The sequence below is a fragment of the Neltuma alba genome, unplaced genomic scaffold (assembly GCF_004799145.2).
Source record: "Neltuma alba isolate B1F8T4 unplaced genomic scaffold, ASM479914v2 tig00013018_pilon, whole genome shotgun sequence".
Taxonomy (NCBI): Eukaryota; Viridiplantae; Streptophyta; class Magnoliopsida; order Fabales; family Fabaceae; genus Neltuma; species Neltuma alba.
In genome coordinates, this window is record NW_021637365.1 from 81,352 (window position 1) to 141,378 (window position 60,027).

A 60,027-nucleotide genomic window follows, 5' to 3' on the forward strand; every position below is an offset into this window, starting at 1 on the left:
AGATCCTACTTAGATCCTCCCCAATCTCAGAACGAGGACAATGCCTCTTTTTGTATCTGAAAGTCCTATTCTCAAAATTGAAGGTAATTAATTTTTTATTCATTTACTTGCAAAACAAATTAATTGATTTTATAATGTTTATATTTTGTTTTAATTGTATTATTTAATTGTGTAGACACTAACGGAAACATCTATTCACAGGTGATGAAGGATTTAGCTAACATTCCATAGGGCTATCGTATTCTCCTCTTCTGGAATGAGGAGGACCAACCTACTGATATAAGCAGGTCATTGCTTAACAACTTCTTGAGTGAGCAAGTAGAAAATTATGTTAGATTTTTTTTTTTTTTGTGTTGCCCAATTAGCCTTACTTAGGACATTTTTTACTAGAGATGGCAAATTCGGCTTCTTAAGCTTTATAAATAATAAAACAAATTATCAAAATAATACACTATAAAAATTATTTATTAGAATGCTACATATAAAATCACTCCTGTCAAGAATGATTTTAATTTAACACAGAAGTCGTTAAGGCATGAATGGTTTTTGTCATGTATATTTTTTTAGATAATTTTCATCTTCAAGGTACTCTCCATAGTAGCCCCTTCCCTCTAATTAATTTGAAGCCCAGCCCCCCCCCCCAAAATTAATATATATATATAAAATTTAAAACCTATTACTTTATATTGATAAGAATAATTATTTTTAATTAATTAATAATAATTAAAATATAAATAATAATTGTAGGTATTTATGTATCTAAATAGAAATAAGAACCCTTTTTAGTATCAATATTCAATTTAAATAAAACTGAAAAGAATAAAGCCTTAACATCATACATAATAACTCCGATTCTTAATATAAAGGTTAGATAATAAATTTATGAATATTAAAAAATTACTTAAATTACTTAGTTGTAATAAATAAATTTTTTTCTTAAAAATACCACTATTAATCATGTACATTGAAACTATCACTTAATAAAATATCTTTAATATGTGCAATTACCATAAAAAATACTTAAAGGCAATAAATATTAGAGACAAAATAGATTGAATTCTTATATTTAGAATCAAACTGAATATGTAACTAGCTCTTATATGGGAAAAGAGTCCTTGCACTTCTTTTTCCCTCCATTTTCATTCACTTCTCATCTCAACCATAAGATTAAAATTCTCACAATATATATTTCATGTTTTATAAAATTATGAATAAAATGTTAATTCTTTTAAAAATTATATAAAATTAAACTAGAAAATTTTTGTCATGATAATTTAAAATAATAGTAAAAAATATTTTACAAAATTATTTTTTAAAATATAAAATTTGAACCGTTCATATTTCATTTTAATAATTAAGATGATGAGATGAGAAGTGAATAAAAATAGAATAAAAGAGGAGTGAAGAAACCCGCTGAAAGATATGATTTTCATGAGTGGAGAACAAAAGTAAATCAAACAGAGAACGGTCCCACAAGCAGAGATCTGAACCAGACGAATTGGCTATTTACGCCAGAGTCTACAGTGTTGGAGTGATAACAGTGATAAATCCAAAAACCAGAATAACCGCAAAATAAATTGATTTTTATATCATCTAGCTTTTATGTTTTTCTAATTTTATTGGTTTGATTTTGTTATGTAAAGCCTTTTTTTTCTCGACTAGAAAAATCAAAACTTAGTGATCTATTTATCAAATGTTTTCAAAGTAAGCTCTAGAAACCTGATTTGGAGAAATTTGGACACAGAAATTATTCTTTAGTGATGTAATTAATCATATTTTACCTTCATATTCAGAACATATAACATTTATAAAAAGAAAAAGGATAAAATCTAGATGATAAAATAAATTTAATTCATCCATATAAAAATATTGAGAATTATTTTAGATATCATGTTGCGAAACTGAATTCTTAAATTTAAAAAAATTAAATTAAAATTCATTTAACAGTAGACTCATGCTCAAACTTCTTTTAAAATAAAATAGTGAGTGGCAAAAACTCGTCAATTGAGTAAATATTTGAAGTTCGAGTCACAACCAATGTATAAATATGAAAGACAGCTTTACACTCAAGAGAGATTAACACCTCTAATTAACTGACTTCATATGGAAACACCTTATACTCTGATGAAAATCTGGGAGAAGTAGCGACCGTACTACCAAAGTATAGAGTTACACCCTTAAGATGGTTTTGCACATAATTCAGTTCAACCTGCAAATTTGAAACCATTCATCTTTCTGACCTCTCCCTGGCCTAAAATTGTAAATGGAAACACAATTCTAGAATATTGCAGAGATTTTACCTCAAGCTCCAGAGGAGGAGAAGACAGCCAAGACAACTCCGGAACTTGTTCTAGGTTGATGTTCCGAGGCAGAAACATAATGATATTAGGAGTTATAGCCTGAGCAACCTGAAACAAAGTATAACTGCACAAGAGATTAACATTTTCCCAATTCAAAATAACAATAACAAGTACTTTTATCCCGACATGAATTGCATGACATCATTGGACTCTGTCAGAATATTAACAGGTATGTTAAATTATTAAAGCTGAAGCCAAGCATGGTACAAGATAGGGATGGTGGTGAAAGAAAAAAATATGACATACCCATCAATTGGCTTAAGTAAATCAAGTGTAAATGTTTGGATGTCTTTATAAGAAGGACCGCCCCATGGTGGTGAAAGGAACACTATATCTCCCTGGCAGAATGAAATCATAAAAGCAATAGCAGGATAATGGAATGATAAACTGCACTGAGCTGTTGAACATGATGAACATAATTCTCAAAAAAACAGTGACAGTAAAATTTTGCCTTCAACGGTGGAGCAAGCGTGAAAAAATCTCCAACAACGAAATCGATATATTCCTCAACTCCATATACTTTTGCATTATTCATGGCCAGTGCAACTTTTGCAGGATCTATGTCTATGGCAATAACATGACAACCCCTGAGAAATTGGATATAACGGACAAACTATTAGAACTAAAATGTTACATCATGTTTATATGCAGAAATATATATATATATATATCATCTAGTTCCTGTGAGGTTCCAAAGCAAAAGCATAGGGATGGAGCTTTGAGATTGTAACCATTTCAAATCAATTACTCCAAAAAGTGAAAACTTCGAAAAACAAACACAAGCTATTCTGACAGAATATACTTTTATAACTAAACACAGGCAGCCAAAGTCAATATGAAAAATGCTGAATTTAGGTTGTTCACTGCCAGAGTTCTTGCATTGCATTTTTGGCATAACATTACCATACACCATTTTCAGTTCGATTCATAAATGTTGAAAACCACAGATTTGGATCCTCAGCGGTGCCAAAATTTGTCAGGTGCTCAAATCCAGGTATTGGGGATGTAAAAATAGATTATATGTAGATTAAAGATATAAAAAGTAACACAAACATTATAATTCCATAACAACTGCTCTTGAGCACTCTATAGAGTTAGGTAGTGCAAGGAATCCAGACCTAACATATGCATAACTAGTGAAGTGTTTGAAGATGGAAGAGAATTCAATGCTGCTGAGAAGAAGGCGGTCTTCAATGATAACATAATGCAGTATCAATCAAGGTTCAATATGAAGGCAATCACTCAATTCAGAATATGAAGTAACAAATACTGCCGCCAATCCCAAACGTAAGAACTGGTAGAAGGGTGTTTTGATCCTAAATGTAGGACCTCAATTCATATCTCTCAAATTTAAATTATTTTTCCTGTACTCTTCTTATCCATTACATCTATTAAGAGAGTTTTCTCTTAAGGGAGTAGTTTCTCATGCAATTAATTAAAATGGCTACATTAGGGAAATTAACACCTTTTTTTATTAACTTAACTAATTCTTTTAATCTCAGAAAATTAGTTGTCTGGTCATATATTTAGGGCTGGATGAGTAGCAATTTAGTGTCGTATATGTCAAGGTTCAGAGTATGCAGGCAATTACTGAAATTAGGCATAAATGACAAATAAGAGTTATAAAAGCAGAAAAAGTTACTTTCTGGCGAACTGAATAGCATTTCCTGCAACTCCAGAGAAGGAATCAATTACAACCTCATGACCCGCACACCTCTCAGCATGTCTAATGGCAATTTCTTCGGGTGTTACAGAGAACCATCCTTCTTCGTCCATTTGGATACCTTGGTCATATTTCGAGAATAGACTGTATCGTTGATACCAATATTTCTCACTAAGTGGACTAATTCCTTCCTTCGAAGCCTCTGGATTTCTAAAACCCTTGACTGGGGGAAAAAAAATATCCATTGGCACTGTTCTGCCAGATCCTCAGCGCTTCTTCTTCTTTTCTTGAAAATGAACAAATTGCAAAGACAGAAATTTGAAAAATTTTCTTTACCTCGTTGTGGCTGGCTTAGGTTTGAAGTTTTTGTAGCCGTCATCCGGACCTGTCTAGTGTCTCCGCCGCCTCCCGTCTGAGCTTTTCTGCTTCCCAGAAAGGCAAAATGCACAGAGCAACTACTTTCCTGAATTCAGATTTTTTATTTGACGAAAAGAAATTAAAAAAAAAGTACTACCTCCGATTCTTAATATAAGACCATATTTAACTTTTATTTTGATCCTAAATATAAGACCCCAATCTACTTTGTTTTTAATATTTATGCATTTTTTTCCAAAACAGTCCTTCTAATAATTGTAGTCCAAGCTAATATAGTTGATCAGTAAGGATATTTTAGAAAAGGCAACACCTATTTATTACAAATAATTAACTTAACTTCTTTCCTTAATCTCCTCAAATTAGTCAACTGGGTCTTATAATTAAAACCGGAGATAGTACATTTTTATTCACCGCACATTTTTCCCGAACACAAATGTTCCCATGCCAATTAAGAAGCCATTCCAAATAAATCCTTAGTATGCTTATTTGAATCTCAAATGTCGACGTTTAACATTACGTGGTTGAGATCTAATAGCAATAGCATTATCTTAATTATAAAAACTAGCTTGTAGTGTAATTTGAATAAAAAATTATACTATTTTTTTAAAATTACAATATTTTTATTTTATTTTAATAGATATGAAATAGTTTATATATTTTCTTGCACTATATTTTATTAAAATAAAATGAAATCAAAGTATTTTTAACGGTCAAGTTTTTAAAATAAATTATGAATCAAAAATTTAAATTTAGATTATTCAAATTTAATTAACTTGATTCAACTACTCATATTTTCTAAATTGTTTATTTTATTAAAATAGTAACATTTCAAGAAGTGTTTTTTTTTTTGAGAAATTGAATTTTTTTTCAAACAAATATTTTCCTCCGATCCCAAATATAAGACCCCTTTTGTAGTGTAATTTAGGACCCCTTTTGTAATATAAATTACACTATAAAAAGGATCTTATATTTATAACCGGATGAGTAGTTATTTTGGTACCAATGAAATCATAAAAGCAATAGCAGGATAATGGTATGATAAACTGCGCTGAGTTGTTGAACGTGATGAGCATAATTCTCAAAAAAACAGTGACAGTAAAGTTTTGCCCTCAACGATGGGGCAATCTCCAACAATGAAATCAATAAATTCCTCAACTCCATATACTTTTGCATTATTCATGGCCAGTGCAACTTTTGCAGGATCTATGTCTATGGCAATAACATGACAACCCCTGAAAAATTGGATATAACAGACAAACTATAATAAGATATTATATCATGTTTATATACAGAAATATATATGTGTGTGTGTGTGTGCGCATCATCTAGTTACTTTGAGGCTCCAAAGCAAAAACATAGGGATGGAGCTTTGAGATTGTAACGAATTCAAATCAATTACCCCAAAAAGTGAGAACTTCAAAACACAAACACAAGCTATTCTGACAGAATATACTTTTATAACTAAACACAGGCAGCCAAAGTCAATATGAAAAATGCTGAATTTAGGCTGTGCAGAGTTCTTGCATTGCATTTTTGGCATAACATTACCATACACCATTTTCAGTTCAATTCATAAATGTTGAAAAACCGCAGATTTAGATCCTCAGCGGTGCCAAAATTTGTCAGGTGCTCAAATCCAGCGTATTGGGGATGTAAAAATAGATTATATGTAGATTAAAGATATAAAAAATAACACCAACATTATAATTCTATAATAAGTGCTCTTGAGCACTCTCTAGAGTTGGGTAGTGCAAGGAATCCAAATCTAACATATGCATAACTAGTGAAGTGTTTGAAGATGGAAGAGAATTCAATGCTGCTGAGAAGAAGGCGGTCTTCGATGATAACATAATGCAGTATCAATCAAGGTTCAGAATATGAAGGCAATCACTCATTTCAGAACATGAAGTAACAAATACTACCACCAATCCCAAACATAAGAACCGGAAGAAGAGTGTTTTGATTCTAAATATAGAAACTCAATTCACATCTCTCAAATTTAAAATATTTTTTTCATACTTTTCTTATCGATTACATATATTAAGAAAGTTTTCTACTAAGGGAGTAGTTTCTAATGCAATTAATTAAAATGGCTACATTAGGGAAATTAACACACTTTTTTTAAAAACTAATTTAGCTAATTCTTTTAATCTCAAAAAATTAATTGTCTGGATCATATATTTAGGCTGGATGAGTAGCAATTTAGTGTCATATATGTCAAGGTTCAGAGTATGCAGGCAATTATTGAAATTAGGCACACATGTCACCACTTTGAAATTTTCCATTCCTTTTCATTCTAACTAATTCTTTCTATTAAACAGGCGCCTAATGTTAAAAAGAAAGAAGGGAAAACTATATTCTGGATTCTTATATTTTATAGGGTGTTTAGATAGAAATCAAATGATGATTTTAAAAGTAATTTTACAACATATAGAATAAGTATATGAGAAGAGTTTTATCTCGATTTGTGAAAAAATACTTTTTAAAAGTGTTTTTGGATGAAACCAAACATCCTTTTAGTCAAATTTAGTCAAAGTCCCTAGAATTTATTTGTGAGGATATGGGCTATTTTAGTTTCAATCAAATCCTTCTCTTAATTGACATGAGTTGACAATGTTAAAAATAAGAATAAAATACTCTAACATCTTTTGTATTTTAGCTTAATTACGGGGATATCTTTTCTATTTTGGAAACACACAGTTAAGTCTAAACAATTAACTCCATTAAGAATATTTTAAAAAAAACCTTTTTAATTAAAAAATTTTATTTACTATTTTATCCTTCATCTTATTAAATTTCTAATTTTGACTAAAATTATTTTGAACAATATTTCAATTTTTTTTCGTTTCATATTTATTTGTTTAATGTTTCTTTGGACAAAAACTTAAATAACATAATCAATGTAGACCCAACAAATTTGATTAATTTTTTAAATAAATTTATAATGAAGTAATTATAAATGTTTGTAAAAAATTTGTTTAAATTTTAAATATTAAATTTAAATATTTATATAATGTCTCAAAGTTACATCGTTTATATTATATGATAAAAAATGTATTTAAAATTTTTTGATCATTTAAAAGAAATATCAATTAATTATTTGAATTAATGTGATGAAAAATTAAAATTATAAAATTTTATTATATAATAAAAAATAATAAATTTCATGACCTAGTAGAAAGTTTGAAAATAGATTTTTTTTTAAATAATTTTTGGTTTTATAAAAAAGTAGTTTTTAAAAAAATATATGGCATAAAAACAAATATAAATGTTTAAATAATTCTTATGTTAAAAAGGGGTATTTTAGTCAAAATAAAAGTTTAAGAGTCAAACTTAGTAATCAACTAACATTTGGATGGATGTAAATGGAATCTCAAATCTATGAGAAAGATTTATGTAATACATATGTTAATTTAAAAAGAAGTTAATGTATATTTTCAAAATAGAAGAAAAATTTTTGTAATTCAAGCAAAATAGAAGAGTGGTTAGTGCATTTTATTCTAAAAATAATTATGCTGGAAATCACTTGATGAGGTGACAATTTTTTTTATTTTTATGATGACTAGGTATTTTTTCTTTCAAACTGTAACTGCAACGAAGGTCAATTCTCTTCTCCTCCCTCTAGTCCCCCCCTCCTTCTCCCTCTTTCCCCCCAAGTGAATTTCTTTGAAGAATTAATTTATTTTATAAAATTAAGATTTTGTTATTAAAATAAGAAAAATGCAAGAGAGATTTGGGATAAGACATGGAAAAGATAAGAAAGAATTGGAAGAGAAGGAGGGAGTAATCTTTTATTCATTTCAAACTTACAACCACTTGATATATGTCCATTATTTATAGGCATAAGTCCCTAAATTCCTTTTCAAGAAATACAACAAGGAATAAATCTACATAATTGTAAGATATATAATGTTTAGAGGTTACGAGTACTAATCATGAAGAAATCCCAAGAAGTCATTCATGTTGTAGGTTATACCTTATACGGCCTAAAGTGTGAAATGCCAAAAGACAATTCTGAGAAGGTTATGACATCTATACTTAATATTGCAATATTTGTAATACTACTCCTTGGATGTTTATAAATAAGTAACGTGTCTCATTAAAACCTTATTAGAAAAAACACAATAGGGCAAAAATCTCGTGAAGGAAGAAGGATACTTAATACATATTGAAACTGCCTTGTTAAAAATTTTACTAGAAAAACTTGTGGGACAAAACCTTGATGAAGAAAAAGATTATAGCATAATCTTTACTCCCCTTATTGATAATATTATTTTTACTTTCCTTGATGACAACATCACTTTTGCTTTCGGAGCATATATTTTTTTTAGCCAAACTATTCACGATGTATTATCATCATATAATATTGTTTAAGTATATTTCTCCAACATATCTTCTGGATATGTTGAATTATCAATATACTTTCCACTTGCCTTATACACTGTGAAAATAACAAATGAAAAATTATCTTGAAAATCACCATGATATATCTTACATCCACATAATCAATTTATTTTGAACAAAATGATCTTATATAATAGTTTCGTAAAAGTATCATATCAAATCTCTATTCAATTTAATATATTTTACAGACAAAATACTCACAACAAAAATCAATCATTAATGCATTCAATAACTTGTTTTGTATGTCAAGTAAGATACAAAATTATTTATTTTCCAATACATTTTTTTAGTCAAAAAATATACTCATATTATATCAATCAACATAAAATTTCAAATATTGAATGATTTTCGTGTATATGCTTTGGGCATTTAAAATCCTTCAGGAATTATAATGTAAACTTCTTTATTTAGTGAGCCACATATATAAGCTGTAACAATATCTAATAGAAAGGCCAAAACAAAACAATATCTAACAGACACATATTTTGTTTTTCATATTTTGCAAGACTAGTAATAAATGCAAAATTTATTATATCCACCACAACATATGTCTCGTCATAATCATCACTGAGCCTTTGTGAAATTCTTTATTTTCACGCAAATATTTATATACCACATAATAACTTTTTATTTCATATGTTTCGACTGTAGGTCCACATATAATTTTTACATATTAAAAAAAATATAATCATATTTATGTTGCGTCTTTTCCTTTGTACTTTTTGTTTTAGCCAAATTTCTATTAGATTTATATGACAGATCTACATATAAGATCCTCTTCTTATCACCTGATAACATTACCAAACTTGTTGTCCACAGCTTTCTCTTTTCGGTTTTATTTTTTCTCTTGTAACATAACTTATTGAGATCTCTTCATTGCTTTTCAAGTACGTAAACCTCTTATAGGGTTTTGCAATTTGTTATGTTTTGGCACTCTTATGGAGTGCTTGCCTCCTCAATATGATTTTTAAATTTTATACTCCTTTTTATCCTAGATAATTATATTAGAAAGAACATTTTCAGTTGGAATATGAGCTTCACTAATCATGCTTTAGGTCAGTGATCTTCAAAATAATAGATTTGCAATTTTTGCGAGGCAGAAAAGTTCTATTTGATGTTATTAATTGCCAATGGAGGAGGATAGTAACGGCTAGCAAGAGGAGAGAGCGAAGGACGATTTAGTGGTGGCATCTTTGTGGATGCATGCTTTAGCACCATTAACAAGATGCGGAATATGGAGCGACGGATGCTGATTCAACAGCAGATGAATGAAACGTCAAGTGACTCATCGGAAGCTGTCGCCACGGCAAAAGCCGGTGAATAAGGTTAGGTTTTGGTGATTCAGATCTACATGCTCATGAAATTAGTGACAGATTTTGTACAGGCATTTTGAGAATTTGGAGGAAAGGTTTTGCCACTATAATTATAATTATGAGAACTTAGGCATCCGCATTTTGTTTTCATCGTCTCGATGAGTGCTGAGCAGTACGAGGTATTTAGTGAGAGATTTTATACAGGCATTCTGAGAATTTGGAGAAAGAGTTTTGCCACTATAATTATAATTCTGAGAATTTAGAGGTCTGCATTCCGCGGTCATCATTTTGATGAGCGCTAAGCAGTACTGTGAGGTACTTTTTTTGGTGATGCAGTTTATTTTAATTTATCCAGTACTTTTAAAATATTTTTTTTCAGTATTTCAAAATATTTTGTGATGCATAGAAAATATTTTAAAACACTAAATACATATATTAAAATATTTTTCTTATTTTTTTGAATTATTTTTTCTTTTTTTCTTCTTTTTTTTGCTTAAAAAAAGTATTTGTATTAAAATTATTTTTGGTTAAAGTTCATCTAACACTCTAAAATATTTTTTTTGGATCTTTTTAATACCTCAAAATATTTTATGATTCATCTAATGCCCTAAAATATTTTTTTCATATGTATCTAGTGTCTTTAAATATTTTCTATTTCATGATATTGTATTACAAAATATTTTAAAATACTAGATAAATCAAGATAATGAGCATGAAATGCGAACGCCATGAATAAAGAAATGTAAGAACACGATCCGCTTGAAAAAGGGGAAAAAAGGTCCAGTCATAAAAAAAATTGCCAACTCATTAAGTCAACTGCCACATAATCATTTTTAACACTGACAAGCCATATTAGTTAACATAAGGATTTTGACCAAATTTGACTAAAGCTTCAAGGACTCGTATCCTAAAAGATAAACTCTAAGGATCTTGACCAAAATTATAGGGACCACAAAACATGGTTTTCCCAAGAAAGAAAGATGGCATGCTCCAATTGATAATTATCTAAAAATTAATTAGATCAATTTTATGATAAGAGATTCTTTGGTTGCTTGCTAGGTAAGAAAAGCAACATCAGTTCTTATGCCCGAAGCAGTGAGAACGAGGGAAATTTTTCGGCATGCTTTAAATAATAACCTGAAAAATAAAAAATGTGATTTCTGAATATGATAATTAAAAACCTGTGTCGTGATTTTTTGTTGGAAATATTCTTTTGGAAAGAAATCTCATAAAGAGCTACTTAATATTCTTCCGATCCTAAATATAAGACCTCTTTTATAGTGTAATTTATATTATAAAAAATATCTTATATTTAGGATCAGAAGAGTAATTTGAATTCCTAGAGATGCGATTGTGTTTTATGCCTACCACCGCTTTTGTTAAAGCTATTAAACAGAAATTTCTGAAAAAGACTTGATTTTGTAGTATAAAACTTTTGTTAACCGAAAAAAACATTGAAACTTCGAGATATATTTTTTTATCAAATGTTTTCCGCATAAGCTCTAAAAGCCTGATATTGAGATGTCAAAGTACAAAACTGAGAAAATTTGGAGAAATTATTTTTCATAATTGTATTTAATTTTCCATTTAATGTCATATTTTAAAATTTAAAACTAAATCTATATAATTCAATAAAACAGTTAATATATTTAACGCTTCCGGTTAGTTTTATAGATTTTTTTATTAAGTTTTCAGTGATATAATTAATCATATTTTACGTTCATATTCAGAACATGTAATATTTATAAAGATAAAAAAGGATAAAATGTATTTATTAAATTAAAAGGGATAAAATGTAGATGATAAAATAAATTTAATTCATGCATATAAAAATATTAAAAATCATTTTAGACATCATGTTGTAATGCTAAATTCTTAAATTAAAAAAAAATTAAAATTTGAATTTAAATACAAGAACAATCAATACATCAACAAGTCTTTAACAGTAGACTCATGCTGAAACTTCTTTTAAAATAGAATTGAGGAAGCATTCTATTAATTCAAGTTGGCGTAAGTGGCAGAAAGTCTTGTCAGTTGAGTAAATATTTGGGGTTCGAGTCATAACCAATGTATAAATACGAGAGATAGCTTTACATTTAAGAGAGATTAACGCCTGCAATTAAGTAATTAACAGTCTTCATATGGAAGCACTTCACATTCTGATGAAAATCCGGGAGAAGCAGCTACCGTACTACCAAAGTACAGAGTCACACCCTTAGGATGGTTCTGTATATAATTTAGTTCAACCTGCAAATTTGAAACCATTCACCTTTCTAATCTCTCTCTCTCTCTCTCGGGTAAAAATGTAAATGGAAACATAATTCTAGAATGAATCACATATTGCAGAGATTTTACCTTAAGCTGCAAAGGAGGAGAAGACAGCCTACACAGCTCTGGAACTTGTTCTAGGTTAATGTTCCGAGGTAGAAACATAATGATATTAGGAGTTATAGCTTGAGCAACCCGAAACAAAGTATAACTGCACAAGAGATTAACATTTTCCCGGTTCAAAGTAACAACAATAACAATAAATCTTATCCCATTACGTTAGATCAGTTGCATGAATTATAATACTACCTCCGGTTCTTAATATAAGAGCTCGTTTAACTTTATTTTGGTCTTAAATATAAAACCCCAGTCTACTTTATGTCTTATATTTATTTATTTTTTTTGAAGGTAGTCTTTATAATAATAGTAGTTCTGGCTAATACATTTGATTAGTAAGGATATTTTAAGAAATACAACACCTATTTATTACAAATAACTAACTTAACTAATTTTCTTAATTTACTCAAATTAGTTAACTAGCTCTTATATTAAGGATCAGAGGTAGTATCACATAAACAATGCTGTCAAAGTCAACAAATTACTACAGTCATTAAATTTTATGAATTATGACACACAGGGAGAACATTAACTTATTTCAATCAAATAAGATGACAACATTGGCTAATTCTAAACCAGGGGAACCAAATATAACCTTCATGAAACTAGAGAGATCAAGAGTACACTTGCGACACTAACATACTGTATGGCCACAAAACTAAATGCCAGTAACATATTGATGCAAGTAGAAATTGAAAAGCTAATCTCATTCAAAAGCAAGCAAGCAGCATGACATACCCATCAACTGGCTTAAGCAACTCAAGTGTGAATGTTTGGACGTCTTTATAAGAAGGACCGCCCCATGGTGGTGAAAGGAACACTATATCTCCCTGGCGGAATGAAATCATAAAAGCAATAAACAGCCCTCAGTTGTTGAACAGGGGCATGGTTCTCAGGGGAAAAAAAAGAAAAAAGAAAAAAGACAGTGACAGTAAAATTTTGCCTTCAACGATGGAGCAAGCGCAAAAAAATCTCCAACAATGAAATCAATATATTCCTCAACTCCATATACTTTTGCATTATTCATTGCCAGTGCAACTTTTGCAGGATCTATGTCTATGGCAATAACATGACAACCCCTGAAAAATTGGATATAACAAACAAACTATAAGAAAGAAGATATAATAACATGTTTGTTTTTGTGTGTGTGTGTGTGTGTGTACATATTATCTAGTTCTTGCAAGGTTTCAAAGCAAAAGCATAGAAATGAAGCTTTGAGATAGTAACTAATTTTTGTACCGATTCCAAATCGATCACCCTAAAAAGTGCAAACTGCAAAAACAAAGACAAGCTATCCTGACAAAATATACCTTTATACCTAAACGCAGGCAACCAAAGTCAATATTAAAAATGCTGAATTTAGGTTGTTCACTGACAGAGTTCTTGCATTGCATTTTTAGCATAAAGTTACCATACAACATTTTCAGCTCAGTTCATAAATGTTGAGAAAATACGGACTTAGACTCTCTGCAGTGCCATAATTTGCCAAGTGCTCTAATGCAGTGTATTATGGACAGTAAAATTGATTATATGTAAAATAAAAATATAAGAAGTAACACAATTTAATTTTATAACTGCTCCTGAGCACTCTATAGAGTTAGGTAGTGCAAGGAATCCAAGTCTAACATGCACATAACTATAGACTGGAAGGAGTAGTAACTTATGAAGTATATGTCAAGGTTCAGAATATGCAGGCAATTACTGAAACTAGGCAGAAATAACAAATAAGAGCTATAAAAGCAGAAGAAAGTTACTTTCTGGCAAACTGAATAGCATTTCCTCCAACTCCAGAGAAGGAATCAATCACAACCTCATGACCCGTACACCTCTCAGCATGTCTAATGGCAATTTCTTCAGGTGTCACAGAGAACCAACCTTCTTCGTCCATTTGGATACCTTGGTCATATTTCGAGAATAGTCTGTATCGTTGGCGCCAATATTTCTTGGTAAGTGGACTAACTCCTTCCTTCGAAGCCTCAGGATTTCTAAAACCCTCAACTGAGGGGGGAAAAAAGATTTATCCATTGGTATTATTCTGCAAGATCCTCCAAGCTTCTTCTCCTCCTCCTTCTTTTCTTGAAAATGAACAAATTTCAAAGGCAAGAATGTGAAATTTTCCTTACCTTGTTGTGGTTGTCTTAGGTTTGAAGTTTCTGTAGTTCTTGGGTTTGAAGTTTCTGTAGTATTCTTCGAGACCTGTCTTGTGTCTCCTCCGTCTTCTGTCAGAGCTTTTCTGCTTCCCCACAAAGGCAAAATGCACAGAGCAACTACTCTCCTGAAACCCCGCAATAATTCTGAGAGACATCTGTAAACCCCCCACATAATCAGAGAGTGTTTGCAAAATTTGAAGCAAACCAAAAAGAAAAGAGATGCGTAAAGGACAGCGCTGACTATTTGGGTTAAGGGAAAGCCTCGGAGAGAGAGAGGGAGAGAGGGAGGGAAGGAACGGGAGAAGCACAGATGAATCGTGGTGGCGCACTGAACTGACTGCGGTTCTTAATTATTTATACCCAGAGAAATAGATTGTTCTGTCATTGTTGCGTGTGCTTATAATTTACGTGAATGTGAATGTGAACTTCAAGTAACACTGAAAGTTTCAATCAAAGATGAAGTCTGGGGTGGTGGAAATCTGATTCAGGCGCGTGGTGGTGGCGCCAAAAGCATCAGGCAAGGATGGAGTTACAAGAGCCAAAAGGAAAAGGAAAAAAAACAAAGGGACCATAGGAAAAAAACCCCCCGGGGCCCGAGAGAGAACATAAAAAATGCACATTAATCCCTTTTTTTTTTTAGTGAACAGAATTTATTATTCAGAAGCAAAAAGCATACAACTAGTTACAAACGAGAGAAGGAGAACCAAAAACAAAAAAGACATGCACATTAATCCTTTTATCATTCGATGATGGTATAAATTTTTTTTAAAAATCTTTAACGGTTATAGTCAATATTTTAACGGTTAATTTTAATTTGCTAACAGTAGGAAAACAACAGTTAAGATTCCTAAATATATAAGACCTATTTTATAATATATTTTACACTATAAAATAGATTTTATATTTAGAATTGAAAAAATAATATTTAATAAGTGAAGCCATATATGATATATCTGAGCCAAAAAATAATAATTGGAGGCATATAAAAGCATAAACAAAGGCCCACGTCAAAAAAATTTCCGCACTTTTAAATCAATATGCACGAGAAGAATTCTGCTCCATTGGTTTTTTTTTTTTTTTTTTACCGTTATATCTTTTTCTCTAGATTCTTTTCACACGAATATCTTTCAATGGTGTCGAATATTTTCACTAGTATGTCTGGTTCGGTAATCAATTCACTCTTGTTATGAATAAAATAATGATTCGATCACTTACTAGCTGGGTGAGGGATGACTGGTTAATTCCAATCTGGAAGAATATTAGATAGCAATATTAACTACTTTAATTTAGCATATTTGAAAAGCCAAATGTAGTTGGGTATACAATAAAAAAAGAAGAAGAAACATTTGGATTCTCAAGTTGTCCTTGCCAGTGCTAATCGCAGAAATTTTTTGGAAGCTAATAAGGAGAATCTAGGAAAAATTGCACTTAGGTCCCACAGAAGATAATTAATTTCAAAAAAGTTTCTGAAAATCCCGAAATGATTCTGAAATCCCCAAAGATAATATTACCAAAATTGTTGTCCACAACTTTCTCTTGTAACATAACTTAGTGAGATATCTCCATTACTTTTCAAGTACCTGAACCTCTTATAGGGTTTTGTAATTTGTTATGTCTTGGTACTCTTATGGAGCGCTTCCCTCCTCAATATGATTTTTAAATTTTATACTCCTTTTTATCCTAGATAATTATATTAGAAAGAACATTTTCAGTTGGAATACGAGATTTACTAATCATGCTTTAGGTCAGTGATCTTCAAAATAATAGATTTGCAATTTTTGCGAGGCAGAAAGATTCTATTTGATCTTATTAATTGCCAATGGAGGAGGATTGTAATGGCTAGCAAGTGGAGAGAGCGAAGGACGTTTTAGTGGTGGCATCTTTGTTGATGCACGCTTTAGCACCATTAACAAGATGCGGAATATGGAGCGACGGATGCTGATGCAACAGCAGATGAATGAAATGTCAGGTGATTCATCGGAAGCTGTCGCCACGGCAGAAGCCGATGAATAAGGTTAGGTTTTGGTGATTCAGATCTACATGCTCAGGAAATTAGTGACAGATTTTGTATAGGCATTTTGAAAATTTGGAGGAAAAGTTTTGCCACTATAATTATGAGAACTTAGGCTTTCGCATTCTGTTCTCACCGTCTTGATGAGAGCTGAGCAGTACTGTGAGGTATTTAGTGAGAGATTATATAGGCATTCTAAGAATTTGGAGAAAGAGTTTTGCCACTATAATTATAATTCTGAGAATTTAAGGGTTTGTTTGGTTGGAGGGGAGGGTAGGGGAGGGGAGGGGAGGGAAAATGAGTCCCTTCCCTCATTTGGTTAAAAATTTTGGAAGGGAGGAGAGCTAAAATGTCCCCTCCCTTCCCCTCATTTTAACTCCCTTTCAAATTAGGGGTTTTTGGAGGGGAGCTAAAATTTTGGACCATTATACTCTTATAGTTTTTTTAATATTCCACTACTACCCATAAAATATATTATTATAATATTTATTTCAAATAAAAAATATATTATCCTAAGTAAAAAATAAAAAATATATTATTTAAATAAAAAATTATAAATATTATAAAATTAATTGTTTTTTATAAATATATTATTTATTAAAAATATTTTAAAGCTGAAAAAAAGGATAGCCTAAAGAGAATAAAATTTCATTTTTCTTAGAGCATATAAAATTTGTTAATTTGATTATTTTAAATATATTATTATATTAATTAGAATAAAAAATTACTGTACCAATTTTTTAATGCACATATTAACATGATAAGACTGAATTTTCATTAGATTATATAATTGAAATTAAGATGTAAATTAATTTATATAATATATCAATAAAAAATATAAACTAATATGTAAGGGTAAAATGGTAAATTGATTATTACTATCCCTCCTCTCCCTTCCTTGAACTAAATAAGAGATCATTAAATATCCTCCCCTCCCTTTCTTTTTAATCAAACCAAACAAGGTGAGGATAAAACCTCCCCTCCTCCGCCCTCTCCCACCCTCCCCTCAAACCAAACAGGCCCTAGAAGTCTGCATTCCGTGGTCATCATTTTGATGGTGCTAAGCAGTATTGTGAGGTACTTTTTTTTGTGATGCAGTTTATTTTAATTTATCCAGTACTTTTAAAATATTTTTTTCAGTATTTCAAAATATTTTGTGATGTAATATCACGAAATAGAGAATATTTTAAAACACTAAATATATATTAAAACATTTTTCTTATTTTTCTGAATTATTTTTCCTTTTTTTTCTTTTTTTTGCTTAAAAAAATTATTTGTATTAAAATTATTTTTGATTAAAGTTCATCTAACCCTCTAAAATATTTTTTGGATCTTTTTAATATCTCAAAATATTTTATGATTCATCTAATGTTCTAAAATATTTTTTTCATATGTATCTAGTGTCTTCAAATATTTTCTATTTCATGACATTGTATTACAAAATATTTTAAAACACTAGATAAATCAAGATGATGAGCATGAAATGCAAACCCGATGAATAAAGAAATGTAAGAACATGATTCGCTTGAAAAAGAGAAAAAAAAGGTCCAGTCATAAAAAAAAATTGCCAACTCATTAAGTCAACTGCCACATAATCATTTTTAACACTGACAAGCCATGTCAGTTAACATAAGGATTTTGACCAAATTTGACTAAAGCTTCAAGGACTCGTATCCTAAAAAATAAACTCTAAGGATCTTGACCAAAATTATAGGGACCACAAAACATGGTTTTCCCAAGAAAGAAAGATGGCGTGCTCCAATTGATAATTATCTAAAAATTAATTAGATCAATTTTATGGTAAGAGATTCTTTTGGTTGCTTGCTAGGTAAGAAAAGCAACATCAGTTCTTATGGCCGAAGCAATGAGAACGAAGGAAATTTTTCGGCATGCTTTAAATAATAACCTGAAAAATAAAAAATGTGATTTCTGAATATGATAATTAAAAACCTGTGCCGTGATTTTTTGTTGGAAGTATTCTTTTGGAAAGAAATCTCATCAAGAGCTACTTAATACTCATCCGATCCTAAATATAAAACTTTTTTTGTAGTATAATTTATATTATAAAAAAGATTTTATATTTAGAACCCGAAGAGTAATTTGAATTCCTAGAGAGGCTAATTTGATTTTGATTGTGTTTTTATGCCTACCACCTCTTTTGTTAAAGCTACTAAACAGAAATTTCTGAAAAAGACTTGATTTTGTAGTATAAAACTTTTGTTGACCGAAAAAGACATTGAAACTTAGTGATATATTTTTTTTATCAAATGTTTTCCGCACAAGCTCTGAAAACCTGATATTTAGATGTCAAAATACAAAACTGAGAAAATTTGGAGAAATTATTTTTCATAATTGTATTTAATTTTCCATTTAATGTCATAGTTTAAAATTTAAAACTAAGTCTATATAATTCAATGAAACATTTAATAAATTTAACCCTTACGGTTAGTTTTATAGATTTTTTTTATTAAGGTTTCAGTGATATAATTAATCATATTTTCCGTTCATATTCAGAACATGTAATATTTATAAAGATAAAAAAGGATAAAATGTATTTATAAAAATAAAAGGGATAAAATGTAGATGATAAAATAAATTTAATTCATGCATATAAAAATATTGAAAATCATTTTAGATATCATGTTGTAATGCTAAATTCTTAAATTAAAAAAATTAAAATTTGAATTAAAATACAAGAACAATCAATCCATCAGCAAGTCTTTAACAGTAGACTCATGCTGAAACTTATTTTAAAATTAAATAGAAGAATCATTCTATTAATTCAAGTTCGCGTGAATGGCAGAAGCTCCAGTCAGTTGAGTAAATACTTGAGGTTCGAGTCATAACCAATGTATAAATATGGGAGACAGTTTTACATTTAAGAGAGATTAACGCCTGTAATTAAGTAATTACAATCTTCATATGGAAGCACTTTACATTCTGATAGAAAATCTGGGAGGAGCAGCTACCGTACTACCAAAGTACAGAGTCACACCCTTAAGATAGTTCTGTACATGATTGAGTTCAACCTGCAAATTTGAAACCATTCACCTTTCTAATCTCTCTCTCTCTCTCTCTCTCTGTGGGGTAAAATTGTAAATGGAAACATAATTCTAGAATGAAAAACATATTGCAGAGATTTTACCTCAAGCTCCAAAGGAGGAGAAGACAGCCTACACAACTCTGCAACTTGTTCTAGGTTAATGTTCCGAGGTAGAAACATAATGATATTAGGAGTTATAGCTTGAGCAACTTTAAACAAGGTATAACTGCACAAGAGATTAACATTTTCCCGGTTCAATGTAACAACAATAACAACAAATCTTATCTCATTACATTAGATCGGTTACATGAATTATGATAATACTTTTGGTTTTTAATATAAAAGTTCGTTTGATTTTTATTTTGATCATAAATATAAAATTTCAATATATTTTGTTTCTTAAATTTATTTATTTTTTTCGAAGGTAATTTTTATAATAATGGTAGTTCTGACGAATACATTTGACTAGTAAGGATATTTTAGGAAAGACAACATCTATTTATCACAAATAACTAACTTTAACAGTTTTCTTAATTTACTCAAATTAGTCAACTAGTTCTTAATTATATTAAGAACCAGAGGTAATATCATATAAAAAATACTGTACAAGTCAACAATTTACTATCATTAAATTTTATGAATTAAGACATACAGGGAGAACACTAACTTATTTCAAACAAATAAGATGACAACATTGGCTAATTTTAAACCAGGGGAACCAAATATAACCTTCATGAAACTAGAGAGATCAAGAGTAAACTTACGACACTAACATACTGTATGGCCACAAAACTAAATGCCAGTAACATATTGATGCAAGTAGAAATTGAAAAGCTAATCTCATTCAAAAGCAAGCAAGCAGCATGACATACCCATCAACTGGCTTAAGCAACTCAAGTGTGAATGTTTGGACGTCTTTATAAGAAGGACCGCCCCATGGTGGTGAAAGGAACACTATATCTCCCTGGCGGAATGAAATCATAAAAGCAATAAACAGCCCTCAGTTGTTGAACAGGGGCATGGTTCTCAGGGGAAAAAAAAAAAAAGAAAAAAGACAGTGACAGTAAAATTTTGCCTTCAACGATGGAGCAAGCGCAAAAAAATCTCCAACAATGAAATCAATATATTCCTCAACTCCATATACTTTTGCATTATTCATTGCCAGTGCAACTTTTGCAGGATCTATGTCTATGGCAATAACATGACAACCCCTGAAAAATTGGATATAACAGACAAACTATAAGAACGAAGATATAATAACATGTTTGTGTGTGTGTGTGTGTACATATTGTCTAGTTCCTGCAAGGTTCCAAAGCAAAAGCATAGAAATGAAGCTTTGAGATAGTAACTAATTTTTGCACTGATTCCAAATCGATTACCCTAAAAAGTGCAAACTGCAAAAACAAAGACAAGCTATCCTGACAAAATATACCTCTGTACCTAAACGAAGGCAACCAAAGTCAATATTAAAAATGCTGAATTTAGGTTGTTCACTGACAGAGTTCTTGCATTGCATTTTTAGCATAAAATTACCATACAACATTTTCAGCTCGCTTCATATATGATGAGAAAATACGGATTTAGATTCTCTGCAGTGCCATAATTTGTCAAGTGCTCAAATGCAGTGTATTATGGACAGTAAAATTGATTATATGTAAAATAAAAATATAAGAAGTAACACAATTTAATTTTATAACTGCTCTTGAGCACTCTATGGAGTTAGGCAGTGCAAGGAATACAAGTCTAACATGCACATAACTATCGACTGGAAGGAGTAGTAATTTATGAAGTATATGTCAAGGTTCAGAATATGCAGGCAATTACTGAAACTAGGCAGAAATAACAAATAAGACCTATAAAAGCAGAAGAAAGTTACTTTCTGGCAAACTGAATAGCATTTCCTCCAACTCCAGAGAAGGCATCAATCACAACCTCATGACCCGTACACCTCCCAGCATGTCTAATGGCAATTTCTTCGGGTGTCACAGAGAACCAACCTTCTTCGTCCATTTTGATACCTTGGTCATATTTCGAGAATAGTCTGTATCGCTGGCGCCAATATTTCTTGGTAAGTCGACTAATTCCTTCCTTCGAAGCCTCAGGATTTCTAAAACCCTTAACTGAGGGGGAAAAAAAGATTTATGCATTGGTACTGTTCTGCAAGATCCTCAAAGCTTCTCCTCCTCCTCCTTCTTTTCTTGAAAATGAACAAATTTCAAAGGCCAGAATGTGAAATTTTCCTTACCTTGTTTTGGTTTTCTTGGGTTTGAAGTTTCTGTAGTTCTTGGGTTTGAAGTTTCTGTAGTATTCTTCGAGACCTGTCTAGTGTCTCCTCCGTCTTCTGTCAGAGCTTTTCTGCTTGCCCACAAAGGCAAAATGCACAGAGCAACTGCTCTCCTGAAACCCAGCAATAATACTGGGAGACATCTGCAGACCCTACACATAATCAGAAAGTGTTTGCAAAATTTGAAGCAAACCAAAAAGAAAAGAGATGCGTAAAGGACAGCGCTGACTATTTGGGTTAAGGGTAAGCCTCGGAGAGAGAGAGAGGGAGAGAGGGAGGGAAGGAATGGGAGAAGCAAAGATGAATCGTGGTGGATCACTGAACTGACTGGGGTTCTTAATTATTTATACCCAGAGAAATAGATTGTTTTGTCATTGTTGCTTGTGCTTATAATTTACATGAATGTGAATGTGAATGTGAATTTCAAGTAACCCTGAATGTTTCAATCAAAGATGAAGTCTGGGGTGGTGGAAATCTGATTCCGGCGCGTGGTGGTGGCGCCAAAAGCATCAGGCAAGGATGGAGTTACAAGAGCCAAAAGGAAAAGGAAAAAAGAAATTGACCATAAAAAAAAAACCGGGGGGGGGGGGAAGAGAACATGAAAAATGCACATTAATCCTTTTATCATTCGATGATGGTAAAAAAAATTTAACGGTTATAGTCAACATTTTAACGGTCAACTTTAATTTGCTAACAGTAGGAAAAAAAACAGCTAAGATTTAAAATTTTTAAAGTAAATTTGTACAAAATAAAACTTTCATTTTCCTCAAATCAAACAAAGAATTGTTTGAATTTGAAAGATATACTTTGTAGTGTTTATATAGATACAATATATTCCTTCGGTCTTAAATATATAGAACCTATTTTATAATATATTTTACACTATAAATAGATTTTATATTTAGGATTAGAAGAGTAATATTTAATAAGTGAAGCCACACATAATATATCTGAGCAAAAAAAAAAAAAGGGGAGGCATATAAAAGCATAAACAAAGGCCCACGTCAAAAAAATTTCCGCACTTTTAAACCAATATGCACGAGAAGAATTCTGCTCCATTGCTTTTTTTCTTTCTTTCTTTTTTTTTTTACCGTTCATATCTTTTTCTCTAGATTCTTTTCACACGAATATCTTTCAATGGTGTCGAATATTTTCACTAGTATGTCTGGTTCGGTAATCAATTCACTCTTGTTATGAATAAAATAATGATTCGATCACTTACTAATTGGTGAAGGATGACTGGTTAATTCTAATCTGGAAGAATATTAGAGAGCAATACAAACTACTTTAATTTAGCATATTTGAAAAGCTAAATGTAGTTGGGTATACAATTAAAAAAAAAAAACATTTGGATTCTCAAGTTGTCCTTGCCAATGCTAATCGCATAAATTTTTTGGAAGCTAACAAGTGGAATCCATCGTAAACCAATATGAAACTTAACAAGAAAGAAAGACGCCATTCTCTTAATAATTATTTTAAAATTAATTTAAATTGTGCTTTTGTAGAAAGATCAAGTGAAGTTACTATCAGCTTTATGGTAAGAGATTCTTTTGGCTGGCTGGTTGCTCGATGATTTTGTAAGAAAATGCAAGGCAGCATAATTTCTTATGGCAGAAGCAATGACAACGAGGAAGCTTTCTGGCAAGCTTTAAAAAATGTGATTTTTTTTTAATATGGCAATTAAAAGCCTGTGTCATGATTTTTGATTGGAGATGTGATATCTTGATTGAAAACATTCTTTCGCAAAGAAATTTCATCAGGAATCACTTAATAATTTGTATTCTTAGATAACTAACTTGATTGATGCTTGTCTTTTATTCCCATCACCTCTTTCCTTACAACAATTTTTGAAAATAGAGTTTTAACTGAAGAAGCTAGGATAAGAATGAATTGATTTGTATATTGTCTACATGTTGTTATGGTTTTTTGACTTTGTAGGTTTGATTTAGTCATACAAAGGTTTTTTTTTTGGACGAAAAAACTGAAACTTAGTAATACACTACTTTTGATACAGAATATAAGAACTAAATAACTAATTTGACAATATCAAGGAAATTAGTTAAATTGGTTAATTGTAATAAATGTGTATTGACTTTTCTAAACTATACTTTTTAATCATGTATATTTGAATTATTTTTAGTGTTAACTAAGGAATGAAAACCCGGACCGAACCGGCTGGTTCGCAAACCAATCACCTGTCCGGTCTAGGTGATTGACAAAATCGGTGACAAAATGAACCGGCGTGACTTGGCTAAACTCGGAATAAACTGGGATTAACTCACGCAACCCGTTGGTCTGAGTGAGTTACCGAGTTGTTTGAAAGCTCCCCAGTTCCCATGCTTTCAAAAACTTTATTTCAAAAAAAAAAAAGGACACAGACCGGCGTCGGGTTCTTTTGCTCTTAAGTCTAAACCTTGTTGCTGCTATGACAGTCTCCTTGCGATCATTCTTTTTAGTTCATTATAGCAAGATCTTCCTGCCACTTTTCACTACAAACTCACCAGATAGGCGTGGAGAAGCCATGGACACTCTCAAAAAAGAGAGAAGGAGGAAGTTTACAAGAAATCTGCCTCCAAGCCGGCTGTGATGTATGTGAAGGAAATGTAAATGAAAGGACAACACTAACTTGAGACATGATGTGTGAGGAGAGGAGGGAGGTAAGTGAACACATGTGAGAAAGAAAGAGTAAAGTGGAAAATAATTAAGAAAATAGGAGGAAAGATTGGGTCCTAAGACAGAGAACAAAGAAAAAAAAATAATGGAGAGAAAAATTCATATACATCAGAATATTTTGTAATTTGGAGATTTATTCAAAGATCAAATATTATATTTTTATAATTAAATTATATTATTTTAATTATCATCGGTTTGATTCTAAGTTGACTCTGGTCTAACCCGCTAGCCCTTGAACCAGTGCCTCTACCGGTTTAGTTTTTAGTACCTTGGTGGTAACCACTTACCATCAATAGAAATATTTTAGAGAAAAAACTATAAATATGGGGATAAAGTATATTAAAATCTTATATTTAGGACCAAATATAATCTCAACTCGCTTTTATATTAAGGAATAGAGGTAATATATATTTTTTTATCAAATGCTATTTTTTTGCATAAGCTCTAAAAATTTGATTTTGAGATTATAATGGAAAGAGGCCTATTGAGTACATCATTGATGATGTCCCTAAAGGCATACCAAAGGATGATTGAAAAAAAATGGTTGAGTTTAGAAAAACTCTTGAGCTAAAGGTATATTTGTTTTAAATTATAATAATCTAACTTTTGTTTTAAATTATGTGACTAAGGACAATAGTTGGGAGAAAGAGAGTGGATTGCTCATGGGAAGGTTGGAGAATTTTGAGATATTTTTATTTTCTTTAGAAATATATAGTATCTATAATTTCACAAGGATGAAGAAGAAAAACTACAAACTCAACATGATGGTATCAAAATAAGAAAGCCATATATAACTGGTCGAATTTATAAAAGAAGTAAACAAACAAATTGAGGTTCAACTGGCTAAAATATGTTAGAATATGTATGATTACCTTGCCCAACAATTTGAAAACCTACAAGTAATTATTTATAATACTTTAATTTTATAACAATTTATAGTCATGATTATTTTTTTCTACGTAGGAACTCTCCAAATATAATGATATACATGGTAGCAGCTATTAGAGAACACATAAGGCCATAATAGCCTCTGCAACAGGCATGAAAGGTTTGAGAGACATTGACTTTGGGCAGTTTCAAGAAGAGATCCTAATGGACCTTAGAGTAAAGATTCGACAGTTAGTGTGAACGGAGATTCTTTTAAACATTTAGTAAGAGATTTGTACAGAGGTGCAAAAGAAAATATTTTCTTCTTCCATAAAGTCAAGTGAGCATGTCCAGGGCTTGAGTTATATCCATTGGAGATAAACAACTAAATCCAAATCCTTCCTCGAATTAGACTACGGCTTCATGAATTAATGGACCTTAGAGTAAAGATTCGACAGTTAGTGTGAACGGAGATTCTTTTAAACATTTAGTAAGAGATTTGTACAGAGGTGCAAAAGAAAATATTTTCTTCCATAAAGTCAAGTGAGCATGTCCAGGGCTTGAGTTATATCCATTGGAGATAAACAACTAAAATCCAAATCCTTCCTCGAATTAGACTACGATGAATTGGTAATATCTAAATCACATTCTGATACCATTTGAAGTCAAAAGCAAATATTTTCCTCTATGAAGTCAAGTGAGCATGTCCGAAACTTGAGTTGTATTTATTGTAGATGAACAACTCAAATCCAGATCCCTCTTAAACTAGGCTAAGGATTCATGAATTGGTAATACCTAAATCACGTTTTGATACCACTTGAAGTTACTAGGTTTACTTTGTAATAATTTATAGTCATGATTATTTTTTCTATGTAGGAATTCTCCAAACAGAACCGTATGAATGACAACAGCCGATAGAGGGCACCTAAAACTGCAACGGTCTCTACATCAGGCATGAAATGTGTGAGGGACATTGACTTCAAATAATTTTGATAAGAGATCCTAATGGATCTTAGAGCCAAGATTCGAGGAGAGGTTATCTAATTGTGCAGGCCCTGACAGAAACATCTACTCACAGACATACAAAAAATTGTACATCCACACAAAATATTTCTCTTTGTGTGTATAAATAGGACCAAAAAATATCTTCTCTCTCTGCCCTATAAATAGGACCAGAGGAGTATATGGTTAGGTTTTTTGTTGACTTCTCATTGGGAATACTTTATTTTCTACTGCAGTTAAGGAGGTAAAAGATGAGAACTTAATAGAAAATTTTTGAAATCACATTGTCAAGTCACTAATTTGTTTGTTGTATTTACATTTCAAACGGACCAATGGTTGGTTTTATTCTCCCTCTCAGAAGGCCATGGCACAAGGAAAACCTGACCCATGTCCTCTGTATACCCAGTGGCTGAAACAGTTAAAGGTTGTTTAACATTTTAGATTTCATGTATCCTCTGCTTTGCGGGATTAGGGGTTTAATTAGTTGGATACCACTTTGTAAGTTTACATTTTGTTTAAAATTGTAGCAGCAGCAATACCTACCACTTTCTAAATTGATCTCCTATTGGAGATGTTTACAGTTATTTGGTATTTCACACTATCAACTAGTTTAGATTTTAGCATTATTGGGTTCAAATAAGTAGTTCTTTTAAACATAATTTTTTCCTATCTATAACGACCCTTCTATTTTAAATGCTACCGAGTCTTTTTCACTTTGCCTAATCATAATTGCCGTGTATTTGATATGAAAGTAATGTTTGAAAAATTAGATCTAACTAGCCAGTTTAGTTAGTTGGATAAGGAATTAATCTAATGTCTTGTCCAACCTTAGGCGCAAAGTAAAAAACGGGCTAGACCTATTCCCAAATCGCGCTCATGCTAGGCTTGGAAGCGTGAATATTTTTTTAGTTAGGTTTTCATTATTATAGTACATATTTAAACTCTAAAATATAACAAATAATGTTCAAGTGAGCAAAATGAAATGTTTTAAGTGCTGTAAGATGGGGTAAGCACATCAATGAAACATGCATGTTCACGTGGTGCTTATATTTTGAAATATTTGAGAAAATATACAATGATTTTAATTGTACACATTTAAATACATATTTGCAAATAATCTAATTTATTTATATGCTTGTTAAGATTTGTTTTCTTCCTTTTATTTTTAATGGACGTGGTAAGGATCATTTTATTGGCTTATCGTTTTCCACCATTCTTCCTTGTATCTTTTTTCAATTATTTTCTCCCCGACTCACTCTTCACAAATAGGAATGTTTTGAAAAAATAAGTTATATTTGTTTTACATATTTATAGTATAATCTTTGGTTCTTCAAGTTTGCATGAATTTTGGTCTCAGTCTTTATAATTTTAAATAGGTTTCAGTTCTTCTAGAGCAAAATACAGGTTTTTATTGAATTATAAAGATGAATATTTTAAAATAGAAAGAAATTTAAGGGACTAAAACCTATGATTTAAAATTTAAGGGATCAATATCAAAATGACGGTAAACTTAAAGGACAAAAAATTATATCAATTTAACCAATCTCTTAATTTACATAATTATAAAATCAACTAGATGGATTATCAAACTTTAAAAGCATTATCCAGCACGCAATATGTTGAGATAAACTCAACTGTAGACGTGATGGGGATCATTTTATTAGCTTATTCTTTTCTATCATTCTTTCTTTTTTCCACTTTTTCTCTCTCCGACTCACTCTATAAATAAAAGTATTTTAGAAAAATAAATTATGCATTTTTTCACATATTTATAGTCTTTAACTAATGGTTAATATAATTCGGTCTTGAGTTTCACGCCATAAATTTTGATCCTTCAAAGACAGGAGTGAAAATAGGTATTACCTTTGATTTTTAATATAAGACCCTGTTTGATTTTATTTTGGTCCTAAATATAAGACCCCAATCCACTTTATCTCTCATATTTATACTTTTTTTTTTCAAAGTAGCCCTTCTAATAATAAGAGTTCTAGTCAATACACTTGATTAGCAATGATATTTAGGAAAAACAACACATATTTATGACAATAACTAACTCAACTTACTTCCTTAATCTCTTCAAATTAGTCAACTAGCTCTTATAATTAGGACCGGAGGTAGTAGTAGACGGCCTGTCAATAGCTTGTGGCCCAACCTTATTTTGGCCTGTTTTGGCGTGGCATGTTTTAAAAAAGAAATAGGTCTAGGCCTGTTTGAATGCTTGTTTAGCTTAATAGATTAGCCCTAGGATTCTTAAGAAGCTTGTTAGGCCGGTTTGGACTTGTTATAAATTTATAATTATAATAATTTGAGAAAATTAGTTAATGTTAATATTTTTAATGTGCTCTTTTAATTTATTTTTTTATATTATTTAATCCTTCTTTAGATTTTGAAGCTTAGTTAACAAGTGAAAATAAGAAAATAATTTTAAATAATAATGTCAATAAATAATGAGATCTTTAAACTTGGGGAAAAAAGACAGAAAAATGGCATGTTAACTTAGGAATGACCAGAATGTCCGCTCAACTTGCAAAATCCCATTTTGGTCATATGAGACCAAATTGGCATTATCTTATGAAATGAAAAGACCAAACTGCCCCTCATTTATTTATTGTTTTTAAAATACCAAATGCTCCTACTGGCCGGCCGGTCGCCGGAGTCGACAATTGGTCACCGGAGCTCCGGCGGTCATAAATAATTTTTTTGAAAATTTTTACAACCTCAGTATAACGGTTAACAACTTTTGTAACGTTATTAACAACTTTAGTATAACAGTTAACAACAGGTTTTCTGAGAAACTCAAGAAGCTCCGGTGGCCAGAAACAATTTGTTTGAAAATTTTTACAACTTCAGTATAACAGTTAACAACTTTTGTAACACTATTAACAACTTCAGTATAGCAGTTAATAACAGGTTTTCTGAGAAACTCAAGAAGCTCCGGTGGCCAGAAAACAATTTGTTTGAAAATTTTTACAACTTCAGTATAACGGTTAACAACTTTTGTGACGCTATTAACAACTTTAGTATAGCAGTTAAACAACAGCTTTTCTGCGAAATTCAACAAGTTTGGTGGCCGGAAACAATTTGTTTGAAAATTTTTACAACTTCAGTATAACGGTTAACAACTTTTGTGACGCTATTAACAACTTCAGTATAGCAGTTAACAACAGGTTTTTTGAGAAACTCAACAAGCTCCGGTGGCCAGAAACAATTTGTTTGAAAATTTTTACAATTTCAGTATAACGGTTAACAACTTTTGTGACGCTATTAACAACTTCAGTATAGCAGTTAACAACAGATTTTCTGAGAAATTCAACAAGTTTCGGTGGCCGGAAACAATTTGTTTGAAAATTTTTACAACTTCAGTATAACGGTTAACAACTCTTGTGACGCTAATAACAACTTCAGTATAGCGATTAACAACAGGTTTTTCAGAAAATTCAACAATTGGTACCAGCAGTTGGAAACAATTTTTTTTGAAAATTTTTACAACTTCCGTATAACGGTTAACAACTTTTGTAATGCTATTAACAACATCTTTTCTTAAAAATTTAAAAAATAGCATTTTTACAACTTTACCAACTACTTTTTTTTTTGAAAAATTTTTACAACTTCAGTATAATAGTTAACAACTTTTGTAATGTTATTAACAATCTCAGTATAGCAGTTAACAACAAATTTTTCAAAAAATTCAAAAAGTAGCATTTTTACTGAAAACCTGTTGTTAACTGTTATACTGAAATTGTTAATAGCGTTACAAAAGTTGTTAACTGTTATACGAAAGTTGTAAAAATTTTCAAAAAAATTGTTTTCGGTCGCCGGACAATTGTTGAATTTTCTGAAAAACCTGTTGTTAATTGCTATACTGAAGTTGTTAATAGCGTCACAAGAGCTGTTAACCGTTATACTGAAGTTCTAAAAAATTTTCAAACAAATTGTTTTCGGCCACCGAAATTTGTTGAATTTCTCAGAAAATCTGTTGTTAACTGCTATACTGAAGTTGTTAATAGTGTCACAAGTGTTGTTAACCGTTATACTGAAGTTGTAAAAATTTTCAAACAAATTGTTTCCGACCACCGGAGCTTGTTGAGTTTCTCAGAAAACCTGTTGTTAACTGCTATACTGAAGTTGCTAATAGTGTAACATCCTAAGTTTTTACCGGGTTTTAATAGCCTCTTTTGGTTGATTTTGAGGATAGATTAGCAATTTAATCTTGATCTTGGTGTTTGGGTTGAATTTGAGGTTTGTTAGAGGAATAGGTGAACGTACCCCTCTCAGGGTATGTTCACCGCGGCGCACCGGGGGTTCCAGGTAGGTTTTGTGTTTCGGGCAGGTTTGGCGACGGCGAAGTCTTGGGGACGCCGCGGCGAAGTTGTTCAGGTGAGCGAGGCTTTCCTTTCGGGAAGGTTTCGCCGCGGCGAAGGTAAGGGTATGCCGCGGCGAAGTTTTTCTGGGCGAGCGAGAGTTTCCTCTCGGGAAGCTTTCGCCGCGGCGAAGTCAGGTTTTCAGGCGAGTAATCCCTCTCGGGATTAGTTCGCCGCGGCGAAGATTGGAGTTCGCCGTGGCGAAAGGTCCCGATTCTATATAGTTGCTGGAGGGTTCAGTTGTGCGAAAATTAGAAAATCTGAAGGAGGAGAGAGGAGCTCTGCTAGGGTTTCATTGTTGAGGCTTGGGAAAGGCATTTCTAAGGATCCATTACCTCAAGTAAGTGATTTTAACCTCTAATCTTCTTTCTTTCTTGGAATTTCTTGGAGTTTCTGAGGATTTTTGGTGGAACCCTAGGATTTTCTAAGTTGTGATGAAATTGAGGTTTTTGACCGATTGTTTTGAGTTTAATTGATTGCATTGGGTTAGTTTAAGTATTTAATCGGTGTAGTTTCCTTGGATTTAAAGAATCTTGAATTTTGGAGTTAGGGTTTATGGAGATAGGTGATTGGGATTGAGGATGACAATGGGAGGTTGATTTTGAGTTTTGTGAATTGGATTATGTTAAGGAGGGTTAAATTGGATGTTTAATCGGTTTAGATTTGTTGGAACCTTAATTGCTCAAATAGATGTTTGGGTGTAGAATTCCTATAGTGGGTCCTTGAGATTATGAATTTTAATTGATGTTTGGAAAGGAATTAAGGTTTTTAATGGATTGCTATGACTTTGGAGTGTTGCCTTGATAGTTATACCCTTTGAGTTGGGTAGAGTTTTGATGGGAGATAAGAATTTTGTATCCCCAAATGTTGTTTTGGCCACATTATTAGTGTGAAAGCTAATATATGATGGTTGTGTGTTTGTGTGCTTGTGTAGACCGATTGTGAGTCTTGGTGGTGCACGGGGCCACATCGTTGGTTTGTTGTTCCTTGCTCAGGCGAGAGGTAACCACTTTCCAATCCTTAGTACTTGCTTCTGTGGTATTGTGAGTAGATTTGTGTTTTGTGCTCCAAGTAGTAATTGTGTTCAAACTATATGTTGTATATAAAAAGGGAAACCGTCTTGGGGGTTTTGATTGATGATGACTGAAATCTTGAAATTGTGAAGGAATATGCCACTAAATGAAGTTACTTATGAGATGTTCAATTACTATATGATTATGATTTGAGCATGATGCATGATTTGGGAATTGTGAGAGTTTTTGATAGTTACTACCACATGGTAAGGCCTCCATTAATGCATGATGGTTGGCTTAGTACGTCCCCCATAGTGAGGGATAGGCCTTTTGGCTCCCTACGTCCCCCAGAGTGAGGGATAGGCCTTTTATGGCTCCTTACGTCCCCCATAGTGAGGGATAGGTTGGTTTCGGCTCCTGAAAATCCCCCAAAGTGAGGGATTTGGTGGTTGGGATTGCATCATTGCACTTGCATAACTTGTTGTGGGCTTGTGGCTATCTTGTTATCATATTATTTGTGAACTACCCCACTTGACACCTCACGAGCACCTATTTAGTAGTACCTAGTATTGGAAAGGCTGGTTACTGGGACTTTGTCTCACCCCGTGGTTTAAAATGTTTTCAGGTGAAGGTTCCGGGCGTGGGCCATCAAGAAGAGACGCAGAGGCTTGAGCTTGGTTAGCTTTAGGCCTCTAACATTTGTATATGTATGGCTAGTATATATTGCCACATTTAGGACTGCTTTTGAAATATTTGTTACCCGGCCTTGTTGTAAACTGGAGAGATTGTATCTCCTTATTTTGGTTGGCCGGAGGCCATTGATAGTGTCTTATGAAACTCTGGATTATTTTGTTGGGAATCTTTTAGATGGGCTGATGTGATGTGTTTTGTTACCCGGGCCGGAGGCTCGGAGGCCTAGTAGATGTAAATGAATGATTTCAGTTGCATGCAACGGTTTAAATGTGAATTCAAAATTAGGCAAATTTCTTCCTACTATGGTAGTTCATTTAACAGATTTGCTTTTTACCATAGTAGTGATTTTATGATGAGTTATAATGTGTTTAAGGTTAAGGGTTTTACAAATAGCGTTACAAAAGTTATTAACCGTTATATTGAAGTGTAAAAATTTTCAAAAAAAATTGTTTCCGGCCGCTGGTACCATTGTTGAATTTTCTGAAAAACTTGTTGTTAAATGCTATACTGAAGTTGTTAATAGCGTTACAAGAGTTGTTAACCGTTATACTGAAGTTGTAAAAATTTTCAAACAAATTGTTTCTGGCCACCGAAACTTGTTGAATTTCTCAGAAAATTTTTGTTAACTGCTATACTGAAGTTGTTAATAGCGTTACAAAAGTTGTTAACCGTTATACTGAAGTTGTAAAAATTTTCAAACAAATTGTTTTCGGCCACCAAAGCTTGTTGAGTTTCTCAGAAACCTGTTATTAACTGCTATACTGAAGTTGTTTATAGCGTTACAAAAGTTGTTAATTGTTATATTGAAGTTGTAAAAATTTTTAAAAAAATTGTTTCCGGCCGCCAGAGCTTGTTGAATTTCCCAGAAAACCTATTGTTAATTGCTATGCTGAAGTTGTTAATAGCGTTACAAAATTATTAACCGTTATATTGAAGTTGTAAAAATTTTCAAAAAAATTATTTATGATCGCTGGAGCTCAGGTGACCAATTGTCGACTCCGGCGACCGGCCGGCCAGTAGGAGCATTTGGTATTTTAAAAACAATAAATAAATGAGGGGCAGTTTGGTCTTTTCATTTCATAAGATAATGCCAATTTGGTCTCATATGACCAAAATGGGATTTTGCAAGTTGAGCGAACGTTCTGGTCATTCCTAAGTTAACATGCCATTTTTCTGTCCTTTTCCCTTTAAACTTTAAAAATATAGATAAAATAGCAACGAAAAGTTTTGTTCTAAGAGGATAGTTAAAATGAAGGGGAAGAAGTGATAAATTAACTAACTTATGTTAATCAAATTATGATGCCCTTTTATTCATTGTAAAATTAATTTTTCTTCCTATTAATTTATCTTAATTTTAATTTTTGTTTTGCATTTAGTTGTAGTCTTGTTCCAAATTTTAACATACAACTATAAATATTTTCAATAATACATTTATTGACCATATTACGATTTAAAATAATACCTACGGTATTAAAATTTAAATAAAAGACTACACTGAAAAACAATTATTTTGTAATATGTATATTTTGCTTTTTCATTAGTATGTGTATTTTTTACTATATAATTTGAAAATTTTAAAATACAGGTTTTTTAATAAGGCTGGACTTTTATACAAGCCAAGATTAGGCTGAAAGATAAGCCTGTAATAGGCACAAGCCAAACTCAGGCTAATTTGCTATAAAACAAGCCTGGCCTGACCTGGCCTTTTTTCGCCCTTACTCTAATAGTAAAATGGTTTAGGTTTTTTATCCAAGTACAAAAACCTTATAGAAAAAGTTTGTTATTGATGATAATAAAAATGTTTTGCATTTTATCAAAAACAATTGTTTACTTCCCGTTAGCCAATGTGGCTATTTCACCTTCACATTGAAATATTGAATCTCAAAATAGATCTTTGAATTTTAAATTTCAAATCAGTATTGTTTACTATATTTTAATAGCAACTGACACTTTTGAAAAGTAAATAGCAACACAATTTTGCATCCATTCCTGATTTGAAATTTCAAAGTTCTAAAGGTATTTTTTTAATTTTCCCTTGAATAAGCTAATTATATTTATTTATTTCCCCCTTCTATATACATTTTTATATAGTATTTGTATTGTATTGAGTAAAATCTTGGGAGGATCCCTTAAAAAGACACTAAAAACAACCTAAATTCTTCTTTGATTATCAAATTTGTCAAATCCCTAATTAAGGCACATGACTCAGAGATATTTTGAAATTTTATGAAATGACTCTAATGCCCATTTCATCAGATGCCAAAAGAGAATTATAAATTAACATGTTCCATTTCATGGTTAACACGTTTCAATTCTAAATTAATAATTTCCGTCTCCATAGTATACTTACAGTAAGTCTTTAAGTAAAACTTGATCACAATGTAGTCTTAAAAATTAACAAGTTTAGTTACGCAATTAACAAATTTCAACTATAAATTAACAGTTTTATGTCTCCATAACACGCTTGTAACATGTCTTTGAATAAAATTTAATTACAATACAATTTTGAAAATAACATGTTTCATTTCATAATTAACACCTTTCAATTCTAAATTAACATTTTTCTATCTCTAAAACACACTTGCAATAAGTCTTTGAATACTGATGGATTACAATATAACTTTAAAAAATTAACAAATTCAATAATGTAGTTAACACATTTCAATTTTACACTAACAACTTGATAATGATAAAAAATTATCATCTCTCTAGCTTTCTAGCAAAAAGAGCATTAGAGTTCGTTTCATAAAATTTTAGAATCTCTCATTAGGTCATATGACCTAATTAAGAATTTGATAAATTCAATAACTCAAATAAGATTTTGGGTTGTTTAAGTGTCTTTTTGGAAGATTTTCCCTAACATCTTTATATAATATTTATTTTGATTTTAAGAAGTCAGTTTTTGGCAACAGGCCACCGGAATCGGGGACTTTTTCAACATCTCCTCCCTCAAGGTTCGCTGCCTCAAATAGCTGTTATACTCATCCAATGATATACTCATCCAATGATAATAACAGGCCTTATTTTACTAGATGAGCTTAGTTACAAGGACCGCACAATGCCATTGTGCTCTATCAATAATCAAATCTTTACATATCTTGACCAGAAGCTCTTGTCAGCGTTCTTGTCGATCTTCCTCTCCCTTTTTTTATAGGATTCTAAACTGTCTGATCTCTCCTTCTTACTGATGCGTCCAATGGCCTTCTCTATACATACCCAAACCATCTCAAATAGTGTTCAACTATTTTCTCTTCTTGAATAAACTTAGCTAGAATATCTAAAAATTATTTTATTGAGTGTTATTAAAAAATTATTTTAAAGTTTGCTCAATAGACTTTTTGAAAAGTTAACGAAAATATTAAAAGTGCACAAGAAAAAAAATTTTAAAGGTAAAATTGTTCCTGAAAAGTACTTTAAAGACAAAATTAAATTATAAAATACTTAAGATAATGTATGTACCTGGAAAAAATACTATGGAATGTTAAATGAATAATAACCCAATTTATTATGAAAAGAAATTAAAATAGAGTTCCAGCATAAAAATTAACTTTTAATATTGAGGATAAAAGGAAGAGAAAGTTAAAATAGAAATTTCTTTTTCTCAAAAAAAAAAAAGGACAAACAAAGCTCCCATGTGTTAATGCTTCCGCGCCTTGCGAGTTTGATTTAAAAAGAAAGAATTACAATCGGATTCCAAAAAGAATTTAATTATTCTGAAGTTTATTGACAATTCAAAAATATGTAATGACAAGTCGTAGTAGAGTAGGGAATAATAATATGTTCATGCTGATCACTTACTTATTGGGATTTCTTAGTAACTAAATTTCTTCCTTGAGATTTCATCATAATTCTCCCTTTAAAAAATTGAAAAAATATGGTTATAAAATTTTGATGAAAATAAAATGTAAAATAAAATAGCAAAGAACAAAAAACCGGACCTGATACTGAATCGGCTGAGATAGTGATTCAAGGGTCAATTGGTTGGACCGGGGTCAACTCAGAGTCAAACAGATCATATTAAAATAATATAACTTAATTGAAATAACAAAATATAACAACATTAATAATCACTAATGACAAAATACAAGAAAATATAACAATAATTTGATTGTAACAATGTCAAAGTACAAAAACATTGAGAATTTTGATCTCTATGATTCATCAATAATTAAAATTAAAAATTATTATACCAAAATCATCATAAGATCCATTTTTATCCTAAAAGTTGTCATCGAGAGGTTGTGAGTATCCGAAAGTTTTATTTGGAATAATGTTACCTCAAAGTTACCAAAGCGCAGTAATGTCTAACTGTTATTCAAAGTTAACTTTGATAGTTAAAGCCATGTGATACTCCTGCATGGCACTCAATATGACAGCTTACCATCCAACTCATGCCTGAGTTCTGACTACCTCATCTTTCTTTTCCTTTGACCATCTTCCTCCCCTGTTTTCGTTGAAGAACAAAGAAAGAAAACAAAATAAAAATATTAGAAAAAATTGCAATTAGGCCCTATCCAAAAAAATTAAATACAAAAAATCTCTTAAAATCATGAAATTATTCTGAAGTCCCAATGGACCTTATTGCAATGAATTTTATTTGTTTAATTACCAAATTACTCTTCTTTTTTTAGTTTACATTGATAACTGAAAGAGCAGTCGTTGAGAACTTAAAGTGTAATAATTGATAATTATTGCGGCAGATATTGACAACTCATACATTATATTTTGTGATATGTTAAGAAAATATATTGTCAATACGCATATTGAGGGACATATGGGAGTGCGCATGGCTTTAACGGTAAAAGTTAGCTTTTAATGACGCTGAGGGTGATATTGCTCCATTTTGGTAACTTTTAGAGTGATATTGCTTTAAATAAAATTTTCTGATACTCATAGTTCCTCAGTAACAATTTTCAAGATAAATTTTATAATAATTGAGATATTAGGAGCTAAATAAAAAAACTAAGACTAATAACAATATAATTATTCAAACTAGTTCATTACTGATTCACATCAGTTTTTACCGATTGAACAACCAAACCGAACCATTGGCAAATTCACCAGTTTTTCAGTTAAATCGACTAGTTCAGTCCAATTGCTTTCTTGTAAAATAATAATAATTAATTAAAAAACTTTCAATTTTACTTCTTTAATTTTTTAAATTGACCTTATTCAAATTATTCCACCCCTCTTTTTCTTTCGTATCAAAAACAGACCCTAAATAAAGAGGGTCGCATAAAGGTAGAGGAGGGGCAAATATTGGGAAGGCAAATGGAGAGAAACCGGTTCTGGGATAATTGTATTTGATTAAAAAAAAAAATGAGGCGAGGAATCAATTTTTGTCTTTGGTGCTTCCTCTCCAAAATTGGGTCGCTTGGGAAGGAAAATAATTTTACAAGCTTGACTAAATTACTTATAATATTTGTTCAATATTTCAGTTTTGCCCTTCTGGCCAAGGTCTTTATTTTTTCTTATTCTCCACAGCCACTCTTCTTCCCCAAGTCATCACAGTTCGCTCTTCATTTTTTTTGGCCATCCAGCCGCTCCTGCTCTATCGATATGTCTTTTTTTTTTTTGGCCGGATAATCGATATATAGAGAGATATATGTATGCAAACACACATACACATTATATTAATATATTAGGTACTAATATATATTTTATAATTATAAAATTAACGAGATATGAGGTTAAAATTAGGTTAGCCTCACCATGGCTAGGATAACCGTATCTTTATTTAACTTAAATCTCATTTATTATATATTAATATATATATTAAATATGGCATCTACCACCAAAGATGGATATAATATTGGAAGAATCCCATTAAATCCAACCGAAATACCTAAATTCATATTTAGGCCTGTACTTTTAGCAAATTTCTAATCAGGCTATGAGACCTAATTAGGGATTTCTAAATGTTGTTAAATAACCAGAATGCCCTTCTTCAATTAAAAAGAAAATTTGATTAATATACCTCTCCCAAGTAATACCTCATCTCTTATGATTTTTTTTAGACCAAAAAACATATAAGTAATTTTACAATGTTTGAAATTTGTATATATAACTTACACTATTAAAAATATTTTAATAAAACATGTTAATTACAAATATAAGTAAAATTATAAATATAAGTAAAGTTTAAATAAATTTTTTTATTTTCAGTTTTTATAATTTACGTTAGTTTTTATTTATTTAAACAATGTTGGATCCAACTGAAAACGTAAATGATTACAATTTAATATTAAATTTTTATTATAATTAAAATATTTTAAAATTTTAAAATAAATATTTACGACCTGAAAAAATATTTATTTAAGATTACTTATATTATAATTTGAAATGTTTTATGAAAATATTTTGAAGATTTTAGTTATATTACAAAATTTCAAACACTAAAAAATTATTTATATTTTTTTGCTAAATATTAATAATAAGAGATGATGAACCACTTTAGAGGGATAAATAATTAATTTTCATTTTTAACTAAAGAGGGGCATTATAGTTATTTAACAATATTCAGTAATTCTTAATTAGGTCTTATGTCCTGATTAAGAATTTGTTAAAAGTGTAGGCCTCAATTTAAATTTAAGTATTTCAGCAGGATTTAGTTAGGATTTTCCCTATAATATTTATACTATGAGAAAAATATCTGATTCAAAATTATGTATATCATATATACATTAATTTTCATAAATATTTTTAATAGGATTTTATCATTTTGTTTCATTTAAGATATGCCTTATTCCACATGAGATCTTCCGAAGAGATCATATTTCAGAATAAATCTTATAAAAATTCAGGATCCTAAATTAAACATTATATAAATATTATTTCACCATAAATAATGTTATATTCTTCTAATTCAAATTAGAACATCTTTTAGGTCTTTCTCATTTCAAAAATAAGAAACTTCTAAAAAATCAATGAGGACGTTTTATATTCATTGAATTTGAACACTTTCTATATTCAACGAATTTTTGGATCTGAGGCGCCATCGGATGTGCTTCAATTTTTCGTAAACGGGCAATACAAGTTTTTTGGGTAAAAACTGAAATTATTATGATAAGTAGGCTGAAAAAATAGATCATTCACCTCTATTCAATGAGAAACAAAGATGTTAATTATATTGGGTTGAAATCGCCACTGCTTAGTTTGTAATTCTAACCATCGTTTAGTTTTCAAATAATTACTTTTGCCGAGTACAATGCTATTATGTATTACTTCCCATCCTTAATATAAGAACTAGTGTACTAATTTGAGTAGATTAAAAAAATTTGTTAAGTTAGTTATTTGTAATAAATAGGTGTTGTCTTTTCTAAAATATCTTTACTAATCAAGTGTATTGATTAGAACTATCATTATTGGAAAGACTGTATTAAAATATACTCCTCCGGTCCTTAATATAAGACCCATTTAACTAATTTGATTAGATTAAGGAAGTTAGGTAAGTTAGTTAATTATAAGAAAAGTGACACATTTTTCCTAAAACACCATAATCATCTTTCTTAATACCTCCTCTCACTTTTCTACTTGATTATGGTTGAGAGAGTATCCATAAGGGTAATTTAGAGAAAATTGATAAATATGATAAATGAGTCTTATATTTAGGACCAAAACCAATTCAAGAATTGGATCCTATATTAAGAACCGGAGGAGTATATATATAAATACGAGAGACAAAATATATTGAATTTTTATATTTAGAATCAAAATAAAAGTCAAATGGGTTCTTATGTTAAGCACCAGAATTGGTATTATAAATTGCAATTGCCGTATTAATTTTGGGAAGGTTAATATGATGCACGGATAGCACATGATAGTTCTCAAAATAAATGGCCGCAATACGCACATTATTCAGTAGAAAGAATTTAAGGTTATTTGCTGGCAAAAATGAATAAAAACTTTAAATTTAGATTATTCAAATTTAATTAACTCGATTCAACTACTCATATTTTCTAAAAAAATTACCTATTTTATTAAAGTAACATTTCAAGAATTTTTTTTGAGAAATTTAATTTAATTTTTTAAAAATAAATATACTTATTTTGGTGTCAATGACATAACTATCTTGTTTGATTTAGGTGGTTTAATTATAAAATGTATTTTCAAAAATTAATATGGACTGCTTCATGAGTATGGAAGTGTAGTTCTCAACTTTTGCAAAAATTATTGGACCATGATAAGTGGTGTTTTCTTTATTCATATTATTATTCATATAACCACACGAGTTTCAATCACCAACAGCAACAGGAAGTTTGAATTATACAACAGCAGATATGAATTATTCTTCTGAGAAGAAGTGGCCCAACATGCAAATGAGCATCCAGTACATATCCTTGAAGCAAATTTTATTTATTTATTTATTTTCTAGTAAACTCGAAGCAAATTTTGGCCTTGGCTTTTTTCAATCAATTTACTCCAATATTTTTTCAGCAATGGGAAAGGAGGGGGCTATGTCAACAGGCACCTGCAAAATCCACAAGAGAGGCTATTAGAGGAACTGTTGTAATCTACAAGTCATAAGCAGCATATATATATATTTTAATAATTTACTATTTAATTTATAAACCTGGTGAACAATTGGCATAAGAAAAACTCAAGAAAAAAAAATTCCCCCTGGTCTTAAATATAGAAATTAGTTCAGAAGGTTGTTTTTACTTTAAAGACAAAGTCTCAGTCTATTTTTTCTTTCCTGAATTATAATTTTTTTCCGATACTATCATTATTATTACATGTATTGAAAAGAGACCTATATTAATAGAGTAGTTTCTATTTTCTAATAAAATAATTAAATAGGAATTTTAGAAAACCAACACATTTTTTTTTTTTTGACAAACAGCTAGCTTTAACTAATAACAAATTCTTATATTTACCTGGACATGCTCCAACTTGTCCAGAGCGAGTTTGAGTGGCTCTGAGATGATGCCATATTTCTGGAGAAGCAAGCCTGCAGCCTCTTTGTCACCTTTGGCTTGTATGGTCAGTATCTCTCTGCTCAGACTTTCAACTGCATCTTCAACCTTTGAAACAAGAACAACATCATTGTTCATTATTTTATGGGTCAGACAAATTACGGAGAATTTGAGCCACTCATATATATACCTTAGAATAATCAACTGAAAATGTTCCATCAGCATGCCAGATAAATGCCCCTCTCTCATATAGCCAATTGAACTGCAATGCCTGTCCTTTTCTGACAAACACAAAAATCAAGTGTAATGGCACTGTGATTCTCTGCTAGAAGATAATAATGCATGAGAAATGCAAAAAGTTCGCATATAACTTGCTTACCCATGAGCTTCCTCTAAGCCAAAACGCACTGAGCGGAAGCATCCAGCCAGAAAAGAAACATACATGGACTTCAATAAGGTCTCAGAAAGCAAGCCCTGGTACACGCCATGAATTAGCATTAGTTTGAAATCCAGGACAAATTTCTCTGTGAAGAAAATTTATAGATTGATATCACTCTGTTAGCGAATTCTAGTTGAAGTGATTATTATTAAAAGGGAATTGTATAGAAGATATTGGCACATGGATTCTGTGGCAATTATAATTAACAACTGACCTTGTGGATTAGGAACCTCAGTGCCCACAGACCAACTATATCAGCTTTTGCTTCTTCCATAGCAGAGTGAAATTCTTGCAATTCCTGCATCAGAAGGGAAGAAAATTTAAGTCAAAACTGAATGAAATGTTGCACAGAATTGTAACTTTCTTTATTAATATACTTCAATTATTGAAAAATTATTAGTGATTTTCGAACTTCTATTTCCTCTGTCTCCCCTCTAATCTTGCTGATGAAATGTGAAAACTTGCTGCATAAGTAAACTTATCACATCCTATCATACTGTTTTTGATAGTTTCTTTCCAGTAAAAGCCACCATTAAGTTCACTGTTGAACAAAAAATTGATAGGGGTGGGTGTCGTGTATGTTAGGCGAGAACTATCCATCCTGTGTTTCTATCTCTATCTTTACAATATCATGTTGCTGAAACAGAGAAAATCCAGATCCATTTTATGAAGTATAAACATCTACTAATTGCACGATTAGCATAAGCATTAAGCTTAAAGCCTTGAGCGACGGAATTTTCTGCAGTAGTACTCAAAATTGACATAATGCCCTCGAATAATATGAATGATGCAACTGACCAATCTCACTGTAGACTTCTGACCATTTGGAAGTGTTATGGAATGAGGTCCAATCCCATGGCAGCATTCATGGCAAATTGTATGGGTAAAGAATGATTCAAAATCCACAAGTTCTTGTTGTTCCTTTGCAACACATACTTTAGCAATGGGCAGAAGAATATGCTTAAACCTGATTATAACAAGCAGCAAGTTAAGAGATTCATTTATATTTGTTCTTCGAACAGAATAAGCATTCAAAGTAAGAGTTTTTACTTAGCCTCTTGAACATTCTTAAGCATGACCATTGATGTTCCTCTATCTTTTACTATCCGCTCATCATTTGGTAGATTGTAAGCAACAATCTGTGGTCCCTTGACATCCTGACACAGAATTCACCAATAAGAAGTCCCAATTTAATAGCCTTATTGAGTTATAGAGAGAATGATATGTGAGAATATTCTAATAATATCTTTACAAACCTCTAACGTAATATATTAAGAAACTTAATAACTCAGAAACCTTTGTTAATTAGCACCATGAGAAAATGATGGATATTATTATATTATTCTTGTTAATGACTTACCCCAGCATTATATATAAGCTGGATGATACGGATAGGTGCAGCATTTACATTTTCGGATTTGTATACATTGTCCAGTGGGAGATTTTGCTCCAAAACCTTCAGCAGAAGAATTTTTAACATGTTAAAAAGCTCATAACTTTAAGGGGGGAAACATAAAATGAAGTCTTATCTGATAAGAAATGTTTGGGGCACAGTACTTGCAAATTATCACCAAAGAGTTTTAGTTGAGCTGAAGCTTTCTCATCCCGGACTCCAATAAATGCTTCAAAAGTAGCCTTCAAAAAGTCATAGGTTAGAAGATACTCATTTTTAGATTTGGCTTTAGACATTGAAGCATAGCAAGCTGTGAGGATTCCTGGCACTTCATTAATAAAAAATAATCTCAGGTGGAGCATTAGGGATAATAATATATGATATAAGGGCATCTTAATCAAATACAGTTACATTTTGTTATAACGTAGACTATTCAATAGCTTTCTTTATTTATGTGTAAAACTCTGAAGTGACAATAATTTTGAATCCTTTATATAGCTATGCGACCAGGCTTTGAAACTTCGTCTATCTGTCACAATACCTCAATCATACTCTAAGGTTTACCTTATATCCAAAAAGTTTATCTGTATAAGTCTCATATGGCCCAATAGTAATATCCAACTTCGAGTCCTGTGCCAGCAAAGGGGGGAAAAAATGGTTCAACAATTCTATTATCTTGAAAATTTCACAGAAGTAAATCACATAGCAGTAAAAAACCATAAAGAACTTAATTGTGTATAAGTTATTGAAATACTGTGAAGCTTTTTAATTTCTAGTTGTTCCCTCAAGTAAAATGGGTATTCTTATCAGAGTCATAATTAAAACAATGACAAGTAGGGAAGACACAGGAAACAAATTGAAACAAAAAAGAAGAAAAAAAGAAGGAAAGGAAAGGAAAGGAAAGCATAATTAAAACTTGAAGTTAGATTAAAGAAAATGACTAACCAACTCCATCCAGGCTAGATCAGAGTCATAATAATCATTTGAAAGGAAAGCGTCAGCCTTGCTATGTAGAAATCTCTTCAAACTACATTTGAAAAGAAAAGAGTTAGGCAGCAATATTTTTATGTGAAACAATATTCTGCATAAGAATACCTAATGACAGACGAATAATGAGAATTAGATTTAAGCACACCTTGGTGAACTGGTAAGATCCCCAGCTTTATGTAATAATTCTGCTGCTTTGGCGAGAAGAGATTTGTACTCTTGAGAATAAGGGACTACATAAAGATCACTGGTAGCACCCATTTTGTTATCTGATATATCAGAATCCAAATAAAACTCACTGTGCCTTTTGATAACAGTGAAAAATCCTGTTGCTTCTTTCTGTTGTTCCTGTTCTACGCTGTTCTTCCATGCTTCAAATTCCTACAAGACATATCCTTATTGTTTTCCATGTTCAATATAATTTTTGTTATTAGTTTATGAATGAGTCCTCTAGATTGAATTTCTTGTGGCCACTAGTCTTAAGGATTTAATATAATGTCTTTTACTCTTTTAGCATGGTATACAAGTTTGGGATGGCTTTTCAGATTCCCCCAAACTTTATTTGGTCCAAAAATCTAGTTCAGAACCAAACTATAGGTGTGTTTGGGATCACGGTGGTGACTCCCAAACTGACTTTCCACTGCAAAAAGCTAAAAAATACTCCTCCGGTCCTTATTATAAGACCCAATTTGACTTTTATTTGGTCCTAATTATAGGACCCAATCCATTTTGTCTCTTATATTTATGCATTTTTTTCCAAGATAATCCTCTAATAATGATAGTTTTAGCCAATATACTAATTAGCAAGGATATTTTAGGAATGACACACTTATTTATTATAAATAACCAACTTAACTTACTTCCTTAATCTCCTCAAATAAGTCTTGGGTCTTATAAAGGACCGGATATAACTTCAAGCTTAAAATACATGTTTGGATAGGTATTAGGAATAAATGGGTTTATGCTCTAAAAGTAACTTTTTTTCAAAGTTCCATTTTGTTGCTTTTGCCTTCTCCACCAAAAGTCAGCCAAAAAAGTAGGGTCCACATGAGATAAGTGAGCAAATGCTTTTACTTTTTTGTTAGAGAGAGAATGCTGAGTTCTTTTATTTTTCTCTAGCCTTGAGTCCATTTTTAAGAGTAATGAAATCATTTTTTTTTGTTGAATAATGAAATCAGTTTTTTGGTTGAATAATGAAATCATTTTAAAAAATAAATCTATTATTCTTTATTATTCATTATCATTTTATAAAATTTAAGGAAAATTGAGAAAAAATTTCTATTAAAATTTAATTGGTAAGAAGTATTTGATAAATTTTCATATACTGAGTGCAAATTTTATACATATAAAGTACCTGTATTCTGATTTAGATCCTTATTACCAATTATATTTTCAATAGGAGGACCTATTGCCCAATTTTTCCTAAAATTTAAATATATTATTTTAATTTTAATTATTCTCAATAGTAACTATTTTTATTTTTTTATAATTATAATTTTAATTGTTCTCTAAAAAGTATCACACAAACATATGATATAAATATGTATTATTTAATAAAGTTCATGCCTTTTTTAATTATTTTACATCTAAACTTACTTTTTTTATTAACCATTCAAACAAATTTCAACTTGTTAAACTGAGTTTTGCTCCAAAAAATCAATTGAAGTGATGAGTGTTAACATTTGATGCTTGCAAATCAAATTGTTTGTGCAGCATATTTATTGGTATTACTATTAGATATTAGGAGTGGTACCGTCTTGTCCATGTCTGGAGGGTAAAATTTGCACCAGCTGGCTTCACAACAGGAAACGCTGCTCTGTATTCCAAGCCCTTCCACCCTTTAACTGCCCCTGTTGCCCTTGGAAGCAACTTTATTGCTGAATCTGCTGTTGTCAAAAATGCCTTGTCTTCATCAAGGCTTGACCTATATCAACAGAGATTAATTTATAGTTAAAAGACTAAACCGTCCCTCATTCTTAAATTAAGACGTAATCCAAAGAAGAGCACTTTTGACTTTTTCACTTCGATTCCTTAGTGTACACATTAGCTTTCCGACTAAGCATTGAAAACAACTTTTCCTTTCTCATAGTAAGTAGTAACTTTTCCTCATATCAAATAGGGCCTAAATTAATCCATATCTATCTATATGGGTGTAAAAAGATTATTTACCATCTATTACCTCCGGTTTTAATTATAAAATCTTGTTTATAGTATACAAACGATGTCTTGTAATTAAAATCGGGGGTAGTAATAATAGAATAAACTGCCATGACTTACCATGGGGTCTTGTTAATCTGATAATAGGACCATTTCAGCTTATCTAACTCTGATCTATCAGAATGCTTCTTCAACCAATCTCTTAGAATTGGATTACTGTGCCAAGCCTGATTTACACAAATGCACAACTTTTAGTAATTAATGGAGTTAGAACAATCTTTAAGGGTAGTTAGTTAAGGGAGTTAGAGACTACGTTAGATCGTTATATTAGTTAAGCTAACTGATTTATTATGTATACAAACACATTCATCTATGGCATATAACATAGTATTTCCTGAATTCACAATCTAACTTTATAATGCATAAAAAGTTGCTTTGGTCTTTACTATAAAAACTTCCTACAGATATACGTTAAATCCCAAGTATAAGATCCACTTTATAATACAAATTCTATGATATAACATTTTGTTTGGAGTATTAATATTTTTTTTTTTACCTAATGTCAATAACAAACTATAAAACTTCTTAACAAACCAACCAAATCCCTCTAATTAACAATTTTTATTGAGAGTAATTTTGATAGAGTATTTTACAAAAATAACTAATTTTAACTAACTTTATTAACTGATATAAAGTGGCTAATTTGTACTTATATATGCACAGAAACTGAGCATCATGAATATGCTGTTACAAATTTTATATACTGTTATTATGGAATGTTTAAACAACCTGGAGATAAAAGACTTCATTCATAATAGCTGCAGCCTTGACAATAAAAACCAGAGCCTCTCTGTCTGATTCAGTAAGCACTGATAACTACAAGACATAAAAATGAAACATAATTAATTCCTGATTTTTGTAGGAATTCCCGATTTCAAATTTAGTAATGCAAGAATTCCTAATTTAGAATTTAATAATTTTCAAGTTCTTTTTATGGGATTTTTCCTGTCTAAGATAATAATTAAAAGGAACAAAAAAGGTTCAACAACCTCAGCATTGAGGGAAATAGGAGCATAGCGTTTTAGTTGTTTTTGTAGAGTCAAACTGCGAGCCACAGTATTCTCCCTGTACCTTCATCACCATATTCACAACATCAATGTTAAGAAAACATAAGAATTAAGAATAAACTTATGAACCAGAAAACAAAAGGCAACGTTTGAAGAGAGATATAACATTATATACCTCGTTTCAAAAGTATTAAAAAGTTGACCGTACTGTCCCTCAACATCATAAGGCACATAATCTGAATCTTTCTTGGTCAGTAGCTTTTTGTACTGTTCGAAACACATATATTTGACCCCTGAAACTTCTGTTTTCTGCCATTTCAATAAATAAAAATACAAAAATCCCTTGCATCAGATCTTGCAAGACCTTGTTTTAGTTGGATTCTCAGGAATTCCAATTCTCCCATAATCTTGATTCCATTCCCACTTTTTTGCTGTAAGAATCCTGATTCTATGGAAATCCTGATTCTCTCCAAAGATATGATTCATTCTGATTGCCACTTGCTGGAATCACACCATTTAATTTCCACTAATACCCCTCTTCTAAGGAACTGTAATGGGAAGTTTCTTTTCTTGAGCACATTTTGGTCTTTTTGATTTTATTTAATCAATATCAAATATATAAAATTTAATTTTATTTCTATCATTCTTCTTTGTATCATTAAAAAAAATTGTGGTTTCATTTCCTCCCACTCTACTCCATTCCATTCTCATTCTTTTTGTGCCTTAAAAATATATATGCTTACATTCTGATATGTCTATTTTCATACTCCCTCCCGTTCTTTTTTATCATATACAAACAGCTAAGCTATGTAGATTAAAAAAAGTTAGTTAAAATTTGTTAAAGCAGTAAACATATTAAAAAAATGCATGCATCTAATTTTTCAAAAACCTGGGGGTAAGTGGGAGAGAGGGAGAATTAGCAAACAAAAAATTAATACAGAAAATAATTAATGGGAATATGATAAAACTAAAAAGGGATACTAAAAATTTTAAATAAGTTATTAGTGTCTCTTATAAAACATTTCATTTCTAAAAAACAACTTTTGCGTATGGAATAGAAGGGGAATAATATAAAAGCATATTACCTGAAGAGTAAATGCCTCCAAGGGTATTGGATCAATCGTTGTGACAAGATATACATCATTTATGACACTGAAACTCGAATTAAACTAAGTATCATTAGGGCAATTCCAAATCATTTGTAGTTTAGTTTAGAGGAAAATATTAATGGGAAAAATAGTCAATACACAAGTGCTCCTATAAATAGATAAAGAAGGAAGTGTTTTAAATTACTGACCCATCTTGACGGAAAACAAATAGTAGTTCGAATGCATCATTTGGAAGGGTTACGCCTAACTTCTCTTTGACCTCCTTCCTGAAAAAATTAAAATCATCATCATAAAAAAGACAAACTAATTAGATCATTATTAAGCAAAATGTATACTAATTAGATCATCAATTAAATAATGTGGAAAAAATAATACTCTTTCATTCCTCAACGTAAGAAATACTTAATTAATTTGAATAAATTAAAAAACCTAAATAAATTATTTAATTATAGTAAATGTAACATGGTCTTTCTAGAATATTCATATATAATATTAGATCATGCTCCTCTGGTCCTATTTATAGGACAGAGAGAAAATATATTTTTTAGTCCTATTTATAAGGCACTAAGAGAAATTTTTTGTATAGATGTACAATTTTACCCTTCATTTATTATTATGTTGACTTTGTTTGCATGAGGTATAATGTATATTAAATAGGGGTAAAGTTAAAAAATCATAAAATTTTAAATAAAAGTTAATAAAATTTAATTTTTTTAGTCTGTTTGAATATGTTCAAAGGAGTATATTACTACCCCAAATCTTTACTATAAAAGTTTGATAACCAATTTAGGGATCTTAAAAAAATTAGTTAAATTATTTATTTATTATAAATGATGCAAATCTTATTAAAATATTCTTATTAATTATGTAAATTAAAACTATTTTTTTATAATAAAATCTCTTAACATATGTAATCAGTAAAAATATTTTGAGAAGAATTATAAATTTAGAAAATAAAATAAACTGAGATTTTATATTTAAGACCAAAATAAATATATTATGTAGCTCTTATGCTAGATAGATTAGTTTAAAATGATAACAAATATAACAGATAAAATAAATTAAAAAACTAAAATTATTTTTTCAACTAGCTTCTACGTTTAAAATCAGAAAAATATGATAGAAGAAAGATAGAGGCATCGATCTAGAATTGCGGACCGAGCGGTGAAGAGGGAGGAAGAAGAAGCAGAAAGGGTGGCAGAAGCGGGGAGATCCCACAAGCCAACACGACGTCGTTGCAGGAGCACTTGCTTTTGGCTCTCTGCAAAAATCCACACATGAAGAACTCCTCGGCAGTCGGCCATTGCTTATCTCTCTCTTCTCGTTCCTTAGTGAGTGTGCCACTCCCACCTTCCACGCATCGCCTTATAACGTGCTACTGATTCTATTTATAAGGCAAAAAAGTTTTTGTTAATAATATTTATAAGTTATTTTATTGAATTTTTAATATAAATATACTTCTCTGGTCTTATTTACAGGATCAATTTTTTTGGTAACAGGATAGAGAGAGAAAATTTTGATATGAATATATAATTTTATCCTTTATTTAATATTTTGTTGACTTTATTCTAATAAGGTATTACTTCGGTCCTTTATAAGACCTAGTTGACTAATTTGAGGGATTAAGGAAGTAAGTTAAGTTATTTGTAACATATAAGTGTTGTCATAAATATCCTTGCTAATTAAGTATGTTGGTTAGAACTTCATTATTAAAGACTATCTTGAAAAAATATAAATATGAGAGAAATGGATTGGGGTCTTATATTAGGACCAATAAAATCAAACGGGGTCTATATTAAGGACCGGAGGTAGTATAATGTATATAAAATAAAAATAAAGTTAAAAGTTGTTAAATTTTAATAAAAGTTAATTAACTTGAAGATCTTAGCCTATATGAAATATGTTAGAGGCGACTTATCAATAAGACCAAAGGAATACTATTTTGTTCTCTATTTATTTATTAATAAGATCAGAAGAGTAATTTTTTTTTGGAAAAATGTATATATAATAGGAATAAAGTTAAAAATTATTATATTTAATGAAGATTAATATAATTTAAATTTCCTTAATAATGTAAAATATACTGAAAATATCTTATAAATAGACCACGTAAGACTAGTATGTTTATTAACAATTAAAATGTGCAAAGCACTCTTTTAATATATATATATATATATATATATGTTTTTTCCCCCTTTAGATGAAATTTTCTGAATAAAGAGTCGTAACTAAGAATTTTAGTTGCAAACTGTGATGAAAATTAAATTTAAAATTTAAATATCTTCTTTACAATTGATAGTTCTAAATTTTTTATTTTCTGAATGGCTATTTGCAACTTATTTTCTTCAAAATTTTATTGAAAATCATTAAATTGATATAATTGTTATTTTTTTTGTTTTTGTTTTTTCTTTTTTAATGGAGAAAAGAGCCGGAGCTCCGAGCTAAGAGGTCCACATTCCAGAGGATTTATTGCACAGTAGTAGAACCGTCAACAACAACATCATCATCACCATCTATATCAATAAATCAGTTTATTCATGGAATGTATAAGAAAAAAGTGGCTTGTTAGTATGTATAGTGATGCGATGATAATGGTAATGACGTCATAAATATTTATTATTCTTTTTTTTACCGGATATTTATTTATTATTCTAATATGTACTCCTATAATCTTATTTAAAAGATACAGAGATAGAGTATTTTTTATATTTAATATAAATCATCTCATTCAATTTATTATTATGTAAACTGTGATTTTTTCTTTAATATATATACACTACCTCTGATCCTTAATATAGTACTTCGTTTGATTTTTATTTTGACCCTAATATAAAATTTCAATCCATTTTATCTCTTAATTTATATATTTTTTTTCAAAATAGTCCTTCTAATAATGGTAATTCTAGCAATACACTTGAATAGCAAGGATATTTAAAAAAAAAAAACAATCTATTTAGTACAAATAACTAACTTAACTTATTTTTTTAATTTACTCAAATTAGTCAACTGATTCTTCTATTCATGATTCATGATTGGAGGTAGTATTAAGCAGAGAAAAGTGAACCACATTTTATATATTTTATGTTTCCATTGGGATCTTTCCTCCGCAAGGATTTGGCAAAAAAGGAAGAAGCCACGTAATTAATTAAGCCCATCCACTTCATTTATTGGATATCAATGCCATAGGTCCATATACATCTAATTATCTGTTTGTGTTATTGAAGACGCGTGCACTAAGCATGCTTCCATTGAAATGGATGCCCATAATCAATTATTGTCAATATCAATATAAAATATAATATAAATATATGATGATTTAAGTCCGAATTATGACTCATTTCTTTATAAAAATAAAATGAAAAAGGTATCATATATCTCACAACTCTAATATAATAAGAGAAGTCCTGACAAGAAATATTGTAGTGAGTGATAACTTGTCACCTGATATTTTTATCATATATTGCTCCTTCTAAGCTCAGCCTATTATAAAAATGCAAATATCATGACAAATATTTCCTTCAGTCTTTTTTATGAGATCTGTTTAGCTAAATTATGCAATTTAAAAAATATTTAAAACTAATTAAAGGTAATATAAGCATGCTAAAAATTGAATTATTTTTTCTAAGTATGTCTTAATTTAATAAAAAATTAAATAAGATAGAAAAATACTAATAATGATATAAAGAACAAAAAAAAATGTAATGTGAAAAAAAAGATGAGGAGGGAGAATAAAAGTTAATTAGAATTTTGAAATTTTATAAAAAGTACCATGGGGGACCACATCATAACAGCAGTACTGCAGTACGTATAATTCCATTTCGAGTCCAAGTACAATAAAAAAATTCCAATTCAAATCATATAAGCATGCTAAAAAAAGCTATCTGATACAGAAATACTTTCTCCCATTTTTATTATAAATTTTAAATAACTAATTTACATATAATAAATAATTATTTAAAAATAATAAATATATAATAATTAAATATATTTTTATTTTTAAATATGTCACTATACTAAATAAAAAATACAAAAACAAATGTAACGAGAAAGAATGTGATAAAAGAAAAAGAATTGATTTGCTAAAAAAAGAAAAAATAAATAATTGAAAATGGAATTAAAAAATGTATTAAATATTAAGAATAAATTCAAATTAAAACTTATAAAATAAACTATGCCTATCTTCAAAATCGATATTAATTTGTTATTATGGGCATCCACTCCGGTTGAATGCCTCGGTGGATGTGCCTTCCAGTGAAACAAACAGATAACTGATGGATAAGTAGATATGGACCTCACTAAATGAAGTGGATGGGCTTAATTATGTGCCTTGTCTCTTTTCCGCCAATCATTGGGGAGGAAAGACCCCTCTTGGAGCCGCCATCTTCCCTGCAAAGACAAGAGGTGGTTGGCCAAAAAAAGGGAGAAGGATCAAAAAAATTCTGAAATCTCAGTTCAGACTTTAAGTACTGAAATGAAAATAGGATTTTTGGCCAAAAAGAAGAACATAGGATTAATATAAAATGACAAAAATACCATTTATCTGTAATAAAAAGTAAATTAAAAAAAAAAGGAACTTGAGGCCAGACGAGAGTGATTGCTGCGCGGGGAAGGACTATTTTTACTCCTTTACAAGCAAGGAAGGAGCATCTCATGGACCCAAAAACTGGGAATATGCTACCTTATAAAACTCAATTAGCTTATTTAGAAAGATTAAAAAAGTTAATAAATTACCTTAAAGTTCTTATATTTATTATTTTTTAAAATTAATTATAAATTGATATATAATCTAATAATACACATAATTATTTTAGAGAGTACTACGATTAAGTAATTTAGTAAGACAGAAGATTAAGAAAGTTACTAAATTATTTACTTATTATTTTGTATTCAAAATTATTAAATGGGAGGAAAATGAAAAATCATCAAAGACATTCCTTAAATATCGTTTATAAATAGAAACAAGTTGAAGGTTGATAATTCATAATTGTTCTTTTACCATGGAGTACCAATTAGTACTATGAATTTTGTATATGATGCTAAATTTAAAAGTGTTGCACTTGTCATGATTTATGAAACTCCAGATTATCATAGTTGTTAATTATATAATATGCTCTCTCCATTCCACAGCACAAGTCACTTTAACTCACTTATCAAAATCAAGAAAATCAAGAAATGGTAGATAACTCCTGTCTTAAATTGAAACTTTTTTCAACTTTAAATGAGATTGTAAAGGAGAATGAAGAATACAATAAGTCATATTTAAGCATTAATTATAGGAATAAAAATGACAAACAAGATTAATTGTTCTCCAAGTGACTTATATTTTGAATTAATAAATTTTGATAAAATGACTTATATTATGAATAAGAAGGAGTACATATTGTGTTGATACAAAATAGAAGTTATTTCTAACTAATTCACACTTATTCATGAAATAGTTCAAAGCATCAGATTTGTTGCTGGCAAAAAAAAAAAGCATCAGATTTGTTATAAAATTCAAGTAATGTTCAATAATATCCTTATTAATTACAATGCATTTCAAGGTATATTAATTTCTACTTTCTCTTACTATTTTCATTAAATATAGATGTGTGTGTGTGTAGATATATGAAAAATGAATATTTAATACTGTCTTGACTACTACGGCCTTAGCCGTGGAACATTTCCTTATATTTTTTCCTACCATTTCATATTTTGTTCTAAAATTTCTGAACCCCAGGTATTATAACCTTAAATACAATAATTAAGCTATTCTAAAACACCATTTATTTTGTAAAAAAAAAAAACATATCCTTACATCCTCAAGACCCAACCTATCGTGATTAATCATTAATTTCCTCAATTTTCAACACAAACCATTACTCAGCTAGCACTAATTCTCAGAACTAAAAATCAGGATCTTACAAAGAATACCCCCTAAAAGATGCACTGCATATAGAATCGGAGGAACTATGTGTGTTTGTATTTTTCTTAAAATCGTAATGCATGAAATAAATGATTAGGTTTTTCGTTGATTTCTTATTGGGAAGGCTTTATTTTTGCAGACCTTTGATATGTTCCTTGTACCTCTCATTGTTTATTTTGGGCTAATATATATGTTTGGTTCTTTAATTTGCAACAAATTTCAGTTTAGTTTTTTAAATTTAAAAAATATATTTTTAGTCCTTTAAACTTCAACATTGTTAACCTCATTAACCGAAAATGGACTCAACAATTTTAAAATAATAACTTAGTATTTAAATCTTAAGATAACGATTTTGAATTTAAAATATGAAAATAAAAAATAATAATTTAAAAGAAGAGGTGGCGGACAAAGGACCCAATCCGAAGCGCACACACTTTAAGAGCAGCCTTGACGATAAGCCAATTAGCGATGAGTTGGCCTCTGTTCTCTAGAAATCCATAACACAAAATGATTTCGAATGAGTTTTCTTGCAACGACAAATATTTTCTATCAAACTGTCAAATTAAACCTCCAATCTCATAGGCAGAAATTTATTCGAATCATTATTGAAGTGAAACATAAATAAACACATAGGGAGTGTTTGGATGGAAACCAAACTATAGTTTCAAAAGTGTTTTTACAGTTTATGAAGTAAATATGTGGAGAAGTTTACCTCGTTTTACGGAAAAATACTTCTGAGAAGCACTTTTTAAGGTTGCCAAACACCTCCATACACACATACATGCAGAAAGCTAGGACGTTCGTAGCAAAACATTCACGGAGTTATCCTCAACCGGTTACGACCATGCATGCTTTTATTGGAATCAATATTGAAGTGAAACACAAATACAGACACACACATAGATGTTCGTGGCAAAACATTGACATATAGCTAAGGCCTAGGTTTAGGCATATAAATCACAGTGACGCTGCTTTAGGATAATGATGAGCAGGTAGTGTTGTGCCTCTGAGATGATTCATACTGAACGAGGATGAAGGAATTGGACCATGTGAAGGTGTGGGAGATGGAGGTGGCGGAGGATGACGGTGAGGCGACTTTGTCACCATCGTCAGACCACATCGCAGCATCGGAGTAGGACCGCCTGAATGACTCGGTGGCGGTGGCGGTGGCGGTGCCAGCCGTGAACCTTCATGCCTTCCCCTCCACCAACAGCTATTACAGTACTTCTCCCCTGCTCAAAATTATCCATGCATGTGTCATGTTATAATAATCAACAACTTGATAAAAAAAACAAAAAAAAAAAATTATCTCTTATCTGCATGACTGCATGTAATAACAATCTGATATGAAACAAATTAATACACATAATGCATCACCTGATGGTGCCAGAAAAGGTCTGGCTTCTACAAAAATGGAGGCAGACAACGTTGTTAATTGGAAAGCCATGACAGCAACAAGGACAATATGGAGAGGCTTCATTATTATCATCTTGTTTGTTGTGTCTTTGGTTATGAAGATCTTTTGTGTATATATAGAGTCGTCAAGTAAACGGAAGTAGTTGATGGGTCCGAATCATATGTATAAAGGAGACGCAGAAGAAGCCAACCCCATTTATTTTCTGTTTCTTTTTTGTATTATAAGATAAAGTTTGAAGCATGTTTTATAATCATTTTGGAAAATCTAACGTTACTTCTAATACTAGGTTAGCCATAGGTGTGAGCAATGACGAGGAGGTTGTCTCATAATTGTGTTCTTCTATACTTATCCACACACAACCTTCCTTCTCCTCTTTATTTGGGTTTCCTATTTTATATGAATGTATATATAACTATGATGCTATAAAACTTATACTAGCTCTGGTCCTAATTATAAGAGCCAGTTGACTAATTTGAGGAGATTAAGGAAGTAAGTTGAATTAGTTATTTGTCCTAAATAGGTGTTGTCTTTCCTAAAACATCCTTGCTAATCAAATGTATTGATTAGAATTATAATTATTAGAAGGATTATCTTAGAAAAAATTGAGTAAATATAAGAGACAAAGTAGATTGGGATTTTATATTTAGGATCAAAATAAAAATCAAACAAGGTCTTATATTAAGGATCGGAGGTAGTACATTACAGCTTTAGTGTATATGTGTAGTATTGATGATGACGCCATGCAGGGAGAGACAAAAGTCACAAATTAGTGGCCAATAGATAAGTCATGCTTAACTACTTATGTCCCTAGCCATTTATATGTATATACAAGTATAGTCACACAAATACATTGGGAAATTCAACATGGATTGCTGTGAAATACTCGATCAACAAAGTGATCTCAGGAACTTATATATATATATATATATGTCCCAGTAAGAAATATCATCTCATTCTATAGTTATTTTGTGTTACTACTTTTTTTACTTTCTATTCTTTTTTCCTCGCTTTTGTGAGCTTCTAAAATTATTAGTTGCATCTCATATAGCGCTTGTTCAAGACTCGAATCAAAATAAAAGAATATATTAAAAAAAAACTTTTACAAGTCATATCATATATAAGTTAAGAACAGTAATTGTGTTACTACTTTTTTTACTTTTTATTCTTTTTTCCTGGCTTATGTTAGCTTCTAAAATTAGTTGCATCTCATATAGCGCATGTTGAAGACTCGAATCAAAATAAAAGAATATAAAAAAACAAAAAACTTTTACAAGTCATATCATTTATAAGTTAAGAACAGTGTGACTCACTTATCATATTCTATACAATGCACATAATTAATCTACATCTAATTATATACTACCTCCGGTCCTTAATATATGACCCTGTTTGATTTTTATTTTGGTCCTAAATATAAAATCCCAATCTACTTTGTCTCTCATATTTATGTATTCTTTTCCAAGATAGTCCTTCTAATAATTATAGTTCTAGCTAATAAATTTGATTAGCAAGGATATTTTAAGAAAGTCAACACCTATTTATTATAAATAACTAACTTAACTTCTTTCCTTAATCTTCTCAAATTAGTCAACTGGGTCTTATAATTAGGAGCGGAGGTAGTATAAAAGAGATGTTATGAAAAAAATTTCTAAAATTATTGAGTTAATTTTGGTCCTAAATATAATATTTATTTCTCATATTTATCAATTTTTTTAAAATTACCCCTATGTATACTTCCTCAACCGTAATTAAGTAGAAGAGGAAGGAAAGATATTAAGGAAAATGATTAAGATGTTTTGAGAAAAACATATCATATTTTTTATAATTAAATAACTTATTTAACTTTCTTAATCTAATCAAATTAGTTAAATAAGTCTTATATTGAGGATCGGAGGAGTAACATTTTATCATGTAGCCAAAGTGTGTTCATATATGTTTTCTAGGGATTGGATCTGCTTATTAGCCCAATATGTGTGTGCGTGTGTGTGTGCGTGTGCAGATATGACTCTATAGCCTTGCAGTGAAATTAACACAAACGTGGTTGGATATTAATTGTTATCATTATATTCTAAAAATGTGAGGCTTTACCCATAATTTAAGCACAATGAGAGTTCATGGAGAGTTTCCAATATGTCCTCTGAACTTAATTCCCTTCATCAGCTGCACTCACATACAGTATTTATATACCCAACAAATTAAATACAAGAGAAGATTTGATACGTACAACTTATTAAAGTTGGATATGTGAGTGTGACCTAAGCTCTAATAATTGATGTAATGACATCATAGTAATTACAGAGATAAATATTATATAATAATGATAGTGTATTATAAGATTTTAATGAGATGAGAGGATTGTTTAAAAAAAGAAAAAAGAAAAAGAGATAGTGTTTTCAATGTTGAAGCTCTAATTAACGAGTGAGTGCTCGTCTAAGATTCCATTGGCCCAGTGTCATTTTCTTAATTTCCAGTGAAAGATTTTTGAAAAGGATCTTTGATTCTTTTGTCCTTCTATTTGATTATATGGTCATAAAAAAAAAAAAAAATCCTCTGATTTTGAATTATTCGAAAATAACTCTCTGCCGTGAATGATTATGGTAGATGCTTTCCGAGGCTATGATCAATAATACTATCTTCGGTCCTAAATATAAGAGCTAGTTGACTAATTTGAGTAAGTTAAGGAAATAAGTTAAGTTAGTTACTTGTTATAAATAGGTGTTGTATTTATTAAAATATCCTTATTAATCAAGTGCATTGGCTAAAACTACTATTATTAGAAGATTACCTTAGGAAAAAATTATTCCTCCGATCCTAAATATAAGACCCCTATATACACTACAAAAAAGGTCTTATATTTAGGACCGGAGGAGTAATAAATGAGAGACAAAATAGATTGGGGTTTTATATTTAGGACCAAAATAAAAGTTAAACGAGATCTTATATTAGGGACTAGAGGTAGTGGTATTTTGAAACTTTCTTGAACAAAATTTCGTTCTTTAATTAAGTAGCTCAAACCAAGTTCATTTCAGGCTCAAAACATTTTCTTTTCTTATCTTTTCTCACTAGATTAGTAAATCTTAGTAATTATTATAAGTGTCTTGTTAATTTACACCAATAACAATAGTAATAATAATAACAAGGGTTTTGCTCCAATAAACTTTGCCGTGAGTCCCATGAAATCTTGTCTAAAACATGATGTTTCTGGTTTAATTATATTAACATTGGATTCTCTAGTTGATTGGGTCAGTTAAATGTCACAACATGTCCTCCCATCCAATTCACCGCGCACATTAGGTTTGTGATTAAGTGCGCCTAATTAAACCACTAGGATAATAGCTTTCTTAAAAGGCAAAATAGCCAATTGCAGAAGTATAAAAGCACAATGATTATGTCTCATGTTTTAAGTTCACCAATGTAAAGAGCAACTACTGCTAGTGGAGAGAATTAGCTCCCAAAATTGAAACCTTACAGGGCGCAAGTAACACATTAAAAATAAATTTAAAGGAAGAAAAAATGTAAGAAAAAATATTTTATTGTGTTTGATAGATGACAAGATGATTCTTCTATAAAGAAAATTAATAAACTTGGGAAGCAAACGGCTAAATAGCTCTTAATCAAGCAAGGTGGCTGGCCAGGGCCTAGCACCAAGGCCATGAAAACCTCCCCCCCCCCCCCCCAAAAAAAAATTCCCTTGTTTCCTTTCTCAGTTAACTATTTCCCCTTAAGATAACCTTGGAAGCCCCTGCTTATTGTTTCCTCTTCAAGCTGCTGTATAGCGACAAAGCTGATGCAAAAGTGGCAAATTTTATTATGATTATATACAAAAAAATGGATATCACAACATCAGCTTAAAAAAAAAAAAAACATACTCGAATGGCCATTTGCCTCCACTCTTCCACTAAGAGCAATAGCCATTTGGAAACAGAATCATTACATCATCCAATCTGACCCAGGTTTTGGCGTTTTACTGTTCCTGTTTTCCACTGAATAAAGGAGTTCAGACCTTAAAAATTGTCAACTGCTTGTGTGTGTGTGTGTGTG

General features: G+C 30.7%; 3 protein-coding genes and 1 pseudogene across 3 annotated transcripts; all 4 read right to left on the bottom strand.

Moving 5' to 3' along the window:
* Positions 1-1,955: 1,955 nt before the first annotated feature.
* Positions 1,956-4,457, bottom strand: LOC114733586 (trimethylguanosine synthase-like). Its single transcript, XM_028921060.1, has 6 exons — positions 4,360-4,457; positions 4,003-4,246; positions 2,812-2,947; positions 2,607-2,698; positions 2,301-2,424; positions 1,956-2,209 (listed from the first exon to the last, which is right to left on the bottom strand). The coding sequence occupies exons 1-6, from the start codon at positions 4,400-4,402 to the stop codon at positions 2,090-2,092; spliced, it is 759 nt and encodes a 252-aa protein (XP_028776893.1). The 5' UTR covers positions 4,403-4,457; the 3' UTR covers positions 1,956-2,089.
* Positions 4,458-12,149: 7,692 nt separating this feature from the next.
* On the bottom strand, positions 12,150-15,128 carry LOC114733584 (trimethylguanosine synthase-like). Its single transcript, XM_028921058.1, has 6 exons — positions 14,624-15,128; positions 14,255-14,498; positions 13,444-13,579; positions 13,239-13,330; positions 12,471-12,594; positions 12,150-12,362 (listed from the first exon to the last, which is right to left on the bottom strand). The coding sequence occupies exons 1-6, from the start codon at positions 14,820-14,822 to the stop codon at positions 12,243-12,245; spliced, it is 915 nt and encodes a 304-aa protein (XP_028776891.1). The 5' UTR covers positions 14,823-15,128; the 3' UTR covers positions 12,150-12,242.
* A 4,385-nt stretch (positions 15,129-19,513) lies between these two features.
* On the bottom strand, positions 19,514-22,391 carry LOC114733585 (trimethylguanosine synthase-like). The gene is made up of 6 exons (XM_028921059.1): positions 21,950-22,391; positions 21,581-21,824; positions 20,780-20,915; positions 20,577-20,668; positions 19,807-19,930; positions 19,514-19,690 (listed from the first exon to the last, which is right to left on the bottom strand). The coding sequence occupies exons 1-6, from the start codon at positions 22,146-22,148 to the stop codon at positions 19,595-19,597; spliced, it is 891 nt and encodes a 296-aa protein (XP_028776892.1). The 5' UTR covers positions 22,149-22,391; the 3' UTR covers positions 19,514-19,594.
* An 18,622-nt stretch (positions 22,392-41,013) lies between these two features.
* On the bottom strand, positions 41,014-49,968 carry LOC114733590 (nudix hydrolase 3-like; annotated as a pseudogene).
* Between the last annotated feature and the right edge of the window lie 10,059 nt (positions 49,969-60,027).

Bases quoted from the DNA above. Each gene is read 5' to 3' on its own strand.
- LOC114733586 (XM_028921060.1), bottom strand. From the start codon at position 4,402: ATGACGGCTACAAAAACTTCAAACCTAAGCCAGCCACAACGAG. The intron at 4,247-4,359 runs GTAAAGAAAATT...TTTTTCCCCCAG, and splicing joins CCTAAGCCAGCCACAACGAG to TCAAGGGTTTTAGAAATCCA. The intron at 2,699-2,811 runs GCAAAATTTTAC...TCATTCTGCCAG, and splicing joins CGCTTGCTCCACCGTTGAAG to GGAGATATAGTGTTCCTTTC.
- LOC114733584 (XM_028921058.1), bottom strand. From the start codon at position 14,822: ATGTGGGGGGTTTACAGATGTCTCTCAGAATTATTGCGGGGTTTCAGG. The intron at 13,580-14,254 runs GTAACTTTCTTC...CCAATTTTTCAG, and splicing joins GCTATTCAGTTTGCCAGAAA to GGGTTGTCATGTTATTGCCA. The intron at 12,595-13,238 runs GTATGTCATGCT...TCTCTTGTGCAG, and splicing joins TTGCTTAAGCCAGTTGATGG to TTATACTTTGTTTCGGGTTG.
- LOC114733585 (XM_028921059.1), bottom strand. From the start codon at position 22,148: ATGTGTAGGGTCTGCAGATGTCTCCCAGTATTATTGCTGGGTTTCAGG. The intron at 20,916-21,580 runs GTAACTTTCTTC...CCAATTTTTCAG, and splicing joins GCTATTCAGTTTGCCAGAAA to GGGTTGTCATGTTATTGCCA. The intron at 19,691-19,806 runs GTAAAATCTCTG...TCAAATTTGCAG, and splicing joins CTCCTCCTTTGGAGCTTGAG to GTTGAACTCAATCATGTACA.